The sequence below is a fragment of the Mya arenaria genome, chromosome 5 (genome assembly GCF_026914265.1).
Source record: "Mya arenaria isolate MELC-2E11 chromosome 5, ASM2691426v1".
Taxonomy (NCBI): Eukaryota; Metazoa; Mollusca; class Bivalvia; order Myida; family Myidae; genus Mya; species Mya arenaria.
The window spans coordinates 42,694,449-42,765,399 of NC_069126.1; the positions used below are offsets into that span (position 1 = coordinate 42,694,449).

At 35.4% G+C, this 70,951-nt stretch overlaps 2 protein-coding genes, 1 long non-coding RNA gene and 1 pseudogene across 6 annotated transcripts; 1 reads left to right on the top strand and 3 right to left on the bottom strand.

The window, feature by feature from the left end:
- Positions 1–944: 944 nt before the first annotated feature.
- Positions 945–8,104, bottom strand: LOC128233453 (pyrimidine-specific ribonucleoside hydrolase RihA-like). Of its 2 annotated transcripts, none has more exons than XM_052947129.1 (6): positions 7,963–8,101; positions 6,967–7,190; positions 6,070–6,244; positions 5,102–5,218; positions 4,121–4,257; positions 945–1,942 (listed from the first exon to the last, which is right to left on the bottom strand). In XM_052947129.1, exons 2-6 carry the CDS (start codon positions 7,156–7,158, stop codon positions 1,592–1,594), a joined length of 972 nt encoding a protein of 323 aa, XP_052803089.1. In that variant the 5' UTR covers positions 7,159–7,190; positions 7,963–8,101; the 3' UTR covers positions 945–1,591. The 2 variants fall into 2 exon arrangements, with proteins under 2 accessions (XP_052803089.1, XP_052803090.1); XM_052947130.1 differs by having other exon boundaries at positions 1,819–2,364; positions 7,963–8,104.
- A 126-nt stretch (positions 8,105–8,230) lies between these two features.
- Positions 8,231–12,178, top strand: LOC128233455 (uncharacterized). The gene is made up of 4 exons (XR_008260694.1): positions 8,231–8,537; positions 9,866–9,944; positions 10,265–10,305; positions 10,693–12,178. It is a non-coding gene; the product is annotated as an uncharacterized LOC128233455 (long non-coding RNA).
- Positions 12,179–26,216: 14,038 nt separating this feature from the next.
- On the bottom strand, positions 26,217–35,912 carry LOC128235152 (inosine-uridine preferring nucleoside hydrolase-like; annotated as a pseudogene).
- A 9,686-nt stretch (positions 35,913–45,598) lies between these two features.
- LOC128236042 (pyrimidine-specific ribonucleoside hydrolase RihA-like) lies at positions 45,599–52,449 on the bottom strand. 3 transcript variants are annotated; one of them, XM_052950863.1, is made up of 6 exons: positions 52,310–52,449; positions 51,346–51,543; positions 50,449–50,623; positions 49,483–49,599; positions 48,502–48,638; positions 45,599–46,424 (listed from the first exon to the last, which is right to left on the bottom strand). In XM_052950863.1, the coding sequence occupies exons 2-6, from the start codon at positions 51,535–51,537 to the stop codon at positions 46,074–46,076; spliced, it is 972 nt and encodes a 323-aa protein (XP_052806823.1). In that variant the 5' UTR covers positions 51,538–51,543; positions 52,310–52,449; the 3' UTR covers positions 45,599–46,073. The 3 variants fall into 3 exon arrangements, with proteins under 3 accessions (XP_052806823.1, XP_052806822.1, XP_052806824.1); XM_052950862.1 differs by having other exon boundaries at positions 51,346–51,569; XM_052950864.1 differs by having other exon boundaries at positions 46,336–46,846; positions 51,346–51,569.
- Positions 52,450–70,951: the final 18,502 nt, after the last annotated feature.

Sequence of the window (70,951 nt, forward strand, 5' to 3'; positions counted from 1 at the left end):
ATAAACTTCTATCATTAGTTTAACTATGGAATTTAGCTATGTGTTGTAGTACATCAGTGATGAACACAATGGCTACTATCGTATGTTGACGCATTTTTGGCCATCCCTGAGTTGTCTGATAATATACTTGAATGGAGTTTATTAAAAAATTATCCCTGATATTGATGTCCCTGATATTGATGTCCCTAATATTGATGTCCCTGCTATTGATGTCCCTCATATTGATGTCCCTGATATTGATATCCCTGATATTGATGTCCCTGCTATTGATGTCCCTGATATTGATATCCCTGATATTGATGTCCCTGATATTGATGTCCCTGATATTGATGTCCCTGATATTGATGTCCCTGCTATTGATGTCCCTGATATTGATATCCCTGATATTGATGTCCCTGATATTGATGTCCCTGATATTGATGTCCCTGATATTGATGTCCCTGATATTGATGTCCCTGATATTGATGTCCCTGATATTGATGTCCCTGATATTGATGTCCCTGATATTGATGTCCCTGATATTGATGTCCCTGATAATGATGTCCCTGATATTGATGTCCCTGATATTGATGTCCCTGATATTGATGTCCCTGATATTGATGTCCCTGATATTGATGTCCCTGCTATTGATGTCCCTGATATTGATGTCCCTGATATTGATATCCCTGATATTAATATCCCTGATATTGATGTCCCTGCTATTGATGTCCCTGATATTGATGTCCCTGATATTGATGTCCCTGATATTGATGTCCCTGACATTGATGTCCCTGATATTGCTATCCTGATATTAATGTTCCCTAGAATCCCCTCTATACCTCAGGAAGACAGTGTTGATAGAAGAAAAAAGTGAAAAACTTGTTCCAAAGAATTTTATAGCACAACATATATTTGAGATTGGCCAATATGACCCGTGATCAAATAAGTCTAATACAAACGTTTATATATACATGTAATACAAAGGCTTTCATATGCATATATGGCGGAACAGATGTATAAATAAGTTTATTAATACAGTCTATACAACTATATATATATACTTTCATATAACTTTCTAAATTATATCAATTAAGAAATATTTTTCTATTGTTTATCTATGAACGGTACGGTATAACTTACGCTTGTACAAACCTATTTGATTAGGAATCAATCGCCAATGATCAAATTTATATGACAAAATAAATCATAGATAAAATAATCTTTGGCGAACAAATAAATGATTAAACAAATATACACATCATGAGACAACAACTGAATCTTAATTCAGTATACAAAATAATTATATAATGTTTATTACTATATTCATAATCAAACAAAACACACACACATTTATGTGACAGCCATCTAGTCACAAATGCGGCACACTTTCGGAGGCCTTGATGAAGTACTTTTGTAGACTAACTTGCTTGAAAGTCAAAGGCAATTATTTTGTCCACTGATTAACAAACATATGTATAAGAATACATTCAACAATAAGAACCTCAATGTTCGTACCAGTGATGGGTGAAACACAGCTATTTCATCAGACAATCCTTTTTTCTAATGTAAACAAGGATGTTTGTAATTGAGACGTCTCAAAAGATTGGACAAATCATGTCCTGCGGTGTGTGTCCTTGTTTATAAATAGGTCTGCTAACATTCCTTCAAATATATCCTGGTTTATGTCTGTTACAACGCACACATTGTTGGGTCTTTTCAGGACTTTTTGCCAGTCGACTATCATCTGTCCCCACGTGTAATGCCCCTTAACGTCCACAGTTGCGTACACGTCACAGCAGGTTTTAATGACGTTGGGCCTCAGAACACATGCTATAAGATATTCATCCGCGGGCATGAAAGTAGCCCACTTTTGTTTCTTGGCGTATTCACATGATTTCTTTTCTATTTTTGAGAGGAAATTGCAAACATCCCCGCCTTTGTCACGAATGTTGGAATAAAACTCCTACAACAGATCAAACTTTGAGATACGATTTATCTCACCAACAAAGCCATTGATTTTGCACATTATTCTACAGATTATTTTAACATATTCTCGTACGAATCTAAGATCTTTTTCATATCAATTTTAAGTACTACATTGACATTAGGATTTCTCTTTAACACATTTGACCAATCAACTACCATTTGACCTCGACATAAATCTGAAGTAAGTTCAACGGTTGAGTAAACAAGTTCTTGTGAAATGATGACATCATCAAATATGGCTGCCGCCATTGCAAACTGATCCACAACTTCGTAGTTTTTATCGATTCCAGAATCACGCAGTGTTTGATAAAACGATTTTATCACATTTTCTTCAAGCATGGACACAAACTTTCCAACAGTTGTCTTGCAGTAGCATTTTTTCAAAGCCATAAAATTATCCTATTAAAAGAATGTATTGATATATAAAACCAACATCATCATCATCATCATCATCATCATCATCATCATCATCATCATCATCATCATCATCATCATCATCATCATCATCATCATCATCATCATCGTTGTCGTCGTCTTCGTCGTTGTCGTCGTTGTCGTCGTCGCCGTCGTCGCCGTCGTCGTCATCATCATCATCATTCGTCCAACACACACGCACGCACGCACGCACGCACGCACGCACGCACGCACGCACGCACGCACGCACACACACACACACACATTTGCATTAATTAATTTCAAGACACTAGAATGTACAGTTTTATTCTTAGAATAAAAACACTAACTAGAGCTTACACAGAGACAGCACGATCGACTATTCCGCCGCTTTTTAGGTAAGAATTGCAAAATTTTAGTGAAACATGCATGGATCACTGTAAAAAAAGATTAAATGCAAAATCTTATCCAGAATGTATAAGTCAAATAATAAAGGGACAAAATTTGTATTATATGCAATTAGAGTTATCATACTTGATTGTTTAAAGTTTCAATGCAATACATAAAGTAGTTGCTGAGTTATTGACCTACACGTTCAAACATGCAAAACATTAACCATAATTGCTAAGTTGAATAATAAAGGGCCAAAATTGATATCATATGCAGGAAAAGGTTACCGTTCTTGATAAATTAAGAAGGCTGAATGGTTGGGAGCACATGTATAAAGTTTCAATGCAATCCATGCTGTATTTGCTGAGATAATGGCTTTAGTGTTGTTACATGCAAAACCTTAACCAGAATTTATAAGGCGAATAATTAAGGGACATCATTTGCAAAACACAATAATCTAACTTGGTTTTTCGAGTAGGATGGTTGAATTCCGTTGTTTAAAGTCTCAATGCAATACATCAAGCAGTTGCTGAACTATTAACCTATGTGTGCTGACATGCGTTAAAAACCTTACCCAGAATTTCTATGTTGAATAATAAAGAACAATTATTTGCACTATATGCATGGTAGAGTTTACTTACTTGATCAATTAAAAATGTTGGATAGTTGGGAACCCATGTCTTAAGTTGCAATGCAATACATGTTGTATTTGCTGAGATATTGACAAAAATGTGGTTACCAGAATTTTGAAGTAAAAAAATAAACGGCCATATTTAGCATTTTATGCAAAATAGAGTTATCTAACTTGGTTATTTAAGTTGGTTGGATGGTTGAGTAGCGTTGTATAAAGTCTCAAAACAATACATCAAGTAGTTGCTGAGATATTAACCTATGAAAGCTTACAAGCAAAAACCTTAACCAGAATTCCTAAGTCAAATTATAAAGACCACTAATTTGCGTTATATTCAAATTAGTGTTATCGTATCTTGATTAATTAAGTAGTGTCGATAGTTGGGAATACATATATAAAGTTTTAATGCAATACATGATGCAATTGCTGAGATAATGACCTAAAGGTGCTTACATGCAAAACCTTTACCAAGGTGTGACGCTGCCGCCAGGGTGGGTAGTTTAGCTCTCCTTATTCCTCGAATAGTCTAGCTTATTATATAAAAAACTGTACAATTGCACTTGTACCAAGTACATCTTAAATTAAATCATTCGATCTTAGCCATTTCCTAACTCTGTATATGACCATTTTCTATCTAGATTTTTTTATTGTGTGATATTTAATACAAGTCCATCGCATCGAAATGATTTTTGATATTATAAAAGTAAATTAAGCTGCCTTTAACTATATCGTAATATTTACCCATGGAATGGAATGCTCCATACAAGTCTCCCACGTGACAATGGTAATGGGCGCCTTTAGTTGATTCAAGACAACGTAAGCGGCCTCAGGATCAAAATAGAAATTAAACTCCGCGGCGACCGTCATGTTCCCTTTCCCTTAAACAGTACAAGAATATCTCACATCACATACATATATGGACCCATCATATACATTACAAGGGAAAGGTGAAGCGCGGCATAAATGTCGCCGGTATACTGTGCATGTATTTCAGTGTAGATGTCTTTTATTGACATTAAAATTCTCATTTATAAACTACTGACTTGAGACAAATACACACAATATCTGCGTATTCCAATACCATCTTTGTGTATGTTACTAACGTATTCGGCAATCTTATCTGCGCTACTATATCTATATGCATTCTGCGTTTTATATCAAGGACCATTTTTTAAAATGCTAGGTTTCTTATTTATACAGAATCGTTACTTATTGCTGAAAACGACTCTTCATGATTACGTTAATTGCTGTAACTGCGCATGCGCATAGAGCCACATATTCTGTTTGATTTAAATGACGTCATAATATCTTGCATATATCTTATTTATAATAATGTTGAATGTTTTAAACAAAAAAAATGCAGACAAAAAAACAACAACAACATTTGATTTTCACAATCAGATAATATGTGGAGTCCGGATCTCATGCGGGCATCACCATATGTCTTCCTTAAACCCTATTTCGCGTAAAAAATATTTGTGTCTACTAACCCGACCGAACCCATATTTTCCTTTCCGACCCAAAACTTTTTTTTTCGCCGTAGATTAGATTTTATTCGTAATATCCTTTAAAATGTGCATGTTTTAGTAATATTTAAAATATTCTACAATAGTGATTTAAACTGATAAATGTATATTATTTTTGGAGTTGTTAGTGGAAACAAAGAATAACTTTTGCCTTTCATTAATACTAGGCATATATTGCCCAAACATGAATTCTCACCATGATGGTTCCCGCCCATGATGTAGCAGTGTTTTAGTCGTGAGCCGATGCCGGGATCCATTCTGATAGCCATTGCAATATTTGTAAGGGGTGCTAGGCACACAAGAGATAACTCCCCTGAAAACAGGACAATGTCAGAGTAGCACTCTTGATAAGTTTTAATCACAATTATCAAAAATGATGATGTTTTTCTCAGCTGCCACAAAGACTGTTATCTTGCGCTATAAGCGATATAGCAAGCCCTATACAATCGTAACAACTCGGCAATATACCTTGAAGATAACAGAAAACGTGATAGGACCGCCTGCGATCACTTATTTATTGCAAGTAGACCCTTTTGATAACATAAACAATGTTTGAAATGTTTGATTTTGATTCTTGCCTTCAGAAGGCTTTGGACAAATTTGAAAATCAATTATCAGGATTGGTTCAACAAAGTTCTAAACAATTGACCCAATACATATATGTCATTCGTAATGCTAGTGTGTGTTCTTGTCTTTCATATGTGTTGCTTGATTTCATTCCGTGGTTGGTAGTAGGTCGTTTCTACTATTTTTAATAATCCGGGCTCAAAGCAAAAGTAGATTATCTGCACTAGATAAAGACTGAAAGGTTTAAAATGAATACTTCACTGGTTATTTAACCTGACTGATGTTATTGAACAGTGCAAAGTACACCTTCCCCTCTCTTCCTTCACTTTTAAGAGGCATTAAACAGGGGAGGTAACAGGTGTTCAATATGCAAAATAAGTCAATCTTATGGTCATACATCATTGACTTCATTCACTGTATCGGTAGGTTATTTTTACCTTACAATCCGATTAGTTACATCAATCTTAGATCGAATTCAGACCTATTTGTACCACTCCAGATAGGTAAGTTCGTCTGGATTTCAGAAAGCATTCAACCACTAAAAAGGTTATCTACTTTTTCATATTCACTTTTATTTGCGCTTTTAGCTTGCCATACCTTCCTGTTTCTTGGAAAGTCTCATTAGCGCATTAACGGCGTGTTCTGACTCGAGTAGGCTATCATCCGGGGCCTCGGGATCCGGGACGTCACCGAAGCCATCCGAACCGTGGTAATCACTGGTTTCTTTTTTGTCACCAAGCAAAGGTTCGTTACATCCGATATACACTGGTATCTACAAATATTAAGGTGTACGATGCAGAACAGTGTCTTAATGGAAATCCCCATTTTACTGTCTATCTAGGGGGCGCAGACTCGATCACCTGCCTCAATACTTAAAAACTAACCATTTTCCGGGAAGAAAGCTTATATGACATAGCTATGCACAATTGCACATGTACACGTTAAAGAACCAGAGAAGCTCTTACAATTGTACCATATTCGCCCGTCTTTACAAGACATGTTAACAAACAATATATGTTTATAGACGGGCAGCAACTTATAATACTAACTTTGGGAGGACATTTTGAAAGGTTATACTCATAGCACCGCATGTAAGACTCGTCGTTCGTTGTATCATTACGAATTGAGCGGTCTTATAAAACTGTCAATACCACCTTTGAATGTAATTCTTGTAAAACAAACTAACAAGACTCATGCTCTCACTTGAGCCAACGCCCATAGCTAGATCGTCCAGTTGTGTCGTGACATAAACGTACACACACGTAGGGGAAGGGCGTCATCCAACTTAAGGACAAATGCAGATATAGTACTTAACTGTAGAATACACCATCATGAAAATCCCCATTTTAGTTTGCAATTGTATGTTTTGAGCTACCCCCTTCAAACAAATATTCGTGGACCCACCCCTTCAATAGGCAAAATCAGTTATTTTTATTAGAGGAACCCAAAGCAGTAATTGATCTCATAAATATTTTCTTTGTAACAAACACTTACGTCAAGTCGATTCACAACTTGTAACACTCTCAACACATTTTTCCCGACTTGCATCGCGTCAGCATTTCCGGCGACGCACGTAATTCCGATGACGTCAACATCCGGGCACTTCAATGCCATCAGGATCGCTTGGGCATCGTCAACACCGGCATCGGTGTCGATAAGAAGCTTGCGTCGACTGGGAGTTGACATTTTTTTCTGGCGAAACGCACGTGATATTTGTACTGTATGGTTGTATTAAAAGGGAGAATAATAGTTGATCGAAAATTACATAATTTATACACGTTTAACGAATATCATGGATATTGTATAAATAATGTGACTTCTGATGCAAAGAATGATCCCGATTCAACAATCTAAGTTATTGTGTTACAGATGAAGTTAATTTTTAACCCTTTTAAATGTCCGAGATCATTCTATATAGTAAATGGTTCCATAAAGTGTAATTCAGTATAATAATAATCGTTAAAACAGAGGTTCTATTTCATTGCAATTCAGGTTAATTGTTACAAGTTAAATTGGCGTATTAATATATTCAGTTAGCCGCTTGCATTATAACCCTGTGTTTAGTAATCAGTGTGACATTGAAATAGTATGGGGGGGGGGTCAACTAGCGGATTGTTCACCTGGCACTCACCTTTAATCATCAAAATTTAATGTGCATGTCAATATCGGAGAAGAAAAGTAATAAAATACGCTTAAAATGCATGCATTTGACGCAGTCTATAAATAGATGGAGCATTGATAAATCGAGGTCTGTGCTAACATGTACAGATTTTATTCTAAACGACATGTATTATGTCATTGACAATTGAATAGACGAAAACGAAAATAGGATAGGATACTATCAAACAATACAATATATTGCATAATTCATAAATCAGTTTTAAAACGGAATCTTAAGTTATGAAAGAATAAAACAGAAATGTACATATTACATAAAATATACACATACAAATACACACAAATTTAAATATGATGAAATCGTCCCCTCACCTGTGTGTTAACCGATATTTCCTTTGTACTAAATTGTAAGATTTTATATCCTTGTATCCGTGTTACACTACTTATACTCGCGTGCTAGATTTTAAATCGACAAGAGATAAAATCGAGGTCGATCGTGGTCAGAAATATTTGTGTATGCTAGCGGAAGTAAACAAGGGTATCTTAATTTTACTTTTATTTAGCCGTCATAATACGTCTCGAAGTTATGTACCTTTGGTAGCAATAACAACGTAACGTCGTTTTTTACACTTCCCTATTCTGCACAATGCTAATACCACTCCTCACTCCAATGGATATTACTCCTGCAAACATTTATACTTACTGCCGAAAATGGTACCAAAATAATCATGAATAAATTATCTATCAACTGTAGTACGGGTTTTATCTAATTATGTGAAACAAAATAAAACGAGCAAAAAGTTTCACAAGCATTTTTTGTAATATGTCGTTTTTCTGCCGGTCTTGGGACGTTTTGACTGTCATTTTATACTTTCGATTTCGGATATTTTAAGAATTGTTTTGATTGTCAATGACTTTACAAGGATACATTGACGTCTCCTGCATCGGTGAGTATAACTTTAATGAATTATTATGTATATTTTCTGCTTTTATTTTGACAAAAACTGAAACAGGGGATAAAACATGCTGAATTATAGGTCAAAATCGAAAGAGAACAACAATGCATCATCGAATTTCTGAAAATTCATTCATTTATCTACACAGTGATACTATCCATTTGATTCAGTAATCTGTCGCATTTTTCCGCAAGGGCTATTTATAAACACATCGTTTCTGAGAGTGGCCAAAAACAAGAACAATTTGATGACTCATAAGGCATGCAACCTTAAAAGCCGAGAGTATCCGAATTAACCAGGAAGTGATTTTTGTTTACTTTTTAAATGCCAACCTCTGTAAATAGTAATTTATTTTGAGTAAACATTGAGGTAGGTTTATGCATATCATTGTTTTATTATATTTAGAATGCTATTTATAAGGGGTTGCCAATTTTTTGCATGAACATTGGTCAAATGTTTTATAATTTGAATAAATAAGACATTTGCAATATTGTGATTGGTTTTAATGAAATAAACAGACTAGGTTCTTTAAGGATCTGGGCACTTTCGGTTTTAAAGAATGTAAATAAACTATTGGAGAATTGGCAGTTATTCTTTATTAAGCCATTCTATATTATTAATTAAGAATCTGTCAAGCTAAAGTTTGTTATTGTTTATGCGCATGTTTCTGCAACGGGCATTGACCGACAAATTCATATTAAATAACTTAAAAGAGCTCGACAACCAAAACCCAATTAATCAAATTACAACGCCAAGTTTCCATTTAGTGTTTTATTGGTTAATAAGAAAAATGCAGGCTGGCTTATATAGGCATTTCACAATTGAAACTAAGAAAGTAAGCATTTTTTTAATCTTCTAAACAGTTAATTGGATGCCTACCAATTTTAATTGTTTATAGATCATACATTATCAATAAGTAACTTATACTTAAATAATAATTGGAAAGTTTCAAATTTCAACATATCAATGTTTTAATGTGTAAATTTTAGGAAACATTTTTATGTTCTGTATAGTTACTTGGATTATAAAATCACTCTCTGTAAAAATTATTCAACTTTTCAAACATTATTTGTCTTCAGATTTATTGGAATTCCTGTTATGATAGGATTTCAATTGCTGTCATTAATTTTCAACTCAATGTTTTGATTATTCATTTGAAATTATTTTAAACTTCAAATTCCATAAATGGCTGTTCTTCCTTTTTGACTAAATATTTTGAGTATTTTTACACATTAGTATGTCTGCCAATTCATTGGTGGTCAGTTTTGTCATTTATTAGTCTTTTTTCCCTTTTTTATTTAATCTTTTCTTCCTTTCAGTGAGAAATAAAGCCATAGAATACATTCATACCACTCAAATTCAGCCAGTCAGAATGATGGGAAGGATTCCAGAACTGAGGTAACTTAGAACTATGATGCATATTTACCAGAGAATATCTCATAAACATGCCATTTGCTTAATTTTCTTTGAAATCATACCTGGAGTTATTAAGAACTCTTTATAAACTTTGACATTTTGTATGATGACATATTTTATTATATGTAAAATAAATGCTTTTGACATTTTTTTGAGCTGTAAAGTTGAATTGATTCTTAAATTGATTCTGGTAAATACCAAACTGTGTAAAGACATCAAACCTCATTACATATATATATATATATACATAGTTGTCCCTCTCTGAATAATACATAATTATCTATGTTTCTGTTTACTTTCAGTTTCACTCTCACCTGACTGATGCAGATTCAGTAACCTAATTGTATGTACTTTTTTTGTCAAATTGTATTTATTTGCTCTATTAAAAATATAATGTTGACTTTTTTGAGGAATAATTTTGAAAGGAAAAATGAATTATTATAGAGAAAAGGTAATTTGTTATGTAAAAGTGGACAAAAATGTTGAACAGTATCAAGTTTTAAATTAGAAAATCCTTATTTCTCTCTGTATGTATGTCAACTTTATTAAGACAATATTAAGACAATATCTGGTAATATAATGTATTCTCTTAATTAAATGTGATAAAACCTTTTTACACTGTATGTATACATCTGTATATGTATGTTGCCATATAAACTGAATGCATGTAGTTTCTTTTGTGAACATGTGTATTAATTGAAATCAACACATTCCTTTGTTATATTTTCAGGCTCATGATGGTTTCTGAGAAAAAAACAGCTTGGTGTAATTTGACAGTATTTTTCAGTATTTGACAGTGGTTCTATCATGCAACAGTCATACCATGAAGTGTCTCACAGATTCTCTCTCAATTCCTGCAATATCCAAGATTACAGTGTAGTGCAAAGAGGATTAATTTTCTTGCAATAAGAAGTATCTGCACTTCCCCTGTACAGCATGAACAGTTCCTTCATTTTTTGAGTGATTATAGAGTGAAAATGTTTCCATATAAAATGTTTTCTTTTTATGTGTAAAACTTGTCATGAATGGTTACAAATACATGCATGGACATTATGATTCCAAATCTATGCACATTTTGATTCCAATAATTAAAGTATTTTAAATTTGGTTTGAAACAGAAATATTGTCTTTATGTTTGTTTCTAAACATTATCTGGTATTATTCGTGTTTATAGTTTCCATGTCAATTTAAAAAAAAAGTCGGTTCTTTTAAAGATGCACTCTTACTCCCACATAAGATTTACCACAATTAATACTTTTGTTTTATTATTCCAAAAAGGATGAATAAATGTTGAAAACAATGGTTCTAATGAAGGATGCCTACTTCTACTTGAAGGAAATGTGCATAAAAGACAGTATTTCTACCATTTGAGATCATAGTAGATCACAGTAAATCTTTATGCATTCACCAATCATTTAATATCTTTGCTTTTTCAGCTTAAATACACGGTTACTTTATTTTTATCAATACTTAATATTTTCCAAAAATGAATTATTAAGTAAGTTGTTAAAGGGTTAACAGTCAAAGTATATGTTTGTTATACATATGTATGCATTGATACTGAATAAGAGTTTCACTTTAAACAGTTGCCATGGTAACTATAGAGTCTAGTTTTCTTAAGAAACTGTAATTGTTGTCTAAAAAACTTTGTATTTTCAATGTGATACTTTTTAGCATGTCCGCTTCAGTCAATGAAATATTTCTGTTATTTGTTAATCATTTGGTCATACTTTGTATACAATTATATTTATAATTTAACCTTGAAAATTGCTGACAATCTCATACTTATATTGAAATATTCAGAATTGCTAGATGGGTTGAAGTTCACCTTTATTACAACTGTCAGGCAAATCATGGCAAGATGTACATAATTCTCCTTTTTAACAAAAAGCGATGTTTAAAGCATTTTTTGTATTTTTATTGAATGGTTACCATGGCAACTAATTTTTTGTTTGCCTTTAATCTTCCTATTTATAATACTATTAATTGTAAAAATGCAACAGTCAAGCAGTGAATGGAAGAATGTAAATGTTCTTTGTCTTTTACCTTTTTCAAGCTCATTCTTCAAAATATAAAGGAATTTTGAAATTTCTTAAAAATGGACGTTTTTTCATCATTGTTTTAAAGTAGAATAATTTGCTTAAAACTTTGTTTAGGTTCTGATATTTAGGAATGTGTATTAAATTTATAGAAAATAAACAAAATGTGTTGTTTGACATTATTTATTTCATTTAAATTCCGAAGTTTTGAATTTGACCTATTTTGGCAGAAAAATTGATAAAAATGTAAAATAAAAAGGGCCATAATTCTGTCAAAAATTGATGGATTTTTAAAAAATGTGCATATTTGAGTTTGTAATGACGTAACCTTTAAAATGATATATCACTTTAATATACCGCATTAAATTAATTTTTTACGTTGTTATTGCTACCTTTGGCGGTATTTATTAAATATCTTAGATCATTTTGTAGCTTAAGGTTAACCATCCATCTTTAACTTTTAATAATGTTTATTTTTTAATTTTTTTTAGAATTTAACATCGATATAATTTGTAGAATAATCCAAGACAGAACATTTTACCACAAGAAAACCTTATGTTTTCTTGTGGCAAAATGTTCTGTCTGGGATTATTCTACAGCAATCAGTGACTTGTTGTTGTTGTGTTTTTTTCAATTCGGGCTGCTATTTGTGAAAAAGCCAAGTAAGGGTCTATATGAAACCTAAAGTAAAACTATATGTGGTCCCATGCCATCGTGTGCAACACCTGAAGCTTTTCAATATACTACACGGCAAAGTAAGTCGACTGCAAGCGTCATTTTTCTTGAGTTGTTCAATATACTACACGGCAATGTAGGTCGACTGCAAGCGTCATTTTTCTTTAGCTTTTCAATATTATACACGGCAAAGTAGGTCGACTGTCCCGTCATTTTTTTGAGCTTTTGAATATACTACACGACAAAGTAGGTCGACTGCCAGCGTGATTTATCTTTAGCTTTTCAATATACTACACGACAAAGTAGGTCGACTGCAAGCGTCATTTTTCTTTTGCTTTTCAATTTACTACACGGCAAAGTAGGTCGACTGCCAGCGTCATTTTTCTTTTGCTTTTCAATATACTACACGGCAAAGTAGGTCGACTGCCAGCGTCATTTTTCTTTTGCTTTTCAATTTACTACACGGCAAAGGAGGTCGACTGCCAGCGTCATTTTTCTTTTGCTTTTCAATATACTACACGACAAAGTAGGTCGACTGCAAGCGTAATTTTTTCTTTTGCTTTTCAATATACTACACGACAAAGTAGGTCGACTGTCAGCGTAATTTATCTTTTGCTTTTCAATTTACTACATGGCAAAGTAAGTCGACTGCAAGCGTCATTTTTCTTGAGTTGTTCAATATACTACACGGCAAAGTAGGTCGACTGCAAGCGTCATTTTTCTTTAGCTTTTCAATATTATACACGGCAAAGTAGGTCGACTGTCCCGTCATTTTTTTGAGCTTTTGAATATACTACACGACAAAGTAGGTCGACTGCCAGCGTGATTTATCTTTAGCTTTTCAATATACTACACGGCAAAGTAGGTCGACTGCCAGCGTCATTTTTCTTTTGCTTTTCAATTTACTACACGGCAAAGTAGGTCGACTGCAATTATCATTTTGCTTTAGTTTTTCAATATACTTCACGGCAAAGTAGGTCGTTAATTTATGAATAACCTTTTTGATAGAAAAAGAAATGAAAATGTTTCTTATGTTTTATAGTGTCAGACGTTGAACCAGACCACCTCACGTATGTTGTAAGGTTTTGGTAACCATTAAGTAGAGTTTTCCATAGCTTCCCTTGAATGCCAAGATCGTGCAATTTCAAAAATAGGGAGTCGTACCAGACAACATTAAAGGCGGCTTTCATATCTAACTGAGGTACATATACATTACTTCCACTATCGAGATTATGCGTAATTACTTCCTGTAGAAAGGCTTCAGTTATACAACTCAGTCCTTTTTGGAATCCTTGTTGTTGTTTATTCTGAAATTTGGAAAATGATATTTTATCAAATCTTTTTACGATGACACGCTCGAATATTTTGCAAAACGTAGAAATAAGTGAAATCGGCCTGTAGCTAGTAGGGCTTGACCGTGGCTTGCCATTTCCTTTGGAAATAGGGATGATGTAACTACGTTTCCATGACGATGGATACTCTTCGAAGCGTACTATATCATTAAACAGAACCTTAAGGGCCATAATAACTGGTTGCCCACCGTATAAAACGTGTTCATTTAAAACCGAGTCTGGACCGGGCGCTTTTTTACGTTTTAATCTTTTAATCGCGATCCTTATTTCATGTTCTGAGATTTCTTTAAATGTAGTGTTATCTGGTAATGATTCGTGAATCTTTTCATTAATTCTGTCTTTAACTTCACGCTCAAATTCTGAAAGCGGCATATTATAGCTAACATCAAATACGGATCAGTAAAAACTAGCAAAACCATCCTTTATCATCTCAGCCTCGTTCTTTACACCATCAACCTCAAGTTTTGAAACACTGTTAGGGTTTTTATTTTTTTAACTTTCTAAGAAGGCGCCAGAATAACTTGTCGTCTGTTCCTGCCGCGTTATCGATTTTATCGAAAACATTATGCACATATGTTTCGGCGAGCCTCCGCTGTTTAGCTATAAAAAGGGCTTTGCTCGCTTAAATCTTTTAAATAAATCATGGCTTGGATTGCGCGGACGACCATTTCGCATCCATTGTAATCGTTCGTGTTTAGCAGTTAGATATAATTGTTTTATTTCATCATTCCAGTAAGTCTTTGGTTTGTGTATCGGGTTGTGTGTTGGTAGATATTTGTCACACGTTGATACTAGTACTGATACAATGGTCTCATTTAATGTATTAACGTCTGGGAGTATGGATAACTCCTAGTTTATAAACGCTTTATCTAACGTTGTTTGATACATGCAAATGTCGTCAGGTGTAAGTCTTTCCCAAGCGACATGAGTTCGCCTTACATTTGTATCGTTAACGGCATTTCGACTTTGAGTATCTGCCGTAAAGGTCATTACAAAAGGCAAGTGATCAGATGTAAGTATTTTTCTTTCGTCAATGAATTCAAACGATGTGACACGTATATATAAATCGGAGGATACTAACATATGATCTATCATTGTTCGGTTAGTTACGTAGCTATAGTCGTGTGAGTTGTTATATGGGCGAAGGTTAACAGGTATAAGGTTATAGCTTTTTACGATTCTTGTTAATGCCACAGATTTTGGGCTATAGTCGTATAATTTAGTATTAAAATCACCAGCAACTATTACATGGCCCTGGGTACAGTAAAATAAAATAAGCGCTTCTAATTCGCCAATAACGTCACAATAAAATGTTCTGTCGTTTTCAGCCGGTAAATATACACCGAAAATGTACGTTGGTATATCTAGAACATTGCATACCTCGATACCAATTACTCTTTTATTGAGGCACGCATTCACTTGCGAGATATTGATAAGCAGTCTCTCCCGCAGGATACTGCATTAGATTCGCAAGATGTATCATTATGTCCCATAGACAGATAACTAAAATCAGAAACGAGCATGTGAACTCTGACCTTTTGAATGTCTCGTGTGACCTCGACCTTTCATGTATGGACCCAGATCAAGGTCCCTGCACATTGTCCCAATGAGGACAACATTTTTACCAAGTTATATGGTAATCCATCAATGCATAAGTAAGTTATAGCACGGACACGAAATGTTACGGAGGGGAGGACAGACAGACAGACAGACAGACGAAGTGCATTCCTATAATCCCCTCACTACTCAGTGGCGGGTGATTAAAATGGAATCAATAGAGATTATAAAAATAAAATATGTCAGCTTTCGTCACAATTAAGCTAAAAGAAATGAGTATACATTTAACTAACGCAGGTGCAGAACAATGCGTATGCGCAAAACTTAACCCTCCATACTACTGTTTGCAAACGAATTTAGCATTTGAAAGATACGTTGCATTGAATGATCGTGGCTTTAGCTCCGCCTGAATACACCGAGTGAATTCGAATTTCTCTACAGCATGTCAATTGACTTCACAGGTCAAAAACGCCGACTGCCACCGTTAGCGAATGAGCTTATTATTTTACTACTTCTAAGGGGCGGGACTCATATTGTTTAGGCGAATAACCTCTCTTTTTTCCTGTTTGGTTATTAATTATATCGCTATATTCTGTGGCAAAATATTTATCGAAAATAAAACAATGTCCAATCTCTATCCATTAATTTTGCGGGCCACAATTTGTATGCAAACATTTAAACACATTAATATTACTAGAAGAATTGAAAGAGGACATGTGTTTTTTTTTCAATTTAAGATAATTTCAACCCAACAACATTCCGTTTATATGCTGAGACTAGAAAGTAACCAGTTAAAGATTGAAATGCAAAACAGTGAATTGAAATCGATTGAGCTTTCAAACAGTAAATTAAAAAAGGTTTATTTTCAATATCTTATTATTATGAACAACTTATGTCCTCAGACAGAAAACTGAAGATGGTTTTTAATCATGTAGTATATCTTGTGGTTAGATCATATTTACGTTTTTCATACAATAATTTCAAAACAGTTATATTTAAAAGCGACATATTGAAAACATTTACTTTACGCACAATAACCCACTGTAATGAATGTAATAACAGTTCAGCACACATTAAAGATGTACTCTTACTCCCAGAAAAGATTTACCATACTTAATAATATTGCTTTAATCTTCCAAAAAGTATGAATACATGTCGAACACATAGGTTCTTATGAAGGATACCAAGTTAAATTTGACTTGAAATGAGCATAAAACATAAAACAAAGTATTTCTACCTTATGAGACTATAATAGACCACAATAAATCTTTTAGCATTCACCATCATTTAATATTTTTTGCGTTTTCTGTTATTAAATACACAGTTTCAAACTTAATATCAGTAATTAGAATTTTCAGTAAATGCATTATTTAGTAAGTATTTAAAAGTTTATCAGTCATAATTGATGATTGTTATACTTTTTTATGTATTGACTTTGAATAAGAGTGTCACTTTAACTTCCTTCCTACTAATATTGCCTTTAATGCTCGTATGAAGCGTTCTTTTTAATAATAAATAAAGATACCTTATAAATAAATTTTATTCAAAATGGTCGTAGATTCGTATTTGGTTGACCAGGAAGTTATTAGGTACTTCATTTTCTATTTGATATACTTTCAACGAATCAGAGTTCGGTTTATTGTAACTAGGAAGTTATCCGCTTGCAATTCACATTAAAATGACAAAATCCAGATAATATTAAATATTAACATATGTTTACTACCATACACAACGTGAATAAAGTGAAATAATTTTAGTCGTAGTCAGCATCGTATTTTTAACATCCGGTTGAAAGAAATTTTTTAAAACGAATCGGATGTGAGTAACATGAATGTTTACATGTATGTTCCTGATTTAACACAAGTTAACTTGTTTCAGAGTTTATTGAGGGTATAAACAACTGAAACTAGCTTATATTTTAAACCATTTTTCATTCGTCTGCATCTAAGTTTTGAAAATTCCTCAGAAGTGAAACCGACTCTCCCTCTCAATATAGCAGACGACAAAGAATCAGCGTTACCGTAAAGCAAACTTAAAATATTTACTGACTAGCGCTTTTGCTATGGTAAAAGGGGGCTTTCCCAAAGCTTATATATCTCTCATATTAATTTGCTCACAATAAATGTGCCGTATACTAATCTACTTCATCACATCTTGCATTAACGAACTGCAATAACCATTATTGCAGCAAATTCTCATCATGCATCACTGTACATGATATTTTTGTCGTCGAACTAAATTGCCTTCGAAACTTAACGAACACTTAAATTTTACTTCTGTGTACAAGAATACTCTTTGCTAGAATTACTAAGATGAAAATCCTAAAAGATACTCTTTTATGCTTTTGATTATACAAATTTATACTGTGATATATACATATTATTGTCACAGGCATGCTTCATTCCGATGTTAGCTTGCGCACAACACATGACGAATTCATACTCTGGGCTGGCTACAAAGCTTCACATATACCATGACATGAAATTTGAGTATTAATATTATATAAACGAATCGTTATAACATTCTTACCAACATAATGAAATAACAAAATAGCCAGTACTTCTCTTTGAAAATTTTAAAATTAAGTATTATTAAACTTTGTTTATTATCAACCGTTATAGTAACTAAGTGTGGATAAATATGTCATCCATCAAACACTAAATATATAATCGGTTATCAAAGGACTTTCATTGCATAGTTCATGTATCATTCATTCCTTTAATGAACCGTTCATTTATAAACAAGGAACTCGTGCGTTTCGGGATTTTCCGAAAATAGCTGTAACAAGGGCATTCATATACATTTAATTATTCAAAAATATCTTTCATAGACAGAAAACTATTGTTGAATACATTTTATGTGACACAAATGACATTCAAAACAAGTCTTTTAGCTTTTCTGATTGCTTTTTGCCAAAATGGAAACGAATCAATATGCTAAACTGAGAATGGCAGAGCACACGTCATCCAAGTGAGGTGTAACCTGTATTTCGGCATCTTTCAATTCAATCTTCACCCAAACATTCTTATTGAAAAGGTGCACGCAGGCAGGCATAGATTCTTCAGATATTTTCTCCACAAACAGTAAAACAACATGCTTCCTTAATATTATTGCATATTCAAGCTCGTTTTTGCAAAGTACGCTTTCACAGAAGGCATTTGATACAACTGCCAAGATGACTGCTGTGTCATTAAAACATCTATTCACTTCATCCATGATGCCGTATCCAGGACGAAAGTGTCTATCACCAATGCCGACAAATTTCAAAACCTCGGTTTAAACATCTCCTACTTCTTTCATAAAAGAGTTCATTAATAAAGACCAGAGGTGTTCCTGCACTATCTCTGAATCACTGTCGCTGTAGATAAGAAAAGACAAAAATCGAAGCTTGAAACAACCGTTCATGAGCTGTGTGCGAACACTTCTAGCATTCCTTTTAGTTTTGTGTTTTTCGAGAACTCGCTTCCCCAATTTAGCGCATATTATTGCTACAATTAAAGTACCAATCGTTATGCTGGGATATACATGCTATTCTTCATTTTGATGTTGCAGTCGTTTTGTAGCTTTGCATAGGTATCTTGGTTAACTGGCGTTTGTAACCCGTCTATCGAACACATTAAGTTTTGATGGATAACAAATTCTGAAGTCAGCAACCAGTGAACGAAATTAAGACGTTTACATGTGCATTGTAGAGGGTTGGAGTCAATGTGTAACTGTAGTGACCCATTATGTTTGTGGTTGATTCTCTCAAACCAACGTATGCTCTTATCATCTAAGTATTCAATGTCATTATTTACTAGGTCCACTTGTCTGCAAGGTAAAACAACTGTTTGATAGAACTGCATCAAGTTGTTATGGCTTAAGTAAATCTGGCTTAGATTTATGTTGTGTGCAAACATTGTCTTTGGAATGTAAGGTAGATTATTGTATGACATATCCACAACTTGTAGATTGAACATATGTTTAAACATTTGCGTAAACTGTTCCGTGTGGCTTTGAAGCATGACATACAGATTAATGTGAGCAAGTAACAGGGTGGAAAGCGTACAATCAAATATATAAGGAAGATCAAAATACTCAATTTCATTAAACTGAAGATCCAAACTTTGTAAACCGAATGTTATATTGGTTTCAACTTCGAACCGAATGGTTTTGACCTTGTTCCATCGTAAGCTTAGTGTTTTAAGAGAAAATGTAATGTTCAGCGAATGAATAATCAGGTTAGAATCAAAATGCATGCTAGAACTTCCAAAATATATATTGTCATATATGAATGTTTCCAAATGCCGTATGCGTTTAAATAGCCAACCGACGGTCTTAACCGAAACATTTAGTTTTACTGGTAATCGACTTTCTGAAATGTCAACCATGCGGAGTGACCTATAATGGTCATCACTTGTCAAGTTTCAAAAATCGATATGGGATACTTGCACACTTTTCAGAGACAAAAGTTCAAGGTAGTTGAATATTATGTTGGTTGGGTCCAAGTCAAGAGCATATAAAAAATTACCGTTTGCTTCTAAACGGGTCAGATTTCGCCAACCAAGTGCAGTCAAAACACTGTTATTCAAATTAATTTGAATTCGTTCGAAGTCTGGACGGACAAAATCGTTCATCAACAGTGTTTTTAAGTATGGAAATGCCGTTTCCGTATCAAGTTTCCTGCTGAAAACATCGAATGAAAATCGTTCATTGTTGGAAACATTTAATTCCACAAGACTTTCCAATCCATTGAACGCTCCGTGTTCCAACTGATATATGTGAAGAACTGGGCAGCCCCGAACATGCAATCCAAGGGTTTGTAAAGTGATCATTATTTTAAACGTATCATTTTTGATTATCAAAGTTTTCCCCGATTTTTCTTGCCACGAAAGATCTAATGTCGTTATTTTCCCCCACGATTGATTATGAATGGTTTCAGAAGACAAACTTTCATCGCATTTCAAATCTGTTATTGTTACGTTTGTTATTCCATTTGGAATATACATAGGAATTTCTTCTTCGCACTCCATAAGTTTTCCGTAGCATTTGCATCCGTTCACTATACAGTTATTTCCATAGTTTCTTACAATGTCTTTAACTATGATAATATTTTCCCATGAGTTTGATTTGATAAGAGTATACGATAAATATATAGCTGAAATGAAATAAAAAATTTAATTGTTTTAAAAGCGATCATGAACAAACATGGAAGTTTGTTCTTGGATATTCGGTTTGTAAACACTATGTTTTTATTAAACAACAGGGCTTGAGATAATTGCAGTTATGGTTATAGCACATTTAAAATAAAAATGTACTTGGCTTAATTGCCAGTCAAGCTACCCGAGTTCTTTTTAATAATAACCGATTGCCACAATATCGATATGTCTTACACCTTATGCATAATCCACATGCATGAGTCGTACTTCGTACCCGACAAGGTTGGTTATAGAAAATATTGCTCGAACTAACGTTTATGCATTTAATGCAACGGTAAAATATAACATGAATAAAAACATTACAGCACTCAAATATATAAACAATCCATTTTTGTAGTGCGAAACTATCAACTCGTGTCTTTACTTAAAATGTCAACACTGTATATTTTACAGTTTTAGAAATGCATACTAATAAATGTAAGACTACATCGGAAGTTAAAATGAAGATGAAGGAGATAACTCTCACGCCTCTTGGTTGTACACTTCACCTTAATTACTATAACTCTTATCTCCTTCTCCAAATACTTGACTATCATTTGATGTAATTAATTATCAATGATAAATTTCGCTTTTGTATCGCAAATGTAATCTTATGTAATCTGGTTAAATTGAAGATGTTAAGTAGTGTTTAAAACTCTTTCTTTTCCTTAACAGTAAGTCTTTTAACAACGGGTACAAACTGATGATTGAATAAACCTTCGCTTTAATGATTAAGTTGATTATTGTATGTCATGCTAGAAGTTGTATATGTTTTCTTGAAGACAGATACCACAGAACCATGCGGTGAATTTATGTTGTTATTGTATTGCTGTTATTTGCGCAACATGTCTTGTAAATATTTTATAAATAAAATAAACATAAAAGCAATACAAAGAACAAACCAAACAAATATATTTAAAGGATTGAGGTTTTATTCTGTGAAAGACAATGGTGCGGGTGAGAAATATGTGCATGACATTTTGTGATTTGGCGCCGTTGCCAGCAATGAGACGCAGTATTTACATATATTTATTCATAACTAAGCAAGCCTAAAATAACTCCAGATGGTGGATATTGCGGTAAATCTTTTGAATTGTTTGGCAACAGTAGGGAAAATGCGACTTGTAAACGTTAAGGACTCTTAATATAGGAATATTAACATAATGATCATTATAAAATCATCATATATTAAGTAGAAGTTGTATAATAGCAAATTTATTTGTTATTGCAGATGTTGCCGAGTGCTAAAGACTTGAATATTTGAACACACAATTGTTACTTTTACTGTTGCATTGTTGTAAAAAGGAAACTTCGGCAATTTACGGGGGAGGGGGGGGTGATGCGCATCGCCCCCACCCGGATCTGCTTGTGATTTATTATATATTTCATCAAATCGATTAAGATAAATGGCATTGCCGTATTGTATTTGGCCAATCGGTGGATTGTTGAGAGCAGTTAGGAGTTCTGCATAATTGAATTTTCATTATCAATGTCTAGTTTAAATTTTGAAGTTATCTTTTGAAAACCTTTCTTTCTTTATAGTATTTTTCCAATGATCTTTTGATGATCACATATAATGATCAACTTATTACCTAGTGCAGTAAAATTAATTTGAAAGTGAAGGCATTCTGAAATCGAAAATTAATAATCAGTGTTTTTAAATTTGAAAAGGCTGTGTCTGAATTGAGTATCTTGCTGCCAACATCGTATGAAAATTGTCCATTGCTGGAAACATTTATTTCTACGAATTTACAATCCATTGAACGCTCCGTGTTCTATCTGATATAATTATGTGAATATCCTGGCAGCCCGGAGCATGTTAACCAAGATTTTCAAAGTGTCATTTTTGATAAACAAATCTTTCTCTATAGCTTCTTGCCACGAAATATCCAAAGCCATAATTTCTCCCACGCTTTAATTTCAAAGATTTTAAGGGACAAACATTTAAGATCTGTTAGTTTTACATTAGTTATTCCACTTTTAATATACGCAGGAATGTCGCAGTCCATATAACATCCTCGGCATTTGCATCAGCTCACTTCACAGTATTTTGTTTCTACCAATGCATTTTTCACTCTCCATGGCGCATTTGGAGATTAAACTGAATATAATTATAACAACAAACTACGTTATCGGGTGCGTACCCGTCATTCTGTCTCAGTACGTGTTTAATGTTGTTTTAAAACTTCAGAAGAGTTTTATAATAATCAAGCAGTGTAAACGTATCAAATTTAAATATTTCATGGTGAAGGTCGACGTTCCGAATTAGGAATGCCTCAAGGTATTAACCTCATGTGAAATTTGATAGTAGAGAAAGAAATAATTTGCATTATTAGAATTTGTTTGTAAATTGAATGATGTAAATAAACATATTCCAGACTTTTTTTATAAGCATACATCTATGGAACGGGTTGACCGTTATCATCCTTAGGATCGGTAATTCAGTTACTTTTGACTACGGTACCACTCGCGCTTGGTGTCTGTAACAAGGTGAATGCCTACCATGGTAACAGTTTTTAGTGTCTAAATTCAATAGAAAGCTACACATACTGGATGGGAAAGGGAAAAGATTTAGGAATATAGAAAACTGTTGTAGTGATCAGAAAACATTAAAAGGTACTCGCTATCACAACCATCAAAAAGCTTGTCATCGACCTCAACATCATTCCATAACCCTGGATTAAATGGACCGACAGACAGACCTAGACCTAAAGTAATTACAACAGTTGGAAACCTTATGTTTATCTCTGGTAACAATATTCGCAACACCATATGCCCGAACCTGCCCAAGGGCCTGATGAAACAACTTATATTGGGGCAAGAGGGCATAAAAATGCCTTGTTCAGCTTGGTTTTGCCACAAAAGAGCAAGCTTTTTGTCACCGGTTAGAATGGTGGCATTTCGGACGAAACCATTTCAGTGCAAATGTACTTTTTTTTTAAAATATTGCCAGCCAATGGGTTAATTTAATGATTTGAAACACTTAAAAATTAAGTTAATTGTCTGTTCTGTAATCCAAAGTTGCACTTCAAATATATATATTTAAGACAGTGGTGTTGTTGAATTACATCAGGAAATAGTGTTCATTGTTTTAATTGATTATCTTTGTAACAGTTTTGAAAATGTGTACATAATTTAAAAATGAAATTATGGCACTTTTATTTATGTTTTATTTAAACACGAGTACATTTAATACTTTAAGTACGAAACCATACATTTTTCTCAAATCTATATTTGTTGGCATAGAATAAACTGTTCTCATTTTTTATACTTCAGTGTTCAAATTATTTTTACTGTAATTGTTAATTGTGATAATTCCTAACACCAAGTTATTTCCTATAGTATATATGCATTGTGTTGTTGGTGGAGTTTTGTGCTGTTGTTCCATCTTTATTGTTAGTGATTTTTTCTTTCTTTTTCTGTGCTATGTCTTTGGAGTTTACTCTGTGTCATTTAACGGGGATTAAACCTACACGAGCGGCTATGGAAGATGCTTTTTCACCCACCACAGGTAAACAAAAATAAGTAAAGTTTTTTTTTTACTGGAACTCTTTTGTGCTTAGTGAAAATAATTGTGAATGGATAAACGATAATTCGTGGTTGTCATGGATATGCGCGCAGTGATTGAGATTATGTTAATAGTCAAATTGGTCTTTAAATAGTTCTAAGGAAAGTGAAGCATTATTTCTTGAAAGGTTCGTGAAAACTGTACTTAATTAGCGTTCTAAATATTGCCACAAGACATTGTTTCCATGATGTTACAGACGACAGTCTTCAACAAGGTAGGTAATTACAATGTGGTGACCATTAAAAAGGAGTTCCATACGGGCATTTTATCTTCGCCCGTGGGCAAGATAAGAATTTCTAGCATGGTTGAATTATTGGATCTACTTATCTCAGTTGGGAGAAATGTGAAATCTATTACAGTTTTAATCGAGAAATCACATTTGGAAATACATTTCCTGCAGCAATGTAGCATAGTGTTTACAATTAATTGAACGTAGCAGTTTAATCTTCAAACTGTGTTTGTGTTGACCAACAAGTTTGCTCTCTGCTACGTTTACCGTCATGCAACGTTTATATATATAATTATATATATACATAATCTTCTATTATTCACATCTTTAAATGCACTGCCATAGTAAAAACTATAAAAAAAACAGCTATTATTTCTAATAAATGAAACAACTATGTACAAAGGATGAGTAATAATAGATCAAGGTTTCCCCTATAAATTTCTTTCATTAGTTTAACGATGAAATTTAGCTATGTATTGCAGTACATCCTTATCAGTGATGAACACAATGGCGACTCTTGTATGTTGACGCATTTTTGCACATCCCTGAGTTGTCTGATAATATACTTGGATCGAGTTAATTAAAACAAATCCATGATATTTGATGTCCCTGATATTGATGTCCCTGCTATTGATGTCCCTGCTATTGATGTCCCTGCTATTGATGTCCCTGATATTGATGTCCCTGATATTGATGTCCCTGCTATTGATGTTCCCTGGAATCCCCTCTATACCTCAAAAAGACAGTGTGTATAGAAGAATTAAGCGGAAAATTTATTTCAAAGAAGTATACAGCACAATACATATTTGAAATTGGCCAATATGACCCGTGATCAAATTAGTGTAATACAAACGTTTATATATACACAAAAAGCGGAACAGATTCATAAATAAGTTTATAAATATCACAATGTTTACAATTATATCTATATACTCAAATATAATTTTCTAAATTTATCAATTAGGAAATATTCTCTATTGTTTATCTATGAACGGTATAACTTACGCTTGTACAAACATGTTCCTTTAGGAAAATATCGCCAATGATCAAATTTATATGACAAAATAAATCTTAGATAAAATAATCTTTGGCGAACAAAAAAAAATGATTAAACAAATATACACATCACAAGACATCAACTTATTCTTAATTCAGTATACAAAAAAAATATATTATGTTTATTACTAAATTCATAATGAAACAAAAATCACACACACTTATGTGACAGCCATCTAGTCACAATTGCGGCCCACTTTCGGAGGCCTTTATAAAGTATATTTGTAGACTTACTTGCTTGAAAGTCAATGGCAAATACATTCAACAATAAGAACCTCAATGTTCGTACCAGTGTTAGGTGAAACACAGCTTTTTCATCAGACATTCTTTATTTCTAATATAAACAGTGATTTTAGTACTTGAGACGTCTCAAAGATTGGACAAATCATGTCCTGCGGTGTGTGTCCTTGTTTATAAATAGGTCTGATAACATTCCTTCAAATATATCTTGGTTTATATTTGTTACAACGCACACATTGTTGGGTCTTTCCAGGACTTTTTGCCAGTCGACGACCATTTGTCCCCACGTGTAATGCCCCTTAACTTCCACAGTTGCGTACACGTCACAGCAGGTTTTAATGACGTCGGGCCTCAGCACACATGCTATAAGATATTCATCCGCGGGCATGAAAGTAGCCCACTTTTGTTTATTGGCGTATTCACATGATTTCTTTTCTATTTTTGAGAGAAAATTGCAAACATCCCCGCCTTTGTCACGAATGTTGGAATAAAACACCTACAACAGATGAAACTTTGAAACACAATTTATCTGGCCAACAAAGCCATTGAAATTGCATATTATTCTACATACTATTTTAGCATATTCTCGTACGAATCTAGGATCTTGTTCATATCAATTTTAAGTACTACAGTGACATTAGGATTTCTCTTTGACACATTTGACCAATCAACTACCATTTGACCTCGACATAAACCTGAAGTAAGTTCAACGGTTGAGTAAACAAGTTCATGTGAAATGATGACATCATCAAATATGGCTGCCGCCATTGCAAACTGATCCACAACTTCGTAGTTTTTATCGATACCAGAATCACGCAGTGTTTGATAAAACAACTTTATCACATTCTCTTCAAGCATGGACACAAACTTTCCAACAGCTGTCTTGCAGTAGCATTTTTTCAAATCCATGAAATTATCCCAGCAAAAAAAAATGTAACGATATATAAAGTCATCATCGTCATCATCATCATCATCATCATCATCGTCATCGTCGTTGCCCCTGTCGTCGTCATCATTATCATCATCATCATTCGTCCAACACACTCATACATATGCATTTATTAATTTCAAGACACCAGATTGTACAGTTTTATTCTTAGAATATAAACACTAAGAAGATCTGTCACAGAGACAGCACGCTCGACTATTCCGCCGCTTTTAAGGTATCAATTGCAATGTTTAAGCGAAACATGCATGGATCACTGTAAAAAAGATTAAATGAAAAATCGTATCCAGAATTTCTAAGTCATATAATAAGGGGGAATTTTTTTAAAATATGCAAGATAGAGCTATCATATTTGATTGCTTGAAGTTTCAATGCAATACATAAAGTAGATGCTGAGTTATTGACTTACATTTTCTAACATGCAAAACCTTAACCATAATTTCTTAGTCGAATAATAAAGGGGCAAAATTGATATCATATCCAAGAAAGAGTTATCGTTCTTGATAAATTAAGAAGGCTGAATGGTTTGGAGCACATGTATTAAGTTACAATAGATTTCATGATGTATTTGTTGTGATAATGACTTAAGTGTGGTTACATGCAAAACCTTAACCCGAATTTCTAAATCGAAACATTAAAGGGCCATAGATTGCAAAACACAGTACTCAAACTTATTTTTTTTAGATAGGTTAGATGGTTGAATACCGTTGTATAAAGTCTCAATGCAAAACATCAAGTAGTTGCTGAACTATTAACCTATGTGTATTACATGCCTTAAAAACCTTATCCAGAATTTCTATGTTGAATAAAATGCACATTTTTTAACTATGTGCATGATAGAGTTTACTTACTTGATAAATTAAGTTCGAAGGATAGTTTGGAACACGTGCCTTAAGTAGCAATGTAATACATGTTGTCTTTGCTGATAATTATATTGATATATGCACAACCTTTATCAATATTTTGAAGTCGAAAAACAAACGGCCATAATAAGCATTATATGCAAAATAGAGTTATCTTACTTGGTTGTTTAAGTAGGTTAGATGGTTGAGTAGCGTTGATTAAATTCTCAAAACAATACATCAAGTAGTTGCTTATATATTAACCTATTAGTGGCCACATGCAAAACCTTAACCAGAATTTCTATGTCAAATTATAAAGGCCAATAATTTGCATAATATTCATTATATAAGTGTTAACTTACTAGTATATTAAATTAGTAGTTTAGATACTTTGGAATACATATCTAAAGTTTAAATGCAAAACGTTATGCAATTGCAAGAGATAATGACCTAAAGGTGCTTACATGCAAAACCTTCACCAAGGTGTGACGCTGACGCCAGGGTGGGTAGTTTAACTCTCCTTATTACTCGAATGGTCTAGCTTATTATATATAAAACTAAACAATTGCAAATAAAATCATTCGATCTTAGATATTTCCTAACTCTGTATATGACCATTTTCTATCTAGATTGTTTTTATTGGGTGATATTTAATACAAATCCGTTAAATCAAAATCATTTTTGATATTATCAAAATGAATTAAGCTGCCTTTAACTTTATTTTCATATTTACCCATGGAATAGAACGCTCCATACAAGTCTCCCACGTGACAATGGTAATGGGCGCCTTTGGTTGATTCAAGACAACGTAAGCGGCCTCGGGATCAAAATAGAAATTAAACTCCGCGGCGACTGTCATGTTCCCTTTCCCTAAAACAGTACAAGAATACCTCATATCACACACATATATGGACACATCATATACATTAATATCATTTTGACATCCTTTTGTTTTTGTTCGTAATTGCACGATCCTCTTTGTACCATCTCGAATACTCGAATTTTGAAAAAAGACTTATTTATCTTAGGCATATAACTAATTTTGTTGGAAATTTATTAAGCTGTGGGTTCAGATGGTTTAACAGTATTTCGGTTCAAAAAGTATATAGAGTTAAAGTCGGAAATTAAACAGAATTGCGCAGAATGTCAAGGTGCTTAGGATAAAAAGGTCACATGGTATCGGAACGAACATAAATACATGTATCATGAATTTTCTGACGACCTGTATCACGTTCCGAAGTCTTACCATGATGGTTCCCACCCATGATGTAACAGTGTTTGAGGCGTGAGCCAATGCCGGGATCCATTCTGATAGCCATTGCAATATTAGTAAGGGGTGCTAGGCACACAAGAGATAACTCCCCTGAAAAATATGTCAAAGTAGCACATTTAGTAATTATTTTCACCATTATCATGATAGAGATGATGTTTATCTCAGATCTAACAACGACAGTTATCTTGCGCTATAAGCTATACAGCAAGTCCTCATAAAATCGTAACAACTCGGCAATCTCTGGCAAGCTTAGTGACTTACCTCGTATATAAGCTTCAAGATAACTGAAAATGTGATTGGACCGCCTGCGATCACTTGTTTATCATAAGTAGACCCTTTTGGTAACATCAACAATGTATTGAAATGTTTGATTTTGATTCTTGTCTTCAAAAAGCTTTGGAAAAAATTGAAAATCAATTTTCAGGATTGGGATACTGTTAACAAAGTTCTAAACAATTGACCCAATACATATATGTAATTCCTAATGCTAGTGTGTGTTCTTGGCTTTATTATATGTTGTTTGAATTATCTCTGTGGTTTGTAGTAGGTTTTTGCTACTTTTGTATATTTTTCAATAATCCGAGATCAAAGCTTTAGTAGATTATCTGCACTAGATAAAGGCTGACAGGTTTTAAATAAATACTCCTCTTGTTATTAAACCTGACTGATATAATTGCCCAGTGTAAACTACCCAACTCTCCTCCTCCACTATTGAGATACATTAAGCAGGGGATGTAACTGGTATTCAATATACAAATTAAGTCAATCTTATGGTCATACACCATTGACTTCATCCACTGTTTGTTATTTTCCATGCAATATAAATAGTTACACCAATCGAATTCAGACCTATTTGTACCACTCCAGATAAGTTTGTCTAGATTTCAGTAAGGATACAAAACGCTAAATTGTTTATTAACTGATCATATTTTCTTTTATTTACGCTATTCACAGAAATGTATATTACCTTCATATTGCTTGGAAAGTCTCAATAGCGCATGAACGGTGTGTTCTGATTGGATGAGACTTTCATGCGGGGCTTCGGGATCCGGGACGTCGCCGAAGCCATCCGAACCGTGGTAATCACTGGTCTCTTTTTTTGTCACCAAGCAAAGGTTCGTCACATCCGATATATACTGGTATCTACAAATGTAAAGGTGTAAGATGCGGATCCTTGTCTTCATAAAAAATCCCCACTTTACTGTCAATCTAGGGAACGCAGGTTCAATCCCCCCATATCATTACTTCAATAATGACCGTTTCCGGGAAGGACGCTTATGTTGAATATCTGTATACTTGTGCACATTTAAGAACCAGAGAAGCTCGTAACATGGAAACACCATATCGGTGCACTATGGCACACAACTGATGCTCTTGAGCCAAAGCCCATAGCTAGATAGGATGGTTGCGTTGTAAAATAAACGTACTCACATGTAGAGGAAGGGCGTAGCTGAGCTTGTGGGCAAATGCAGTCATAGCACTTAATTGTAGAATAATCTATCAAGTGTTAGGCAATTTGTATACATTAAAGGCTACGCCTTTCTAAAAGATTCATGAATCCGCCCCTCGAATAGACAAAATCAGTTAATTTTGTTCAAGGAACCCCAGGCAGAAATTGATCTCATAAATACATTATATGTAACAAACACTTACGTCAAGTCGATTCACAACTTGTAATACTCTCAACACATTTTTCCCGACTTGCATTGCGTCAGCATTTCCGGCCACGCACGTAATTCCGATGACGTCAACATTCGGGCACATTAAAGCCATCAGGATCGCTTGGGCGTCGTCAACACCGGCATCCGTGTCAATAAGAAGCTTGCGTCGACCGGAAGTTGACATTTTTTGCCGCAACGCACGTATAAGTTTTTCTGGATGAGTATTTAAAAGTAATATTTAATCGAAAATAATAACATAATTTAAAAATGTTTAACGAATATCCGGAAATAGTAAAAATAATGTTATTTCTATAGCAATGAATGATCACTTTTCGACAATGTTAGATATTGTGAAACAGATGAAGTGAAACCGTTTACCCCTTTAAATGTCCAGGACCATACATATAGTAATTGGATCCATACAGAGTATTAGTATATACCTAATAACCGTTAAAACAGACGGTCTATTTTCATCACAGTTTTGGTTAATTGTTAAATTGGCGTATGAATACATTCAGTTGACCGCTTGTATTTTAATCCTTAATCTATTCATCAGTTTCATTGAAATGGTATATCTTATTATTCACCAGCGGACTAAGGGCGGTAGGGAGCATCGGGCGCCCCCCCCCCCACTCCCCCCCCCCACCAAAATCGTCCAAATTGACTTTGTTTGTCAATATCAAAGAAGAAAGGTTATCAAATAAGCTTAGAAATGCAACATTTTGGACTAAAATTGTTAAAAACATGAGAAGTACGATATTACCCATGCAAACATTTTAAACCAATTAAATTTCGGTTCTGAGGGAGGGGCGAATGTCAAAAGGGTGTGCATCTAATTAACGCCATCCACTTCCTGCATCCGCCCCTTTTATTAACATTTCATAAACATAATATTCCCATAAACATGCATTTGACGCAGTCTATAAATAGGTGGAGCATTGATAAATTATGGTCTGTTCTAACATGTACAGATTTTATTCTAAACGATATTGAATTATGTCATTGACAATTGAATAGACGAAAACGAAAATAGGATAGGGTAGGAATGTATGTCATTGTTATTTCACATGACTCAGACTGTAAATATTCATTTCTCCAAATCTGAAGAATACAATATACTATCAAACAATACAATATATTGCATAATTCAATCAGTTTTAAAACGGAATCTTAAGTTATGAAAGAATAAAAGAGAAATGTACATATCACATAAAAATATACACATAAATACACATAACTTGGTTTGTGATGAAATTGTACCCTTGCCTGTGTGTTAACCGATATTTCCTTTGTACTAAATTGTCAGATCTAATATCGTTATATCCGTGTAAAACTTTACTTATACACGCGTGCTAGTTTTTAAATCGACTAGAGTTTAACTCGAGGACGATCGTGATCTGAAATATTCGTGTATGATAGCGAAGTAAACAAGGGTATTATTCTATCTTCTTTTACTTTTATTTAGCTGTCAAAATCTGGATCGAACATATGAATCACCGATGGTGATAAAACATATTTTAAATCTGTACCTAGCTTAAGGTAGCCATCCATCTTTATGATGTTATGATGTGTAAGTGCATTTAAGATATTATATATCGATATTATTTTTGCATGGAATCAATTTTTTAAAACAACTTAATGACGCTATTACTATAATAAGAAAAATTAAAGGGAGGTAATAAGATATCGTAAAGGTAGATAATAAGATTTATTTTTTTATTATTATATAGCAATGTTATCAATTTGTGTCTTAAAAACATAGTGTTTATATAAAACATGATATATGTAAAATTTTAAAAGTATTCTAACTTTTTTAGATAAAACGTTACCAATGGAAATTTCTTGTATAAATAATGAATGAATAACCTTCACTCAATATCCTAAAATGTTTATAATCAAACCAGAAGAAGAGCCGTATCGTCCGATTTAAGTCTTTAGGCGTACATATTATTTTTATTGTTTTTATGAGTGTTTTAGTTAAATGACGTTTAGGAAGCATTCTCAAAAAATCATAATGATATCTCTCAAAATAAATAAGATACTTGTTTACAATATTAATCACTAATAAAGTCATTCATATATATTGTTAAAATGTTAATTATTGTTATAAGTTGATTGTCATATGTTTTCTGTTAATATGAAATTACATAATTGTAATAACATTTGTATAAAATGTACATGTCATGATGTTTTTCATTTCGAATGTTTTTATTAATTACATTTTTAAATGTACCGACATTGAAAAAAGCCAATAACAGCAAATAGTTTTCATGTTATGTTTTATTATCACCGAAATCTAAAATTTAGAACTTGAAATAAATGAAAACAATTATGTACAATGGACGTACAAAAATAATAGAACAAGTTCAATTTTCGAACGATTTTCTATCATAATTTTAACCCTATAATTGAGAAATATATTGAAGCTCAAAAATATTTATAAAAAACTGAAAACAGTATATTGACCGTTTTTTGCAATTTCCTGAATTGTCTGATAACAGACATGGATGATGTTCGTAAAAGACAAATATCCGTAATATTGATGTTCCCAGAACCCTCAAGAAAACTGTATGTACAAAATGTTCTCTGTTAGATGCACAGTGTACATGAACATAGTTGCTGCACACTTTGTGAGGCCCTGATCAAGTCTATTTTTTATTAACATGTTTAAACGTCATTGGCAATAGCTGTCAAACGCACAGTGTACATGACCATAGCTGCGACACACTTTGTAAGGCCCTGATCAAGTCTATTTGTTTATTATCATGTTTGAACGTCATTGGCAATAGCTGTTAAAGGCACAGTGTAGATGATCATAGCTGCGACACACTTTGTGAGGCCCTGATCAAGTCTATTTGTATATTATCATGTTTGAACGTCATTGGCAATAGCTGTTAAAGGCACAGTGTACATGATCATAGCTGCGACACACTTTGTAAGGCCCTGATCAAGTCTATTTGTATATTATCATGTTTGAACGTCATTGGCAATAGCTGTTAAAGGCACAGTGTACATGATCATAGCTGCGACACACTTTGTGAGGCCCTGATCAAGTCTATTTGTATATGATCATGTTTGAACATCATTGGCAATAGCTGTTAAAGGCACAGTGTACATGATCATAGCTGCGACACACTTTGTGAGGCCCTGATCAAGTCTATTTGTTTATTATCATGTTTGAACGTCATTGGCAATAGCTGTTAAAGGCACAGTGTACATGATCATAGCTGCGACACACTTTGTGAGGCCCTGATCAAATCTATTTGTTTATTATCATGTTTGAACGTCATTGGCAATAGCTGTTAAAGGCACAGTGTAGATGATCATAGCTGCGACACACTTTGTGAGGCCCTGATCAAGTCTATTTGTATATTATCATGTTTGAACGTCATTGGCAATAGCTGTTAAAGGCACAGTGTACATGATCATAGCTGCGACACACTTTGTAAGGCCCTGATCAAGTCTATTTGTATATTATCATGTTTGAACGTCATTGGCAATAGCTGTTAAAGGCACAGTGTACATGAACATTGTTGCGGCACACATTGTGAGGCCCTGATCAAGTCTATTTGTATATTATCATGTTTGAACGTCATTGGCAATAAATGTTAAATGCGCAGTGTACATCAGCATAGTTGCGGTTCACTTTGTGAGGCCCTGCTCAAGTCTTTTTTATAATAACATGTTTGAACGTCATTGGCAATGATATTTTGCATTGATTTACAAAACATATATATTAGGATAAATCAACATGAGAACCTCAAAGTTTGTATCAGTGATCAGCTTCTGCGTGGGACTGTCCTAATTTCTAATATCAAAAAGGATATTTGTATTTAATTGAGTTGGGTTCAGTAAAATGAACTGTCGGATGAAAACGAATCAGGGACGTATGTAATGATTTGAGAAATCATGTATTGCGATTTGTTTCCTTGTTTATAAATAAATCTGCGACCATAAATTATATAGTTTATATTAGTATTTATGATCGTGGTATCTGTTTAAAGAAAACAGGCCAAAAACTTTGATATTTGATTTTTATAGTCACTCACTTATGTGGGGGCTGGTCACAAAGAAGGCAGAAAGGTGCTACAAAAATGGCAGGGTGAAGAACCCTTCGAAAAATACCTAGCTAAAATCCTATCAGGGTAATATTATGTAATATTATTTGTGCATTTTCCAAAATGTAGTATTACCATGATGGTTCCCGCCCATAATGTAACAGTGTTTAAGTCGTGAGCAGAGGCAGTAATCCATTCGGATGTCCATTGAAATATTGGTAAGGGGTGCAAGGCACACTAGAGATAACTCCCCTGCAAAATTAAACGAAGTAGAAATCGTACACGTAATAAGTTATAATCACCAACGCCATGATAATCATGTTGTTTATCTCATATTCCTTAGAGCAAATTATCTTGCGCTAATGAATATTTAAGCACGTCCTCTTTGAGACTTCGAATAACAATTTGGAACTCAACCTCTTTCAGTCAAATCATTTAACTACAACAGTATGGAAAACAATATATATACATAAACGACAACTATAAAGAGGTCGGCAAACAAGCAATGGGAATAAGGCTGTATTATTAGATTCATGCGTAATCCTAGTGTCAACTGGTTATTAAATCTGAATGTTAAAACTGACCAGTGCTCCCCGAACTCTCCCATCCACTTTTGGAAAAGATTTACCACCATAACCCATTGTAATGAAGTAATAACAGTTCAATACACATTTACTTCCCTGAATACCATTCTATAAACTCTTGTAGAAAACAACAAAATCAATACTTTTTCAATGATATTATTTTGTAAGTCTCAAAGAAGCACTTGGGGAACCGATTAACACATACAGCATGAAATTGCAACATAAGCGAAGTCTGTCTAGATAACAACATACTTGACAAAAATGGAGCTTACAGACGTGGTCGACTGGCCGAGAAAAAGCTGTGATTAAATCCTACGAGAATATTCACCATAAGCATTTGCTTATAAAATTTAACAATAAATTGAATCGATGTGAATGTATCTGTTTCCCAAGGCTTTACATGCATATGCGCACGAAATATTCGTGCGTATGGATCACTCGTGCTTATAAATTGCCACATTGTGGTTATTCCATTAAAACAAGGGAAAATACTTTTCTTCTAATTTGTTTTACTCAAACGCAGAAAATTATATTCCTTTCAACTTTTATTGCCTTCCATGCAGACATAAAGCGTTCTTTTAAATAATGAATTTCCAAAGATACCTTATACATAAATTGTATTCAAAATGATCCTAGATTCGAATTAACAATGCACGTTTAATCAAATCACATCAATAAATGATTTGAACATTGGAACACATTTTTTGACAAGGAAGTTATTAGGTACTTAATTTTCTATTTTATATCATTTCAACGATTCAGGATTCGGTTTATTGTCGGAAACTAGGAAGTAACTCGCTTGCTATTCAAATTAAAATGACAATATGCAAATAATATTAAATATCACCACATGTTCACTACAATATACAAAGTAAATAAAGTTGTATAATTTGAGTCGTAGTCAGCATCGTATTTTTAACATCCGGTTGAAAGAAAAAGATTAAAACGAACCGGATGTGAGTAACATGAATGTTTACATGTATGTTTCTGATTTAACACTAGTTAACTTGTTTCAGAGTTTTTTGAGTGTATAAACATAACTGAAACTAGCTTATATTTTAAACCATTTTCATTCGTATGCATTTAAGTTTTGAAAATAACTCAGAAGTGAAACCGACTCTCCCTCTCCCATATAGCAGACGACAAACAATCAGCGTACCGTAAAGCAAACTTTAAATATTTACTGACTAGCGCTTTTGCTACGGAAAAAGGGTCTTTCCCCAAGCTTAAATATCTCTCATATTAATTTGCTCACAAAAAAATGTGCCGTATACTAATCTACTACATCACATCTTGCATTAACGAACTGCAATAACCCTTATTGCAGCAAATTCTCATCATGCATCACTGTACATGATATTTTTGTCAAACTAAATTGTCTTCGAAACTTAATTAAGGCCACAACAAATTGATCATCTGTTCGTCGGATTTGCCGCACCTAAAATTCGAAAAACGAAAAAAAAAATAAAAAAAACTTTTTTTTGCGCCCGCACATACTATTTGGCCGCGAATATTATTTTTTTTTGTTTACTTCTGAATTTCTTCTATTTTCTGAAGTTCTTTCACTAAAAATTTAAACCTTCAACATCGACTTCGCCTTTTTTTGAAGGTATTTCCATGCTTTACATTCTTCGCGAGCAAAAAATCCTCGTGTCAGGACAAAATCAGGTCCGGGTAACCGCAAAACAGCCGATATTTGTTGACAGTCTTTTTTGTCGGGAATATTTTGCAGGACACACCGTTGTATTTATTTCCGGTATTAATTTTCACGTACTTTCAGTTTTCGTAATGTAAAATACACGTTTTAAATGAAAATCAGTGTCATAGTCAATGGATTATAATATTCAGTAAACAAAAACAGTTTCATATCGTCGAAGGCAATAATTATTTATGTGTGTTTTAAGTAATTTATTGTTTTGTACTCAAAATTTAGTGTTAAATAATAACTCGATTTTGAGTGCAAAACTTATATTAAAATAGACGGACACACATGTTTTCGTGAGTTATTTTTTAAATTTTAAAATAAATTTCTCAGTTTTCATTTACCCATAATTGTTATAAACAGATACAAATAGTAGGATTGTAAATGATTTAGAAACAGTCTGTATTTATGCACCAGTAACCACGCCGCCCCCCCCCCCCTCCCTCCAGGTCCGGGGGGTATACCGGGGTTGGCTGGACCGAAAGTCAAAGTCCCCACTATTCCCCGGACCTTGCGGGGGCGTGGTAACAATTGACAAGTGCATAACACTTACATGTACAGTATAAACATCAGTAAAATCAGAAAATTAAACCTTTTATAAGTAAAATGACTGTTTTAATTTTCTCAATTCTTTGTTCTTATGATATCCACTTGTTTTCTTTGTTCGATTTGTAGTAAAGTGGCCTATTTCTTACGGGCATTGAAGCTATCGAGGCCGTCATGATATTCCTTTTCAAGGCACGGACCTATGAACCATAGGTTTGTGGTAAAGGGAAATATCTTTATCCCCCCACCTGCTCTAAAATAATGACCGGTGCCACATTTGCGGATTTGTTTGGTACTGCTTCAATTATGTTGTCCTGCAATTTAATATGTCTTTTTTTTTAAATGTTCTCTGTGTTATTTACATTTTCGATCTTCTGCAATGTCAAAGTCACTACAATTTTAGCATGTGCTTCAAGAGGTTCAAATTTAGACCTGACCCAATATATGGAAATGCTCAAATGATGAATTACTCTTACTAGTCTAAAATGTTTTTTTGTGATAGTAAGTTACGGAATGAATACAATAGTTTTCTGTTTGGTCTTCGAATAATTGCACGTTACTATGAGGAATGTTGTCTTAACAATATATCCACGTTCAAATTGAAGTTAATAGTAAAGCACTGGATCTTATTGCCATTTGTTAAATATTGAGACAGATTTTCATGTGATACAATCAAAACATTTCCATTCATAACTGAGAAACTGTTTGCAATGTGTATTATACATTTGGTAAGAAATAAACTTTTTAATTTTTCGCTTTGCGCTCGCCTCTGAATTGCAATAAATTAAAAAAAAAGTTGTTTTTTTTCGCTCGCTCGCTCCTACTTTTTTTGGCAAAATCCGTAGAACAACTGATCAATTTGTTGTGGCCTAACACTTAAATTTTACTTCTGTGTACAAGAATACTCTTTGCTAAAATTACTAAGATTAAAATCCTAAAAGATACTCTTTTATGCTTTTGATTATACAAATTTATACTGTTATATATACATATTATTGTCACAGGCATGCTTCATTCCGATGTTAGCTTGCGCACAACACATGACGAATTCATACTCTGGGCTGGCTACAAAGCTTCACGTACACCATGACATGAAATTTGAGTATTAATATTAGATAAATGAATCGTTATAACATTCTCACCAACATAATGAAATAACTAAATAGCCAGAACTTCTCTTTGAAAATTTTAAAATTAAATATTATTAAACTTTGTAAAACATAATATTATTGACCTTTATAGTAACTTAGTGTGGAAAAAAATGTCATCCATTAAACACTAAATAGATTATGTGATATCATAGGACTTTCATTGCATAGGTCATGTATCGTTCATTCCTTTAATGAACCGTTCATTTATAAACCAGGAACTCGTGCGTTTTTAAAAGAAATACTTGACAAGAGGGAAATTCTTAAAATAGCTGTAACAAGGCACTCATATACATTTAATTATACAGAAATAACTTTCATAGACAGAAAACTATGGTTGAATACATTTTATGACGAAAATGTGACACAAATGACATTCAAAACAAGTCTTTTAGCTTTTCTGATTGCTCTTTGCCATTAAAATGAAAACGGCACACATTCGAATCAATATGCTAAACTGAGAATGGCAGAGCACACGTCATCCAAGTGAGGTGTAACCTGTATTTCGGCATCTTTCAATTCAATCTTCACCCGAACATTCTTGTTGAAAAGGTGTCGCACGCAGGCAGGCATAGATTCTTCCGATATTTTCTCCACAAAGAGTAAAACAACACGCTTCTTTAATATAATTGCATAATCAAGCTCGTTTTTGCAAAATAGGCTTTCACAGAAGGCATTTGATACAACTGCCAAGATGACTGCTGTGTCATTAAAACATCTATTCACTTCATCCATGATGCCGTATCCAGGACGAAAGTGTCTATCACCAATGCCGACAAATTTCAAAACCTCGGTTTCAACATCTCCTACTTCTTCCTTAAAAGAGTTCGTTAATAAAGGCCAGAGGTGTTCAAGCACTATCACTGAATCACTGTCGCTGTAGATAAGAAACGACAAAAATCGAAGCTTGAAACAACCGTTCATGAGCTGTGTGCGAACACTTCTAGCATTCCGTTTAGTTTTGTGTCTGTCGAGAACTCGCTTCCCCAATTTAGCGCCTACTATTGCTACAATTAAAGTACCAATTGTTATGCTGGGTATTATGATATACATGCTATTGATCATGTTGATGTTGCAGTCGCTTTGTAGCTTTGCATAGGTATCTTTGTTAACTTGCGTTTGGACCCCGTCTATCGAACACATTAAGTTTCGATGGATAACAAATTCTGAAGTCAGCAACCAGTGAACGAAATTAATACGTGGACATATGCATTGTAAAGGATTGGAGTCAATGTGTAACTGTAGTGATCCATTCTGTTTGACGTTGATTCTCTCAAACCAACTTATGCTCGTATCATCTAAGTATTCAATGTCATTATATACTAGGTCAACTTGTCTGCAAGGTAAAACAACTGTTTGATAGAACTGCATCAAGTTGTTATGGCTTAAGTAAATCTGGCTTAGATTTATGTTGTGTTTAAACATTGTCTTTGGAATGTAAGGTAGATTATTGTATGACATATCCACCACTTGTAGATTGAACATATGTTTAAACATTTGCGTAAACTGTTCCGTGTGGCTTTGAAGCATGATATACAGATTATTGTGAGCAAGTAACAGGGTGGAAAGCGTACAATCAAATATATAAGGAAGATCAAAATACTCAATTTCATTAAACTGAAGATCCAAACTTTGTAAACCGAATGTTATATTGGTTTCAACTTCGAACCGAATGGTTTTGACCTTGTTCCATCGTAAGCTTAGTGTTTTAAGAGAAAATGTAAAGTTCAGCGTATTAATAATCAGGTTAGAATCAAAATGTATGCTAGAACTTCCAAAATATATATTGTCTGATATGAGTGTTTCCAAATGCCGTATGCGTTTTAGTGTCAAATCGGCCGTCTTAACCGAAACATTGAATTTTACTGGTAATCGACTTTCAGAAATGTCAACCATGCGGACTGACCTATAATGGTCATCACTTGTCAAGTTTCCAAAATCGATTTGGGGTACTTGCACATTTTTCAGAGACAATATGTCAAGGTAGTTGAATATTATGTTGGTCGGGTCCAAGTCAAGAGCATATAAAAAATTACCATTTGCTTCTAAACGGGTCAAATTTCGCCGACCAAGTGCAGTCAAAACACTATTATTCAAATTAATCGGAATTTGTTCGTTTGGAAGGATAAACTCGTTCATCAACAGTGTTTTCAAACATGGAAATGCCGTTTCCGTATTTAGTATCATGCTGAAAACATCGAATGAAAATCGTTCATTGTTGGAAACATTTAATTCCACAAGACTTTCCAATCCATTGAACGCTCCGTGTTCCAACTGATATATGTGAAGAACTGGGCAGCCCCGAACATGCAATCCAAGGGTTTGTAAAGTTTTCATTTTTTTAAATGTATCATTTTTTATAAACAAAGTATTCCCCGATTCTTCTTGCCACGAAAGATCTAATGTCGTTATTTTCCCCCATGATTGATTATGAAAAGTTTCAGGAGACAAACTTTCATCGCATTTCAAATCTGTTATGGTTACGTTAGTTATTCCATTTGGAATATACATAGGAATTTCTTCTTCGCACTCCATAAGTTTTCCGTAGCATTTGCATCCGTTCACTACACAGTTATTTCCATAGTTTCTTACAATATTTTTAACGTCATTTGTGGAACAATTGGAGCATAATGTGACACATATAATTAACACAATACAATCCGTAATCACGTACGTACTAGTCATTCTGACTATGGACGTATTTTATGTTGTTTCAAATATTCAGAAGAGTCAAATAATATACAATCGGAGTGAACGTATTTAATTCCCGCAATACATCAAATTAAAGTTAAGCAAGTCAGTCAGCAATGGGTAGCAGACACTATGAAATGAATGTATGTTAATGTGATTCGCACGGTATCAAATTTAACGCTTTCATTAACACAATCAAGTATTTCATATGACAAAATCTTATTTAAGGGAGGGTTGCATTTAAACCACAATGTGAATAACATTTATGAAACAGTTGATCCGTGTGAACGATACGTATTCGATATCACATTATGTTAGCTACTTCAGTTTGTTTGCTTAAGGTAATTTTGAAGCGCACGTTAAACATTCTATAGAAAATGATAATATTTTCCCATGATTTTGATTTGATAAGAGTATACGATAAATATATATCTGAAATGAAATAAAAATATCAATATTTTTAGTAGCGATCATGAACACTCATGGAAACTTGTTTTTGGATATTCGGTTGGTAAACACTATGTTTATATTAAACAACAGGTCTAGAGATAATTGCAGTTATGGTTATAGCACATTTAAAATACAATGTACTTGGCTTAATTGTAAGTCAAGCTACCCGAGTTCTTTTTAATAATAACCGATTGCCACAATATCGATATGTCTTACACCTTATGCAAAATCCACATGCATGAGCCGTACTTCGTACCCGACAATGTTGGTTATCGAAAATATTACTTGAACTAGCGTTCAAGCATTTGATGCAACGGTGAAAGATAACATGAATAGAAACATAATAGCACTGCAATATATTAACAATCCATTTTGTACTGCGAAACTATAAAGTTATATTTTACTTAAAATGTTAACACTGTATATTTTACAGTTTTAGAAATGCATAATGATAAATGTATGAATACATCGGAAGTTAAAATGCAGATAAATATACTTGCAAAAGGAGATAACTCTCAAGCCCCTTGGTTGTACACCTCACCATAATCACTATAACTCTTATCTCCTTCTACAAATACTTGACTATCATTTGATGTAATTAATTATCAATGATAAATTTCGCTTTTGTATCGCAAATGTAATCTTATGTAATCTGGTTAAATTGAAGATGTTAAGTAGTGTTTAAAACTCTTTCTTTTCCTTAACAGTAAGTCTTTTTAACAACGGGTACAAACTGATGATTGAATAAACCTTCGCTTTAATGATTAAGTTGATTATTGTATGTCATACTAGAAGTTGTATATGTTTTCTTGATGATACACACGAGACATAGGTACATTGTATAGGTAACCAATCCCAGCAACAAGTACGTCAGAGAAAATCAGTCAGACGTTAATTTCCAATGCATATTTAAGTATTTAGCACATCTTAGTTATTTTACAAATGAAAACTGAAATGCAGAGAATCTTACTTAAAAACATCAGCGTCACGCAGGGGGAAATGTCATGTTTATAAGGTGTTTTGCAAGCTCCAGGGTTTCCCTAGTCTGTGGGCCATGTCAGACGATTTGACGTTGTCAGAAGTTTCTCCTTCTATGGAACGGGTTGGCCTTTATCATCCCTAAGGTCGGTAATTCAGTTACTTGAGACTCAGGTACAACTCGCTCTTGGTGTCTGTAACAAGGTGAATGCCTACCATGGTATTAGTTTATTAGTGTCCAAATTCAATAGAAAGCTACACATACTGTACGGGAAAGGGAAATAATTCAGGAATATTGTAGTGATCAGAAAACATGAAAAGGTACTCGCTATCACAACGATCACAAAGCTTGACATCGACCTCAACATCATTCCATAACCCTGCATTTAATGGACCTACAGACAGACCTAGACCCAAAAGTATTACGATGGTTGGAAACCTTATGTTTATCTCTGGTAACAAGAGTAGCTACATCATATGCCTGAACATGCTCAAGGGCCTGATGAAACAACTGCTATGGGGGAAAGAGGCAATAACAATGCCTTGTTCAGCTTGTTTTTGTCCACAATAGAGCAAGGTATTTGTCATCAGTTAGGATGGTGGCATTTCGGACATGACCATTTCAGTAAAAATGTACATTTCTATAAAATATTGCCAGCCAATGGGTCAATTAACAAGGTAGGTAATTACAATGTGGTGACTATTAAAAAGGAGTTCCATACGGGCATTTTATCTTCGCCCGTGGTCAAGATAAGAATTTCTAGCACGGTTAAATTATTGGATCTACTTATCTGAGCTGGGAGAAATGTGATATCTATTACAGTTTTAATCGAGAAATCACATTTGGAAATACATTTCCTGCAGCAATGTATCATGGTGTTTATAATTAATTGAACGTAGTAGTTTAATCTTCAAACTGTGTTTGCATTGATCAACAAGTTTGCTCTTTGCTACGTTTAACGTCATGCAACGTTTATATATATATACATAAATTTCTATTTTTCACATTTTTAAATGCACTGACATAGTAAAAACTATAAAAAAAAAAAACAGCTATTATTTCTAATAAAAAACTATGTACAATGGATGACTCATAACAGAACAAGGATATTTCCCCTATAAATTTCTATCATTAGTTTAACTATGGAATTTAGCTATGTGTTGTAGTACATCAGTGATGAACACAATGGCGACTATCGTATGTTGACGCATTTTTGGCCATCCCTGAGTTGTCTGATAATATACTTGAAAGGAGTTTATTAAAAAAATATCCCTGATATTGATGTCCCTGATATTGATGTCCCTGCTATTGATGTCCCTGCTATTGATGTCCCTCATATTGATGTCCCTGATATTGATATCCCTGATATTGATGTACCTGATATTGATGTCCCTGCTATTGATGTCCCTCATATTGATGTCCCTGATATTGATATCCCTGATATTGATGTCCCTGATATTGATGTCCCTGCTATTGATGTCCCTGATATTTATGTCCCTGATATTGATGTCCCTGCTATTGATGTCCCTGATATTGATATCCCTGATATTGATGTCCCTGCTATTGATGTCCCTGATATTGATATCCCTGATATTGATGTCCCTGATATTGATGTCCCTGATATTGATGTCCCTGATATTGATGTCCCTGATATTGATGTCCCTGATATTGATGTCCCTGCTATTGATGTCCCTGATATTTATGTCCCTGATATTGATGTCCCTGATATTGATGTCCCTGCTATTGATATCCCTGATATTGATGTCCCTGATATTGATATTACTGATATTGATGTCCCTGATATTGATGTCCCTGATATTGATGTCCCTGCTATTGATGTCCCTCATATTGATGTCCCTGATATTGATATCCCTGATATTGATGTACCTGATATTGATGTCCCTGCTATTGATGTCCCTCATATTGATGTCCCTGATATTGATATCCCTGATATTGATGTCCCTGATATTGATGTCCCTGCTATTGATGTCCCTGATATTTATGTCCCTGATATTGATGTCCCTGCTATTGATGTCCCTGATATTGATATCCCTGATATTGATGTCCCTGATATTGATGTCCCTGATATTGATGTCCCTGCTATTGATGTCCCTCATATTGATGTCCCTGATATTGATGTCCCTGATATTGATGTCCCTGATATTGATGTCCCTGATATTGATGTCCCTGATATTGATGTCCCTGATATTGATGTCCCTGCTATTGATGTCCCTGATATTGATGTCCCTGATATTGATGTCCCTGATATTGATGTCCCTGATATTGATGTCCCTGATATTGATGTCCCTGATATTGATGTCCCTGCTATTGATGTCCCTGATATTGATGTCCCTGCTATTGATGTCCCTGATATTGATGTCCCTGATATTGATGTCCCTGCTATTGATGTCCCTGATATTGATGTCCCTGCTATTGATGTCCCTGATATTGATGTCCCTGCTATTGATGTCCCTGATATTGATGTCCCTGCTATTGATGTCCCTGATATTGATGTCCCTGATATTGATGTCCCTGATATTAATGATCCCTAGATCCCCTCTATACCTCAGGAAGACAGTGTGAATAGAAGAAAGAAGTGAAAAACATATTCCAAAGACGTTTATAGCACAATACATATTTGAGATTGGCCAATATGACCCGTGATCAAATTAGTCTAATACAAACGTTTATATATACATGTAATACAAAGGCTTACATATGCATATATGGCGAAACAGATGTATAAGTAAGTTTATTAATACAGTCTATACAACTATATCTATATACTTTCATATAACTTTCTAAATTATATCAATTAAGAAATATTTTTCTATTGTTTATCTATGAACGGTACGGTATAACTTACGCTTGTACAAACCTATTTGATTGGGAATCAATCGCCAATGATCAAATTTATATGACAAAATAAATCGTAGATAAAATAATCTTTGGCGAACAAATAAATGATTAAACAAATATACACATCATAAGACAACAACTGAATCTTAATTCAGTATACAAAATAATTATATAATGTTTATTACTATATTCATAATCAAACAAAACACACACACATTTATGTGACAGCCATCTAGTCACAAATGCGGCACACTTTCGGAGGCCTTGATGAAGTACTTTTGTAGACTAACTTGCTTGAAAGTCAAAGGCAATTATTTTGTCCACTGATTAACAAACATATGTATAAGAATACATTCAACAATAAGAACCTCAATGTTCGTACCAGTGATGGGTGAAACACAGCTATTTCATCAGACATTCCTTTTTTCTAATGTAAACAAGGATGTTTGTAATTGAGACGTCTCAAAAGATTGGACAAATCATGTCCTGTGGTGTGTGTCCTTGTTTATAAATAGGTCTGCTAACATTCCTTCAAATATATGCTGGTTTATGTCTGTTACAACGCACACATTGTTGGGTCTTTTCAGGACTTTTTGCCAGTCGACGACCATCTGTCCCCACGTGTAATGCCCCTTAACTTCCACAGTTGCGTACACGTCACAGCAGGTTTTAATGACGTCGGGCCTCAGAACACATGCTATAAGATATTCATCCGCGGGCATGAAAGTAGCCCACTTTTGTTTATTGGCGTATTCACATGATTTCTTTTCTATTTTTGAGAGAAAATTGCAAACATCCCCGCCTTTGTCACGAATGTTGGAATAAAACTCCTACAACAGATGAAACTTTGAAACACAATTTATTTGGCCAACAAAGCCATTGAATTTGCACATTATTCTACATACTATTTTAGCATATTCTCGTACGAATCTAGGATTTTGTTCATATCAATTTTAAGTACTACATTGACATTAGGATTTCTCTTTAACACATTTGACCAATCAACAACCATTTGACCTCGACATAAACCTGAAGTAAGTTCAACGGTTGAGTAAACAAGTTCTTGTGAAATGATGACATCATCAAATATGGCTGCCGCCATTGCAAACTGATCCACAACTTCGTAGTTTTTATCGATACCAGAATCACGCAGTGTTTGATAAAACGATTTTATCACATTTTCTTCAAGCATGGACACAAACTTTCCAACAGTTGTCTTGCAGTAGCATTTTTTCAAAGCCATAAAATTATCCTATCAAAAGAATGTATTGATATATAAAACCAACATCATCATCATCATCATCATCGTTGTCGTCGTCTTCGTCGTTGTCGTCGTTGTCGTCGTCGCCGTCGTCGCCGTCGTCGTCATCATCATCATCATCATTCGTCCAACACACACGCACGCACGCACGCACGCTCGCACGCACGCACACACACACACATTTGCATTAATTAATTTCAAGACACCAGAATGTACAGTTTTATTCTTAGAATAAAAACACTAACTAGAGCTTACACAGAGACAGCACGCTCGACTATTCCGCCGCTTTTTATGTAAGAATTGCAAAATTTTAGTTAAACATGCATGGATCACTGTAAAAAAAGATTAAATGCAAAATCTTATCCAGAATGTATCAGTCAAATAATAAAGGGACAAAATTTGTATTATATGCAATTAGAGTTATCATACTTGATTGTTTAAAGTTTCAATGCAATACAAAAAGCAGTTGCTGAGTTATTGACTTACACGTTCAAACATGCAAAACATTAACCATAATTGCTAAGTTGAATAATAAAGGGCCAAAATTGATATCATATGCAGGAAAAAGTTACCGTTCTTGATAAATTAAGAAGGCTGAATGGTTTGGAGCACATGTATAAAGTTTCAATGCAATCCATGCTGTATTTGCTGAGGTAATGGCTTTAGTGTTGTTACATGCAAAACCTTAACCAGAATTTATAAGGCGAATAATTAAGGGCCATCATTTGCAAAACACAATAATCTAACTTGGTTTTTCGAGTAGGCTGGTTGAATTCTGTTGTTTAAAGTCTCAATGCAATACATCAAGCAGTTGCTGAACTATTAACCTATGTGTGCTGACATGCGTTAAAAACCTTACCCAGAATTTCTATGTTGAATAATAAAGAACAATTATTTGCACTATATGCATGGTAGAGTTTACTTACTTGATCAATTAAGAATGTTGGATACTTGGGAACCCATGTCTTAAGTTGCAATGCAATACATGTTGTACTTGCTGAGATATTGACAAAAATGTGGTTACCAGAATTTTGAAGTAAAAAAATAAACGGCCATATTTAGCATTTTATGCAAAATAGAGTTATCTAACTTGGTTATTTAAGTTGGTTGGATGGTTGAGTAGCGTTGTATAAAGTCTCAAAACAATACAACAAGTAGTTACTGAGATATTAACCTATGAAAGCTTACAAGCAAAAACCTTAACCAGAATTCCTAAGTCAAATTATAAAGACCACTAATTTGCATTAGTGTTATCGTATCTTGATTAATTAAGTAGTTTGGATAGTTAGGAATACATATATAACGTTTTAATGCAATACATGATGCAATTGCTGAGATAATGACCTAAAGGTGCTTACATGCAAAACCTTTACCAAGGTGTGACGCTGACGCCAGGGTGGGTAGTTTAGCTCTCCTTATTCCTCAAATAGTCTAGCTTATGTTATATAAAACTGTACAATTGCACTTGTACCAAGTATATCTTAAATTAAATCATTCGATCTTAGCCATTTCCTAACTCTGTATATGACCATTTTCTATCTAGATTTTTTTATTGTGTGATATTTAATACAAGTCCATCGCATCGAAATGATTTTTGATATTATAAAAGTAAATTAAGCTGCCTTTAACTATATCGTAATATTTACCCATGGAATGGAATGTTCCATACAAGTCTCCCACGTGACAATGGTAATGGGCGCCTTTAGTTGATTCAAGACAACGTAAGCGGCCTCAGGATCAAAATAGAAATTAAACTCCGCGGCGACCGTCATGTTCCCTTTCCCTTAAACAGTACAAGAATATCTCACATCACATACATATATGGACCCATCATATACATTACAAGGGAAAGGTGAAGCGCGGCATAAATGTCGCCGGTATACTGTGCATGTATTTCAGTGTAGATGTCTTTTATTGACATTAAAATTCTCATTTATAAACTACTGACTTGAGACAAATACACACAATATCTGCGTATTCCAATACCATCTTTGTGTATGTTACTAACGTATTCGGCAATCTTATCTGCGCTACTATATCTATATGCATTCTGCGTTTTATATCAAGGACCATTTTTTAAAATGCTAGGTTTCTTATTTATACAAAATCGTTACTTATTGCTGAAAACGACTCTTCATGATTACGTTAATTGCTGTAACTGCGCATGCGCATAGAGCCACATATTCTGTTTGATTTAAATGACGTCATAATATCTTGCAGATATCTTATTTATAATAATGTTGAATGTTTTAAACAAAAAAAATGCAGACAAAAAAACAACAACAACATTTGATTTTCACAATCAGATAATATGTGGAGTCCGGATCTCATGCGGGCATCACCATATGTCTTCCTTAAACCCTATTTCGCGTAAAAAATATTTGTGTCTACTAACCCGACCGAACCCATATTTTCCTTTCCGACCCAAAACTTTTTTTTTCGCCGTAGATTAGATTTTATTCGTAATATCCTTTAAAATGTGCATGTTTTAGTAATATTTAAAATATTCTACAATAGTGATTTAAACTGATAAATGTATATTATTTTTGGAGTTGTTAGTGGAAACAAAGAATAACTTTTGCCTTTCATTAATACTAGGCATATATTGCCCAAACATGAATTCTCACCATGATGGTTCCCGCCCATGATGTAGCAGTGTTTTAGTCGTGAGCCGATGCCGGGATCCATTCTGATAGCCATTGCAATATTTGTAAGGGGTGCTAGGCACACAAGAGATAACTCCCCTGAAAACAGGACAATGTCAGAGTAGCACTCTTGATAAGTTCTAATCACAATTATCAAAAATGATGATGTTTTTCTCAGCTGCCACAAAGACTGTTATCTTGCGCTATAAGCGATATAGCAAGCCCTATACAATCGTAACAACTCGGCAATATACCTTGAAGATAACAGAAAACGTGATAGGACCGCCTGCGATCACTTATTTATTGCAAGTAGACCCTTTTGATAACATAAACAATGTTTGAAATGTTTGATTTTGATTCTTGCCTTCAGAAGGCTTTGGACAAATTTGAAAATCAATTATCAGGATTGGTTCAACAAAGTTCTAAACAATTGACCCAATACATATATGTCATTCGTAATGCTAGTGTGTGTTCTTGTCTTTCGTATGTGTTGCTTGATTTCATTCCGTGGTTGGTAGTAGGTCGTTTCTACTATTTTTAATAATCCGGGCTCAAAGCAAAAGTAGATTATCTGCACTAGATAAAGACTGAAAGGTTTAAAATGAATACTTCACTGGTTATTTAACCTGACTGATGTTATTGAACAGTGCAAAGTACACCTTCCCCTCTCTTCCTTCACTTTTAAGAGGCATTAAACAGGGGAGGTAACAGGTGTTCAATATGCAAAATAAGTCTATCTTATGGTCATACATCATTGACTTCATTCACTGTATCGGTAGGTTATTTTTACCTTACAATCCGATTAGTTACATCAATCTTAGATCGAATTCAGACCTATTTGTACCACTCCAGATAGGTAAGTTCGTCTGGATTTCAGAAAGCATTCAACCACTAAAAAGGTTCTACTTTTTCATATTCACTTTTATTTGCGCTTTTAGCTTGCCATACCTTCCTGTTTCTTGGAAAGTCTCATTAGCGCATTAACGGCGTGTTCTGACTCGAGTAGGCTATCATCCGGGGCCTCGGGATCCGGGACGTCACCGAAGCCATCCGAACCGTGGTAATCACTGGTTTCTTTTTTGTCACCAAGCAAAGGTTCGTTACATCCGATATACACTGGTATCTACAAATATTAAGGTGTACGATGCAGAACAGTGTCTTAATGGAAATCCCCATTTTACTGTCTATCTAGGGGGCGCAGACTCGATCACCTGCCTCAATACTTAAAAACTAACCATTTTCCGGGAAGAACGCTTATATGACATAGCTATGCACAATTGCACATGTACACGTTAAAGAACCAGAGAAGCTCTTACAATTGTACCATATTCGCCCGTCTTTACAAGACATGTTAACAAACAATATATGTTTATAGACGGGCAGCAACTTATAATACTAACTTTGGGAGGACATTTTGAAAGGTTATACTCATAGCACCGCATGTAAGACTCGTCGTTCGTTGTATCATTACGACTTGAGCGGTCTTATAAAACTGTCAATACCACCTTTGAATGTAATTCTTGTAAAACAAACTAACAAGACTCATGCTCTCACTTGAGCCAACGCCCATAGCTAGATCGTCCAGTTGTGTCGTGACATAAACGTACACACACGTAGGGGAAGGGCGTCATCCAACTTAAGGACAAATGCAGATATAGTACTTAACTGTAGAATACACCATCATGAAAATCCCCATTTTAGTTTGCAATTGTATGTTTTGAGCTACCCCCTTCAAACAAATATTCGTGGACCCACCCCTTCAATAGGCAAAATCAGTTATTTTTATTAGAGGAACCCAAAGCAGTAATTGATCTCATAAATATTTTCTTTGTAACAAACACTTACGTCAAGTCGATTCACAACTTGTAACACTCTCAACACATTTTTCCCGACTTGCATCGCGTCAGCATTTCCGGCGACGCACGTAATTCCGATGACGTCAACATCCGGGTACTTCAATGCCATCAGGATCGCTTGGGCATCGTCAACACCGGCATCGGTGTCGATAAGAAGCTTGCGTCGACTGGGAGTTGACATTTTTTTCTGGCGAAACGCACGTGATATTTGTACTGTATGGTTGTATTAAAAGGGAGAATAATAGTTGATCGAAAATTACATAATTTATACACGTTTAACGATGCAAAGAATGATCCCGATTCATCAATCTAAGTTATTGTGTAACAGATGAAGTTAATTTTTAACCCTTTTAAATGTCCGAGATCATTCTATATAGTAAGAGGTTCCATAAAGTGTAATTCAGTATAATTAATAATCGTGAAACAGAGGTTCTATTTCATTGCAATTCAGGTTAATTGTTACAAGTTAAATTGGCGTATTAATATATTCAGTTAGCCGCTTGCATTATAACCCTGTGTTTAGTCATCAGTGTGACATTGAAAAAGTAGGGGGGGGGGAGCGGTCCACTAGCGGATTGTTCACCTGGCGCTCACCTTTAATCCTCAAAATTTAATGTGCATGTCAATATCGGAGAAGAAAAGTAATAAAATACGCTTAAAATGCATGCATTTGACGCAGTCTATAGATAGATGGAGCATTGATAAATTGAGGTCTGTGCTAACATGTACAGATTTTATTCTAAACGACATGTATTATGTCATTGACAATTGAATAGACGAAAACGAAAATAGGATAGGATACTATCAAACAATACAATATATTGCATAATTCATAAATCAGTTTTAAAACGGAATCTTAAGTTATGAAAGAATAAAACAGAAATGTACATATTACATAAAATATACACATACAAATACACACAAATTTAAATATGATGAAATCGTCCCCTCACCTGTGTGTTAACCGATATTTCCTTTGTACTAAATTGTAAGATTTTTTATCCTTGTATCCGTGTTACACTACTTATACACGCGTGCTAGATTTTAAATCGAAAAGAGATAAACTCGAGGTCGATCGTGGTCAGAAATATTTGTGTATGATAGCGGAAGTAAACAAGGGTATCTTAATTTTACTTTTATTTAGCCGTCATAATACGTCTCGAAGTTATGTACCTTTGGCGGTATTTATTAAATATCTTAGATCATTTCGTAGCTTAAGGTTAACCATCCATCTTTAACTTTTAATAATGTTTATTTTTTATTTTATTTTATTTTAGAATTTAACATCGATATAAATTGTATGTTTAAAAGTTTTTATTGATTAACCATACTATTTTTTGCATGAAATTTATTTCGGAACAACATCATAATGACGCTATATATTGTTATGATAAACTACACTGAAGATAATAAAACAAAATTTTACTATGATTATATAGCACTGTTATCAATTTGTTTTTAAAATAAAAATGTCTATATAAAACAAGATCTCTGTAAAAAATATAAAAAGGTATTTTAATTTAACTCTTTTTTTAAATGATACTTACCAGTAGCAATTATTTGTGTAAACGGCGGATGGATTACCGTAAGACGATATCCTTAAAGGTTCATAGACAAACCACAAGTGGAGTATTTTTATAATTCAGCCGTGTAGGCGGATTTTATGTCTTCAGAAACCGAATCTCCAAATCTTGCGCCAAAAAAATGGCAACCTCCATGAAAATAGGCAGTGAGTGTCGTTACAGTGTAAATATTTGAAAAATCATTGCTTGAGGAACTGTACTGTGTAAATTGGCCTTTTCCGTCTCGACCTCAGGTCAAGTATTTCTATTCAATTTTGTGATACACGGCAATGGTTAACCTTTAATGGCTTTCTTGTGGTAAAATGTTCTGTCTGGGATTATTCTACAGCAATCAGTGACTTGTTTGTTTGTTTGTTTTTTCAATTCGAGCTGCTATTTGTGAAAAAGCCAAGTAAGTGTCTATATGAAACCTAAAGTAAAAATATATGTGGTCCCATGCCATCGTGTGCAACATCTTAAGCTTTTCAATATACTACACGGCAAAGTAGGTCGACTGCCAGCGTCATTTTTCTTGAGTTTTTCAATATACTACACGGCAAAGTAGGTCGACTGCCAGCGTCATTTTTCTTGAGCTTTTCAATATACTACACGGCAAAGTAGGTCGACTGCAAGCGTCATTTTTCTTGAGCTTTTCAAAATACTACACGGCAAAGTAGGTCGACTGCAAGCGTCATTTTTCTTGAGTTTTTCAATATACTACACGGCAAAGTAGGTCGACTGCCAGCGTCATTTTTCTTGAGCTTTTCAATATACTACACGGCAAAGTAGTTCGACTGCAAGCGTCATTTTTCTTAAGCTTTTCAATATACTACACGGCAAAGTAGGTCGACTGCCAGCGTCATTTTTCTTGAGCTTTTCAATATACTACACGGCAAAGTAGGTCGACAGCAAGCGTCATTTTTCTTGAGCTTTTCAATATACTACACAACAAAGTAGGTCGACTGCCAGCGTCATTTTTCTTGAGCTTTTCAATATACTACACGGCAAAGTAGGTCGACTGCCAGCGTCATTTTTTTTTGGAGCTTTTCAATATACTACACGGCAAAGCAGGTCGACTGCAAGCGTCATTTTTCTTGAGCTTTTCAATATACTACACAACAAAGTAGGTCGACTGCCAGCGTCATTTTTCTTGAGCTTTTCAATATACTACACAACAAAGTAGGTCGACTGCCAGCGTCATTTTTCTTGAGCTTTTCAATATACTACACGGCAAAGTAGGTCGACTGCCAGCGTCATTTTTTTTGAGCTTTTCAATATACTACACGGCAAAGTAGGTCGACTGCCAGCGTCATTTTTCTTAAGCTTTTCAATATACTACACGGCAAAGTAGGTCGACTGCCAGCGTCATTTTTTTGAGCTTTTCAATATACTACACGGCAAAGCAGGTCGACTGCCAGCGTCATTATTCTTGAGCTTTTCAATATACTACACGGCAAAGTAGGTCGACTGCCAGCGTGATTTTTCTTAAGCTTTTCAATATACTACACGGCAAAGTAGGTCGACTGCCAGCGTCATTTTTCTTAAGCTTTTCAATATACTACACGGCAAAGTAGGTCGACTGCCAGCCTCATTTTTCTTGAGCTTTTCAGTATACTACACGGAAAAGTAGGTCGACTGCAAGCGTCATTTTTCTTGAGCTTTTCAATATACTACACGGCAAAGTAGGTCGACTGCCAGCGTCATTTTTCTTGTGCTTTTTCTTAAGCTTTTCAATATACTACACAACAAAGTAGGTCGACTGCCAGCGTCATTTTTCTTGAGCTTTTCAATATACTACACAACAAAGTAGGTCGACTGCCAGCGTCATTTTTCTTGAGCTTTTCAGTATACTACACGGCAAAGTAGGTCGACTGCAAGCGTCATTTTTCTTGAACTTTTCAATATACTACACAAAAAAGTAGGTCGACTGCCAGCGTCATTTTTCTTGAGCTTTTCAATATACTACACAACAAAATAGGTCGACTGCAAGCGTCATTTTTCTTGAGCTTTTCAATATACTACACGGCAAAGTAGGTCGACTGCCAGCGTCATTTTTCTTAAGTTTTTCAATATACTACACGGCAAATTAGGTCGACTGCCAGCGTCATTTTTCTTAAGCTTTTCAATATACTACACGGCAAAGTAGGTCGACTGCCAGCGTCATTTTTCTTGAGTTTTTCAATATACTACACGACAAAGTAGGTCGACTGCCAGCGTCATTTTTCTTAAGCTTTTCAATATACTACACGGCAAAGTAGGTCGACTGCCAGCGTCATTTTTCTTAAGCTTTTCAATATACTACACGACAAAGTAGGTCGACTGCCAGCGTCATTTTTCTTAAGCTTTTCAATATACTACACGGCAAAGTAGGTCGACTGCCAGCGTCATTTTTCTTTTGCTTTTCAATTTACTTCACGGCAAATAGGTCGACTGCAAGCGTCATTTTTCTTAAGCTTTTCAATATACTACACGGCAAAGTAGGTCGACTGCCAGCGTCATTTTTCTTAAGTTTTTCAATATACTACACGGCAAAGTAGGTCGACTGCCAGCGTCATTTTTCTTAAGCTTTTTCTTAAGCTTTTCAATATACTACACGACAAAGTAGGTCGACTGCAAGCGTCATTTTTCCTAAGCTTTTCAATGTACTACACGGCAAAGTAGGTCGACTGCCAGCGTCATTTTTCTTAAGCTTTTCAATATACTACACAACAAAGTAGGTCGACTGCCATCGTCATTTTTCTTGAGTTTTTCAATATACTACACAACAAAGTAGGTCGACTGCAAGCGTCATTTTTCTTAAGCTTTTCAATGTATTACACGGCAAAGTAGGTCGACTGCAATAGTCATTTTTCCTAAGCTTTTCAATGTACTACACGGCAAAGTAGGTCGACTGCCAGCGTCATTTTTCTTAAGCTTTTCAATATACTTTACAACAAAGCAGGTCGACTGCCATCGTCATTTTTCTTTAGTTTTTCAATATACTACACGGCAAAGTAGGTCGACTGCAAGCGTCATTTTTCTTAAGCTTTTCAATATACTACACAAAAAAGTAGGTCGACTGCCAGCGTCATTTTTCTTGAGCTTTTCAATATACTACACAACAAAATAGGTCGACTGCAAGCGTCATTTTTCTTGAGCTTTTCAATATACTACACGGCAAAGTAGGTCGACTGCCAGCGTCATTTTTCTTAAGTTTTTCAATATACTACACGGCAAATTAGGTCGACTGCCAGCGTCATTTTTCTTAAGCTTTTCAATATACTACACGGCAAAGTAGGTCGACTGCCAGCGTCATTTTTCTTGAGTTTTTCAATATACTACACGACAAAGTAGGTCGACTGCCAGCGTCATTTTTCTTAAGCTTTTCAATATACTACACGGCAAAGTAGGTCGACTGCCAGCGTCATTTTTCTTAAGCTTTTCAATATACTACACGACAAAGTAGGTCGACTGCCAGCGTCATTTTTCTTAAGCTTTTCAATATACTACACGGCAAAGTAGGTCGACTGCCAGCGTCATTTTTCTTTTGCTTTTCAATTTACTTCACGGCAAATAGGTCGACTGCAAGCGTCATTTTTCTTAAGCTTTTCAATATACTACACGACAAAGTAGGTCGACTGCCAGCGTCATTTTTCTTAAGTTTTTCAATATACTACACGGCAAAGTAGGTCGACTGCCAGCGTCATTTTTCTTAAGCTTTTTCTTAAGCTTTTCAATATACTACACGACAAAGTAGGTCGACTGCAAGCGTCATTTTTCCTAAGCTTTTCAATGTACTACACGGCAAAGTAGGTCGACTGCCAGCGTCATTTTTCTTAAGCTTTTCAATATACTACACAACAAAGTAGGTCGACTGCCATCGTCATTTTTCTTGAGTTTTTCAATATACTACACAACAAAGTAGGTCGACTGCAAGCGTCATTTTTCTTAAGCTTTTCAATGTATTACACGGCAAAGTAGGTCGACTGCAAGAGTCATTTTTCCTAAGCTTTTCAATGTACTACACGGCAAAGTAGGTCGACTGCCAGCGTCATTTTTCTTAAGCTTTTCAATATACTTTACAACAAAGCAGGTCGACTGCCATCGTCATTTTTCTTTAGTTTTTCAATATACTACACGGCAAAGTAGGTCGACTGCAAGCGTCATTTTTCTTAAGCTTTTCAATATACTACACGGCAAAGTAGGTCGACTGCAAGCGTCATTTTTCTTAAGCTTTTCAATATACTACACTGCAAAGTAGGTCGACTGCCAGCGTCATTTTTCTTGAGTTTTTCAATATACTACACAACAAAGTAGGTCGACTGCCAGCGTCATTTTTCTTAAGCTTTTCAATATACTACACAACAAAGTAGGTCGACTGCAAGCGTCATTTTTCTTAAGCTTTTCAATATACTACACGGCAAAGTAGGTCGACTGCCAGCGTCATTTTTCTTGAGCTTTTCAATATACTACACAACAAAGTAGGTCGACTGCCAGCGTCATTTTTCTTGAGCTTTTCAATATACTACACGGCAAAGTAGGTCGACTGCAAGCGTCATTTTTCTTGAGCTTTTCAATATACTACACGGCAAAGTAGGTCGACTGCCAGCGTCATTTTTCTTGAGCTTTTCAATATACTACACGGCAAAGTAGGTCGACTGCCAGCGTCATTTTTCTTGAGCTTTTCAATATACTACACGGCAAAGCAGGTCGACTGCCAGCGTCATTTTTCTTGAGCTTTTCAATATACTACACGGCAAAGTAGGTCGACTGCCAGCGTCATTTTTCTTAAGCTTTTCAATATACTACACGGCAAAGTAGGTCGACTGCCAGCGTCATTTTTCTTGAGCTTTTCAATATACTACACGGCAAAGTAGGTCGACTGCCAGCGTCATTTTTCTTGAGCTTTTCAATATAATACACGGCAAAGTAGGTCGACTGCCAGCGTCATTTTTCTTGAGCTTTTCAGTATACTACACGGCAAAGTAGGTCGACTGCAAGCGTCATTTTTCTTGAGCTTTTCAATATACTACACGGCAAAGTAGGTCGACTGCCAGCGTCATTTTTCTTGAGCTTTTTCTTAAGCTTTTCAATATACTACACAACAAAGTAGGTCGACTGCCAGCGTCATTTTTCTTGAGCTTTTCAATATACTACACGGCAAAGTAGGTCGACTGCAAGCGTCATTTTTCTTGAGCTTTTCAATATACTACACGGCAAAGTAGGTCGACTGCAAGCGTCATTCTTCTTGAACTTTTCAATATACTACACAAAAAAGTAGGTCGACTGCCAGCGTCATTTTTCTTGAGCTTTTCAACATACTACACAACAAAGTAGGTCGACTGCAAGCGTCATTTTTCTTGAGCTTTTCAATATACTACACGGCAAAGTAGGTCGACTGCAAGCGTCATTTTTCTTGAGCTTTTTCTTAAGCTTTTCAATATACTACACAACAAAGTAGGTCGACTGCCAGCGTCATTTTTCTTGAGTTTTTCAATATAGTACACGGCAAAGTAGGTCGACTGCCAGCGTCATTTTCTTAAGCTTTTCAATATACTACACGGCAAAGTAGGTCGACTGCCAGCGTCATTTTTCTTGAGTTTTTCAATATACTACACGGCAAAGTAGGTCGACTGCCAGCGTCATTTTTCTTAAGCTTTTCAATATACTACACGGCAAAGTAGGTCGACTGCCAGCGTCATTTTCTTAAGCTTTTCAATATACTACACGGCAAAGTAGGTCGACTGCCAGCGTCATTTTTCTTGAGTTTTTCAATATACTACACGGCAAAGTAGGTCGACTGCCAGCGTCATTTTTCTTAAGCTTTTCAATATACTACACGGCAAAGTAGGTCGACTGCCAGCGTCATTTTTCTTGAGTTTTTCAATATACTACACGGCAAAGTAGGTCGACTGCAAGCGTCATTTTTTTTAAGCTTTTCAATATACTACACGGCAAAGTAGGTCGACTGCCAGCGTCATTTTTCTTAAGCTTTTCAATATACTACACGGCAAAGTAGGTCGACTGCCATCGTCATTTATCCTAAGCTTTTCAATATACTACACGACAAAGTAGGTCGACTGCCAGCGTCATTTTTCCTAAGCTTTTCAATATACTACACGGCAAAGTAGGTCGACTGCCAGCGTCATTTTTCTTAAGCTTTTTCTTAAGCTTTTCAATATACTACACGACAAAGTAGGTCGACTGCAAGCGTCATTTTTCCTAAGCTTTTCAATGTACTACACGGCAAAGTAGGTCGACTGCCAGCGTCATTTTTCTTAAGCTTTTCAATATACTACACAACAAAGTAGGTCGACTGCCATCGTCATTTTTCTTGAGTTTTTCAATATACTACACAACAAAGTAGGTCGACTGCAAGCGTCATTTTTCTTAAGCTTTTCAATGTATTACACGGTAAAGTAGGTCGACTGCAAGCGTCATTTTTCCTAAGCTTTTCAATGTACTACACGGCAAAGTAGGTCGACTGCCAGCGTAATTTTTCTTAAGCTTTTCAATATACTTTACAACAAAGTAGGTCGACTGCCAGCGTCATTTTTCTTAAGCTTTTCAATATACTACACAACAAAGTAGGTCGACTGCAAGCGTCATTTTTCTTAAGCTTTTCAATGTACTACACGGCAAAGTAGGTCGACTGCCAGCGTCATTTTTCTTTAGTTTTTCAATATACTACACGGCAAAGTAGGTCGACTGCCAGCGTCATTTTTCTTAAGCTTTTCAATATTCTACACGGCAAAGTAGGTCGACTGCCAGCGTCATTTTTCTTAAGCTTTTCAATATACTACACTGCAAAGTAGGTCGACTGCCAGCGTCATTTTTCTTGAGTTTTTCAATATACTACACAACAAAGTAGGTCGACTGCCAGCGTCATTTTTCTTAAGCTTTTCAATATACTACACAACAAAGTAGGTCGACTGCAAGCGTCATTTTTCTTAAGCTTTTCAATATACTACACGGCAAAGTAGGTCGACTGCCAGCGTCATTTTTCTGAAGCTTTTCAATATACTACACGGCAAAGTAGGTCGACTTCCAGCGTCATTTTTCTTAAGCTTTTCAATATACTACACGGCAAAGTAGGTCGACTGCCAGCGTCATTTTTCTTGAGCTTTTCAATATACTACACGGCAAAGTAGGTCGACTGCCAGCGTCATTTTTCTTAAGTTTTTCAATATACTACACGGCAAAGTAGGTCGACTGCCAGCGTCATTTTTCTTAAGCTTTTCAATATACTACACGGCAAAGTAGGTCGACTGCCAGCGTCATTTTTCTTGAGTTTTTCAATATACTACACAACAAAGTAGGTCGACTGCCAGCGTCATTTTTCTTAAGCTTTTCAATATACTACACAACAAAGTAGGTCGACTGCCAGCGTCATTTTTCTTGAGTTTTTCAATATACTACACGGCAAAGTAGGTCGACTGCCATCGTCATTTTTCTTGAGCTTTTCAATATACTACACGGCAAAGTAGGTCGACTGCCAGCGTCATTTTTCTTGAGCTTTTCAATATACTACACGGCAAAGTAGGTCGACTGCCAGCGTCATTTTTCTTGAGTTTTTCAATATACTACACGGCAAAGTAGGTCGACTGCAAGCGTCATTTTTCTTAAGCTTTTCAATATACTACACGGCAAAGTAGGTCGACTGCCATCGTCATTTTTCTTAAGCTTTTCAATATTCTACACGGAAAAAGTAGGTCGACTGCCAGCGTAATTTTTCTTGAGTTTTTCAATATACTACACGGCAAAGTAGGTCGACTGCCAGCGTCATTTTTCTTAAGATTTTTCCTAAGCTTTTCAATATACTACACGGCAAAGTAGGTCGACTGCAAGCGTCATTTTTCTTGAGTTTTTCAATATACTACACGGCAAAGTAGGTCGACTGCCAGCGTCATTTTTCTTAAGCTTTTCAATATACTACACAACAAAGTAGGTCGACTGCCAGCGTAATTTTTCTTGAGTTTTTCAATATACTACACAACAAAGTAGGTCGACTGCCAGCGTCATTTTTCTTAAGCTTTTCAATATACTACACGGCAAAGTAGGTCGACTGACAGCGTCATTTTTCTTAAACTTTTCAATATACTACACGGCAAAGTAGGTCGACTACCAGCGTCATTTTTCTTAAGCTTTTCAATATACTACACGGCAAAGTAGGTCGACTGCAAGCGTCATTTTTCTTGAGTTTTTCAATATACTACACGGCAAAGTAGGTCGACTGCCAGCGTCATTTTTCTTAAGCTTTTCAATATACTACACGGCAAAGTAGGTCGACTGCCAGCGTCATTTTTCTTGAGTTTTTCAATATACTACACAACAAAGTAGGTCGACTGCCAGCGTCATTTTTCTTAAGCTTTTCAATATACTACACGGCAAAGTAGGTCGACTGCAAGCGTCATTTTTCTTAAGCTTTTCAATATACTACACAACAAAGTAGGTCGACTGCCAGCGTCATTTTTCTTAAGCTTTTCAATATACTACACGGCAAAGTAGGTCGACTGCCAGCGTCATTTTTCTTGAGTTTTTCAATATACTACACAACAAAGTAGGTCGACTGCCAGCGTCATTTTTCTTAAGCTTTTCAATATACTACACAACAAAGTAGGTCGACTGCCAGCGTCATTTTTCTTGAGTTTTTCAATATACTACACAACAAAGTAGGTCGACTGCCAGCGTCATTTTTCTTGAGCTTTTCAATATACTACACGGCAAAGTAGGTCGACTGCCAGCGTCATTTTTCTTGAGTTTTTCAATATACTACACGGCAAAGTAGGTCGACTGCCAGCGTCATTTTTCTTAAGTTTTTCAATATATTACACGGCAAAGTAGGTCGACTGCAAGCGTCATTTTTCTTAAGCTTTTCAATATACTACACGGCAAAGTAGGTCGACTGCCATCGTCATTTTTCTTAAGCTTTTCAATATACTACACGGCAAAAGTAGGTCGACTGCCAGCGTAATCTGTCTTGAGTTTTTCAATATACTACACGGCAAAGTAGGTCGACTGCCAGCGTCATTTTTCTTAAGCTTTTTCCTAAGCTTATCAATATACTACACGGCAAAGTAGGTCGACTGCAAGCGTCATTTTTCTTGAGTTTTTCAATATACTACACGGCAAAGTAGGTCGACTGCAAGCGTCATTTTTCTTTTGCTTTTCTATTTACTTCACGGCAAAGTAGGTCGACTGCAAGCGTCATTTTTCTTAAGCTTTTCAATATACTACACGGCAAAGTAGGTCGACTGCCATCGTCATTTTTCTTAAGCTTTTCAATATTCTACACAGAAAAAGTAGGTCGACTGCCAGCGTAATTTTTCTTGAGTTTTTCAATATACTACACGGCAAAGTAGGTCGACTGCCAGCGTCATTTTTCTTAAGATTTTTCCTAAGCTTTTCAATATACTACACGGCAAAGTAGGTCGACTGCAAGCGTCATTTTTCTTGAGTTTTTCAATATACTACACGGCAAAGTAGGTCGACTGCCAGCGTCATTTTCTTAAGCTTTTCAATATACTACACAACAAAGTAGGTCGACTGCCAGCGTAATTTTTCTTGAGTTTTTCAATATACTACACAACAAAGTAGGTCGACTGCCAGCGTCATTTTTCTTAAGCTTTTCAATATACTACACGGCAAAGTAGGTCGACTGACAGCGTCATTTTTCTTAAACTTTTCAATATACTACACGGCAAAGTAGGTCGACTACCAGCGTCATTTTTCTTAAGCTTTTCAATATACTACACGGCAAAGTAGGTCGACTGCAAGCGTCATTTTTCTTGAGTTTTTCAATATACTACACGGCAAAGTAGGTCGACTGCCAGCGTCATTTTTCTTAAGCTTTTCAATATACTACACGGCAAAGTAGGTCGACTGCCAGCGTCATTTTTCTTGAGTTTTTCAATATACTACACAACAAAGTAGGTCGACTGCCAGCGTCATTTTTCTTAAGCTTTTCAATATACTACACGGCAAAGTAGGTCGACTGCAAGCGTCATTTTTCTTAAGCTTTTCAATATACTACACAACAAAGTAGGTCGACTGCCAGCGTCATTTTTCTTAAGCTTTTCAATATACTACACGGCAAAGTAGGTCGACTGCCAGCGTCATTTTTCTTGAGTTTTTCAATATACAACACAACAAAGTAGGTCGACTGCCAGCGTCATTTTTCTTAAGCTTTTCAATATACTACACAACAAAGTAGGTCGACTGCCAGCGTCATTTTTCTTGAGTTTTTCAATATACTACACAACAAAGTAGGTCGACTGCCAGCGTCATTTTTCTTGAGCTTTTCAATATACTACACGGCAAAGTAGGTCGACTGCCAGCGTCATTTTTCTTGAGTTTTTCAATATACTACACGGCAAAGTAGGTCGACTGCCAGCGTCATTTTTCTTAAGTTTTTCAATATATTACACGGCAAAGTAGGTCGACTGCAAGCGTCATTTTTCTTAAGCTTTTCAATATACTACACGGCAAAGTAGGTCGACTGCCATCGTCATTTTTCTTAAGCTTTTCAATATACTACACGGCAAAAGTAGGTCGACTGCCAGCGTAATCTTTCTTGAGTTTTTCAATATACTACACGGCAAAGTAGGTCGACTGCCAGCGTCATTTTTCTTAAGCTTTTTCCTAAGCTTATCAATATACTACACGGCAAAGTAGGTCGACTGCAAGCGTCATTTTTCTTGAGTTTTTCAATATACTACACGGCAAAGTAGGTCGACTGCAAGCGTCATTTTTCTTTTGCTTTTCTATTTACTTCACGGCAAAGTAGGTCGACTGCAAGCGTCATTTTTATTTTGCTTTTCAATTTACTTCACGGCAAAGTAGTTCGACTGCAAGCGTCATTTTTCTTGAGCTTTTCAATATACTACACGGCAAAGTAGGTCGACTGCCAGCGTCATTTTTCTTAAGCTTTTTCCTAAGCTTTTCAATATACTACACGGCAAAGTAGGTCGACTGCCATCGTCATTTTTCTTGCGTTTTTCAATATACTACACGGCAAAGTAGGTCGACTGCCAGCGTCATTTTTCTTGAGTTTTTCAATATACTACACGGCAAAGTAGGTCGACTGCCAGCTTCATTTTTCTTAAGCTTTTCAATATACTACACAACAAAGTAGGTCGACTGCCAGCGTCATTTTTCTTGAGTTTTTCAATATACTACACAACAAAGTAGGTCGACTGCCAGCGTCATTTTTCTTGAGCTTTTCAATATACTACACGGCAAAGTAGGTCGAATGCAAGCGTCATTTTTCTTGAGTTTTTCAATATACTATACGGCAAAGTAGGTCGACTGCCAGCGTCATTTTTCTTAAGGTTTTTCAATATACTACACGGCAAAGTAGGTCGACTGCAAGCGTCATTTTTCTTAAGCTTTTCAATATACTACACGGCAAAGTAGGTCGACTGCCATCGTCATTTTTCTTAAGCTTTTCAATATACTACACGGCAAAGTAGGTCGACTGCCAGCGTCATTTTTCTTAAGCTTTTTCCTAAGCTTTTCAATATACTACACGGCAAAGTAGGTCGACTGCAAGCGTCATTTTTCTTGAGTTTTTCAATATACTACACGGCAAAGTAGGTCGACTGCAAGCGTCATTTTTCTTTTGCTTAACAATTTACTTCACGGCAAAGTAGGTCGACTGCAAGCGTCATTTTTCTTTTGCTTAACAATTTACTTCACGGCAAAGTAGGTCGACTGCCAGCGTCATTTTTCTTAAGCTTTTTCCTAAGCTTTTCAATATACTACACTGCAAAGTAGGTCGACTGCCATCGTCATTTTTCTTGAGTTTTTCAATATACTACACGGCAAAGTAGGTCGACTGCCAGCGTCATTTTTCTTAAGCTTTTCAATATACTACACGGCAAAGTAGGTCGACTGCCAGCGTCATTTTTCTTAAGCTTTTCAATATACTACACGGCAAAGTTGGTCGACTGCCAGCGTCATTTTTCTTGAGTTTTTCAATATACTACACGGCAAAGTAGGTCGACTGCCAGCGTCATTTTTCTTAAGTTTTTCAATATACTACACGGCAAAGTAGGTCGACTGCCAGCGTCATTTTTCTTAAGCTTTTCAATATACTACACGGCAAAGTAGGTCGACTGCCAGCGTCATTTCTCTTGAGTTTTTCAATATACTACACGACAAAGTAGGTCGACTGCCAGCGTCATTTTTCTTAAGCTTTTTAATATACTACACGGCAAAGTAGGTCGACTGCCAGCGTCATTTTTCTTAAGCTTTTCAATATACTACACGACAAATTAGGTCGACTGCCAGCGTCATTTTTCTTAAGCTTTTCAATATACTACACGGCAAAGTAGGTCGACTGCAAGCGTCATTCTTTTTAAGTTTTTCAATATACTACACGGCAAAGTAGGTCGACTGCAAGCGTCATTTTTCTTGAGTTTTTCAATATACTACACGGCAAAGTAGGTCGACTGCCAGCGTCATTTTTCTTGAGTTTTTCAATATACTACACGGCAAAGTAGGTCGACTGCCAGCGTCATTTTTCTTAAGTTTTTCAATATACTACACGGCAAAGTAGGTCGACTGCCAGCGTCATTTTTCTTAAGTTTTTCAATATACTACACGGCAAAGTAGGTCGACTGCCAGCGTCATTTTTCTTGAGCTTTTCAATATACTACACGGCAAAGTAGGTCGACTGCCAGCGTCATTTTTCTTAAGTTTTTCAATATACTACACGGCAAATTAGGTCGACTGCCAGCGTCATTTTTCTTAAGCTTTTCAATATACTACACAACAAAGTAGGTCGACTGCCAGCGTCATTTTTCTTAAGCTTTTCAATATACTACACAACAAAGTAGGTCGACTGCCAGCGTCATTTTTCTTGAGTTTTTCAATATACTACACAACAAAGTAGGTCGACTGCCAGCGTCATTTTTCTTGAGCTTTTCAATATACTACACGGCAAAGTAGGTCGACTGCCAGCGTCATTTTTCTTGAGTTTTTCAATATACTACACGGCAAAGTAGGTCGACTGCCAGCGTCATTTTTCTTAAGTTTTTCAATATATTACACGGCAAAGTAGGTCGACTGCAAGCGTCATTTTTCTTAAGCTTTTCAATATACTACACGGCAAAGTAGGTCGACTGCCATCGTCATTTTTCTTAAGCTTTTCAATATACTACACGGCAAAAGTAGGTCGACTGCCAGCGTAATCTTTCTTGAGTTTTTCAATATACTACACGGCAAAGTAGGTCGACTGCCAGCGTCATTTTTCTTAAGCTTTTTCCTAAGCTTATCAATATACTACACGGCAAAGTAGGTCGACTGCAAGCGTCATTTTTCTTGAGTTTTTCAATATACTACACGGCAAAGTAGGTCGACTGCAAGCGTCATTTTTCTTTTGCTTTTCTATTTACTTCACGGCAAAGTAGGTCGACTGCAAGCGTCATTTTTATTTTGCTTTTCAATTTACTTCACGGCAAAGTAGTTCGACTGCAAGCGTCATTTTTCTTGAGTTTTTCAATATACTACACGGCAAAGTAGGTCGACTGCCAGCGTCATTTTTCTTAAGCTTTTTCCTAAGCTTTTCAATATACTACACGGCAAAGTAGGTCGACTGCCATCGTCATTTTTCTTGCGTTATTCAATATACTACACGGCAAAGTAGGTCGACTGCCAGCGTCATTTTTCTTGAGTTTTTCAATATACTACACGGCAAAGTAGGTCGACTGCCAGCTTCATTTTTCTTAAGCTTTTCAATATACTACACAACAAAGTAGGTCGACTGCCAGCGTCATTTTTCTTGAGTTTTTCAATATACTACACAACAAAGTAGGTCGACTGCCAGCGTCATTTTTCTTGAGCTTTTCAATATACTACACGGCAAAGTAGGTCGAATGCAAGCGTCATTTTTCTTGAGTTTTTCAATATACTATACGGCAAAGTAGGTCGACTGCTAGCGTCATTTTTCTTAAGGTTTTTCAATATACTACACGGCAAAGTAGGTCGACTGCAAGCGTCATTTTTCTTAAGCTTTTCAATATACTACACGGCAAAGTAGGTCGACTGCCATCGTCATTTTTCTTAAGCTTTTCAATATACTACACGGCAAAGTAGGTCGACTGCCAGCGTCATTTTTCTTAAGCTTTTTCCTAAGCTTTTCAATATACTACACGGCAAAGTAGGTCGACTGCAAGCGTCATTTTTCTTGAGTTTTTCAATATACTACACGGCAAAGTAGGTCGACTGCAAGCGTCATTTTTCTTTTGCTTAACAATTTACTTCACGGCAAAGTAGGTCGACTGCAAGCGTCATTTTTCTTTTGCTTAACAATTTACTTCACGGCAAAGTAGGTCGACTGCCAGCGTCATTTTTCTTAAGCTTTTTCCTAAGCTTTTCAATATACTACACTGCAAAGTAGGTCGACTGCCATCGTCATTTTTCTTGAGTTTTTCAATATACTACACGGCAAAGTAGGTCGACTGCCAGCGTCATTTTTCTTAAGCTTTTCAATATACTACACGGCAAAGTAGGTCGACTGCCAGCGTCATTTTTCTTAAGTTTTTCAATATACTACACGGCAAAGTAGGTCGACTGCCAGCGTCATTTTTCTTAAGCTTTTCAATATACTACACGGCAAAGTAGGTCGACTGCCAGCGTCATTTTTCTTGAGTTTTTCAATATACTACACGCAAAGTAGGTCGAATGCAAGCGTCATTTTTCTTGAGTTTTTCAATATACTATACGGCAAAGTAGGTCGACTGCCAGCGTCATTTTTCTTAAGGTTTTTCAATATACTACACGGCAAAGTAGGTCGACTGCAAGCGTCATTTTTCTTAAGCTTTTCAATATACTACACGGCAAAGTAGGTCGACTGCCATCGTCATTTTTCTTAAGCTTTTCAATATACTACACGGCAAAGTAGGTCGACTGCCAGCGTCATTTTTCTTAAGCTTTTTCCTAAGCTTTTCAATATACTACACGGCAAAGTAGGTCGACTGCAAGCGTCATTTTTCTTGAGTTTTTCAATATACTACACGGCAAAGTAGGTCGACTGCAAGCGTCATTTTTCTTTTGCTTAACAATTTACTTCACGGCAAAGTAGGTCGACTGCAAGCGTCATTTTTCTTTTGCTTAACAATTTACTTCACGGCAAAGTAGGTCGACTGCCAGCGTCATTTTTCTTAAGCTTTTTCCTAAGCTTTTCAATATACTACACTGCAAAGTAGGTCGACTGCCATCGTCATTTTTCTTGAGTTTTTCAATATACTACACGGCAAAGTTGGTCGACTGCCAGCGTCATTTTTCTTGAGTTTTTCAATATACTACACTGCAAAGTAGGTCGACTGCCAGCGTCATTTTTCTTAAGTTTTTCAATATACTACACGGCAAAGTAGGTCGACTGCCAGCGTCATTTTTCTTAAGCTTTTCAATATACTACACGGCAAAGTAGGTCGACTGCCAGCGTCATTTCTCTTGAGTTTTTCAATATACTACACGACAAAGTAGGTCGACTGCCAGCGTCATTTTTCTTAAGCTTTTTAATATACTACACGGCAAAGTAGGTCGACTGCCAGCGTCATTTTTCTTAAGCTTTTCAATATACTACACGACAAATTAGGTCGACTGCCAGCGTCATTTTTCTTAAGCTTTTCAATATACTACACGGCAAAGTAGGTCGACTGCAAGCGTCATTCTTCTTAAGTTTTTCAATATACTACACGGCAAAGTAGGTCGACTGCAAGCGTCATTTTTCTTGAGTTTTTCAATATACTACACGGCAAAGTAGGTCGACTGCCAGCGTCATTTTTCTTGAGTTTTTCAATATACTACACGGCAAAGTAGGTCGACTGCCAGCGTCATTTTTCTTAAGTTTTTCAATATACTACACGGCAAAGTAGGTCGACTGCCAGCGTCATTTTTCTTAAGTTTTTCAATATACTACACGGCAAAGTAGGTCGACTGCCAGCGTCATTTTTCTTGAGCTTTTCAATATACTACACGGCAAAGTAGGTCGACTGCCAGCGTCATTTTTCTTAAGTTTTTCAATATACTACACGGCAAATTAGGTCGACTGCCAGCGTCATTTTTCTTAAGCTTTTCAATATACTACACAACAAAGTAGGTCGACTGCCAGCGTCATTTTTCTTAAGCTTTTCAATATACTACACAACAAAGTAGGTCGACTGCCAGCGTCATTTTTCTTGAGTTTTTCAATATACTACACAACAAAGTAGGTCGACTGCCAGCGTCATTTTTCTTGAGCTTTTCAATATACTACACGGCAAAGTAGGTCGACTGCCAGCGTCATTTTTCTTGAGTTTTTCAATATACTACACGGCAAAGTAGGTCGACTGCCAGCGTCATTTTTCTTAAGTTTTTCAATATATTACACGGCAAAGTAGGTCGACTGCAAGCGTCATTTTTCTTAAGCTTTTCAATATACTACACGGCAAAGTAGGTCGACTGCCATCGTCATTTTTCTTAAGCTTTTCAATATACTACACGGCAAAAGTAGGTCGACTGCCAGCGTAATCTTTCTTGAGTTTTTCAATATACTACACGGCAAAGTAGGTCGACTGCCAGCGTCATTTTTCTTAAGCTTTTTCCTAAGCTTATCAATATACTACACGGCAAAGTAGGTCGACTGCAAGCGTCATTTTTCTTGAGTTTTTCAATATACTACACGGCAAAGTAGGTCGACTGCAAGCGTCATTTTTCTTTTGCTTTTCTATTTACTTCACGGCAAAGTAGGTCGACTGCAAGCGTCATTTTTATTTTGCTTTTCAATTTACTTCACGGCAAAGTAGTTCGACTGCAAGCGTCATTTTTCTTGAGTTTTTCAATATACTACACGGCAAAGTAGGTCGACTGCCAGCGTCATTTTTCTTAAGCTTTTTCCTAAGCTTTTCAATATACTACACGGCAAAGTAGGTCGACTGCCATCGTCATTTTTCTTGCGTTTTTCAATATACTACACGGCAAAGTAGGTCGACTGCCAGCGTCATTTTTCTTGAGTTTTTCAATATACTACACGGCAAAGTAGGTCGACTGCCAGCTTCATTTTTCTTAAGCTTTTCAATATACTACACAACAAAGTAGGTCGACTGCCAGCGTCATTTTTCTTGAGTTTTTCAATATACTACACAACAAAGTAGGTCGACTGCCAGCGTCATTTTTCTTGAGCTTTTCAATATACTACACGGCAAAGTAGGTCGAATGCAAGCGTCATTTTTCTTGAGTTTTTCAATATACTATACGGCAAAGTAGGTCGACTGCTAGCGTCATTTTTCTTAAGGTTTTTCAATATACTACACGGCAAAGTAGGTCGACTGCAAGCGTCATTTTTCTTAAGCTTTTCAATATACTACACGGCAAAGTAGGTCGACTGCCATCGTCATTTTTCTTAAGCTTTTCAATATACTACACGGCAAAGTAGGTCGACTGCCAGCGTCATTTTTCTTAAGCTTTTTCCTAAGCTTTTCAATATACTACACGGCAAAGTAGGTCGACTGCAAGCGTCATTTTTCTTGAGTTTTTCAATATACTACACGGCAAAGTAGGTCGACTGCAAGCGTCATTTTTCTTTTGCTTAACAATTTACTTCACGGCAAAGTAGGTCGACTGCAAGCGTCATTTTTCTTTTGCTTAACAATTTACTTCACGGCAAAGTAGGTCGACTGCCAGCGTCATTTTTCTTAAGCTTTTTCCTAAGCTTTTCAATATACTACACTGCAAAGTAGGTCGACTGCCATCGTCATTTTTCTTGAGTTTTTCAATATACTACACGGCAAAGTAGGTCGACTGCCAGCGTCATTTTTCTTAAGCTTTTCAATATACTACACGGCAAAGTAGGTCGACTGCCAGCGTCATTTTTCTTAAGTTTTTCAATATACTACACGGCAAAGTAGGTCGACTGCCAGCGTCATTTTTCTTAAGCTTTTCAATATACTACACGGCAAAGTAGGTCGACTGCCAGCGTCATTTTTCTTGAGTTTTTTCAATATACTACACGCAAAGTAGGTCGACTGCCAGCGTCATTTTTCTTAAGTTTTTCAATATACTACACGGCAA

Excerpts from the sequence above, each read along its gene's own strand:
- LOC128233453 (XM_052947129.1), bottom strand. The coding sequence starts at position 7,158 with ATGTCAACTCCCAGTCGACGCAAGCTTCTTATCGACACCGATGCCGGT. Across the intron at positions 6,245-6,966 it reads AAGTTGTGAATCGACTTGAC|ATACCAGTGTATATCGGATG; the intron begins GTAAGTGTTTGT and ends TAATATTTGTAG. Across the intron at positions 4,258-5,101 it reads CATGGGCGGGAACCATCATG|GGAAAGGGAACATGACGGTC; the intron begins GTGAGAATTCAT and ends GTACTGTTTAAG.
- LOC128236042 (XM_052950863.1), bottom strand. The coding sequence starts at position 51,537 with ATGTCAACTCCCAGTCGACGCAAGCTTCTTATCGACACCGATGCCGGT. Across the intron at positions 49,600-50,448 it reads ACTTTCCAAGAAACAGGAAG|GGGAGTTATCTCTTGTGTGC; the intron begins GTATGGCAAGCT and ends TCCTGTTTTCAG. Across the intron at positions 46,425-48,501 it reads TGGAACATTCCATTCCATGG|GAGTTTTATTCCAACATTCG; the intron begins GTAAATATTACG and ends CATCTGTTGTAG.